Here is a 72,089-nt window from a genome sequence, read left to right on the forward strand (position 1 = left end):
TTGTCCATGAACTTGTTTCCATTATTAAGTAGATACTATGTCCATGAATATATCCATTCTACATGAACTGTAATTATCTACTGTTGACAACCTGGGGGTTGTTATTTCTATGTGCGTTTGCTCCTCTTCAGTAATAGTATTGAAGGGTTACAAGATGGTTTGGATATGATGTATATTTAGTGTTCAAAATGGGGATTGACTATTAATACTGAAAACTCTAAGATTGTTATTTTTCAGAAAGGAGGTAGGCAGGCAAAGTCAGAAACTTAGACATTAATGGTTCAAATCTTGAGGTTGTCAGAAATTTTAAAAGTCTTGGTTTAATAGTTTCAATGCATGGAAGTTATTCCCTGGCTCAGAAAACTTTGTCGGAACAAGGTCAAAAGGCAGTTGGTTCTTTATATAAAAAATTTCATATCAATGCATATGTTACTCCTGATGTACAATATCAGTTATTTCAATCAGTTGTTTGCCCCATTCTTTCTGCTGTGAGGTTTGGCGTTTTATGGGAGCCGATGCCATTGAAAGGGTACATTTAAAATTTATGAATCATATTCTATATGTGAAAATGTCAACTCCGTCATCATTTCTATATGGAGAACTGGGTACATATCCTCTGAAAGTTTTAAGGCTTGTACGTATTATCAAATATTGGATTAAGATTTTGAGAAGTAACCCAAATAGATATATTGTTCTGATATATAATTCATTATTGGATAGTTTGAATGTATATCCTAATACTGAAAAGGGGGCAAGTTTGTTGAGAGATGCCCTTTTTAGGTTCGGTTTTGGGTTGCTCAGTTTGTTCCCAATACACAGAGGGTTAGAGATACATATTCCCAAATGTGGAAACATCAGTTGTCAACTTTAAGTGAAACCAGATTGTATCTTTATATTAGGAAACTCTTTGTTTCGAGAAATATTTATCTAATATTGATGTTAAAAAATACAGAACTGCCATGACATGTTTTCGTCTCAGTTCCCATATGTTTATGATTGAGAAAGGTAGATGGAGTATACCTAAAATACCATTTATTGATAGGAAATGTGCCTTTTGTCCACATGGCATTGAAGACAAGTATCATGTATTACTTATTTGTCCTAAGTATCAGGAAATATGTCAGCGTTATTTATCCTCTAGTCTCCTCTGAAATGCAAATATGTTTAACTTTGTCAGAATGCTGAAAAGTGGAAATGAAGTTACGCTTAACGTTGACAAATGTATTTATTATGTAATGTATGAAAGAAATAAGCATGAATACTTATAAGTGTATACTATATCTACCCTTGCTCTTGGACAGTATCATAATCATTGCATAATAATAACAATTTATACTGTGTGTATAATCCTGACATGTACTGAAGATCACTATATTGTCAATGACATGTATTATTTTAGTTTTGACCTAATAAAATCTTGTCTTGTAACCCTGGTGTGATGTCATTTTGTCATTATTACATGTCTCAAAAGTGTATTTTTTAACATTTCATGAACAATTGCAACTGAATTACACTTTTATTGGCAGCTAAGCAGCTAACAGGGATACTCAAGCAAAGTAAGTTTGCTAATTACATCTCGATGCCAAATCCATCATTGACATGGAAGTCCACAAACTGATTGTCAGGGCCTTGCAGTGTCAACTCTTCCACATCACTGATAACTATATCAGACTGTAATATACCAATGTTGTGTAAGATAACACAAGCCACAATGTACTTGCAAGCCCTTGGTGGATTTGTTCTAAGACCTACAGAGAGACAAGGAAATCGTCTTTTCAATATTCCAAAGGTCTGTTCAACCAGTACCCGCGGTCCTACTCAAAGCTGAGTTAAATTTTCTTTGTGCCAATATTATTAGTGTTGTTGTATGGCGTCAATAAGTATCTCCGCATGGGTAGCCTGAATCTCGAGAAGAATGCCATCGTGTAGTCCTGGAAAAGAATCATTTCATGATGTCAGTGAATTGAAATAGAGGAAAAAAGTGTCCTGTATCCAAAATAATTCATAATTTCATGTGATTGATATGAAAATTTCAAATTTGTCAAATTTCATGCTTGTTATAAAGAGAATTTCATGTACATAGTACAAATACTTTTACCATTTTCAAAGTTTTCTGACAATTTGCTTTCCCTGAAGATCCTCGAGTCATGGCATGAGCCAGGCCAGTTAGCCACGCAGTTAGTGATGAGGAAATTGGGGTCGCATACCATCTGAAATCATTAAAAGTACATTGAAACTTTTCTGTTCAAGTTAACTAATTAAAATATATTTCTACATAATTTTGACTAAATTTTTCGATAATGGTAAAGTTGTCATTGGGTTTCTATGTAAAATATAAGGTGTAACAGAATCATTTTAAAAAAATCGTCACCTATGAACACATTCAAGTAATTTGTTTTGTTTTATTATTATTACAATTTATGGAATTGTTTTGGGAAGGGTAGTAAGTCTGATGTTCAATACTCTACAAATTGCAATACTTCATTGTTTATGTGATTATGAATAAAATTGAGAATATTTTACATGAATATTTTGTAGTCTAATAATGTTTCTCCTTTAATAAAAATGTTTTTAAAATTAAAAAGATGGATGGTACATTGCATATAGGTCAGACAATCAACATTGCTCTGGGTTACCTGAACATTCAAGGAATGATAACCCTTTCTGTTTACAAAATCAGGCTCATTTTCAACAGGTGCGATAATCCGAATCTGGGTGCCGTCGATGCAACCTGCAACCTTTGGGAAACCTAAAATTGAAAGAAAAATCATAAAGATAATTTTACCTTTTAACATTGTTTGCCTGTTATATTATCATTTTTTTAACTTATTTACGGTATTTGTTCACACAGCTTTCAACAGCCTGAACAGGTGGCATTAGTATCGGCAATTATAGACTATGGACAGTTCGCACTCAGAAAGACTTGTCCCTGTCCCGAACGATAATCTTCATTGCGAAATGGTTTACATGTAACACATGCAAGATTTTAGTAATACTTAAAATGCACACATTAAAATATATTTTTAGAAATATTTTATAGTGCGATTTTGAATGGTTACGAATGCTTGTCAATCAAGGGGACGTCACTCTAGTCGAGCCGGGCATTTCAACAGTGTCATGGCGTCTGTTTTTGAAGTGAGAATTATTGTTCGATATTATAGAGTAATTGTAAATCTATATTTATGAATCATTGTGCTAAAGAATAATTAATTACCTGCGATTGCGTGAAACTTCCTTTTCACGTCTAGTAGACGCTGGCCACTTGGGAATTTGATAAAGGTGGCGGCGTGACGACAAATGGCATCGGCCACTCCCCGAACACACCTACCCGCCGTCGACTTGCTGATGTGTAAGGCTTCACCAACAAGCACATGAAATGCCCCTGTTGCTACGAACTGCAAAAAAGGTTAGCACCTGCAGCACAGGTGGAAGGCTTAAAGATCTCCTCGTCTCGTGAGCAATTTGTCCACTAATGAGGTTTACCAAAAAAAATATTGTTGATCGCCTAAAACGATACCGATGGAAAAGTTCCTCGTCCCCATAACATTCGAGAGGGTTGAATCTATCCCTAAATTTTCTTGGGATTCGCTCTTTCCTTTCCTTCTGTCTAACAAGTCGCAAAACGCGTATCACCTCCGCCATGTTTGCTAGGAATAAAATTGACTTAAGACTGGTAGGTAGCAGTCTCAGGATTTAAGACAAAAAACGATCTTAGTCTTAACTTTTAAGACTAAAAAATGTACGTGATCTCCGATTTAAGACAGTTTTTTGGACTTAAGACCAAAATGACATATTTAAGCAATTTTTAGACTTAAGTCACTTTCATGACCCCCGGGGCCAGGTATGAGAACTATCTGATTCATTAACACAATGTCATGCTCTTAATATACTACCCATCAAAAGTTTAGGCTCACTTAAAGCACTCACTATATGTTATGTATATATGTATGGTTACATCGAAGATGAATTTCTCCACTAACTTGGGGGAACCAACTGAAAACCTTTTGCAGATGAATTGCACGACGATCATGCATCAAATTGCTGTAAAGCATGTGCAAGTATCGTGCATGTGAACAGCTGCGTTTTGGTGTAAAGTTTTGTTACGAATTCGTCAATTTTCACTGAGTTTCATCATTTATTGAACTCATGACAATAATCTTTTCAAAGTTACAAATGTGTTTTACAATACATCAGTTCATGTGTAAACAGTACCTTTAAACAGTATGGACAGTTTTGCAAAATTTATTTTAGAACAGTTGACATAAGTAAATGGCTACATTTACACTAGTGAGTCTAAACTTTTGCTGGGGAGTATACTCGATACCACGCAATCGACTGTGTTCTTGTCGGGTAATTCTAGTGACTATGGAACGGTTTTGCTGCGTTTACTTTTAATTGGGTGGTGACAGGTACACGAGATCACTCTGTATATAAACTTAAGTCAACTACCATCAGGGTCTTATTTGATAAGTTACATCAGATGTATCGAAAAACATAATCCCAGCCTTATCCCGGAAGGAAAAGAGCACAGAAGTCCACCTAGGAATATTTAAATGAGTTAATGTTTTAAATGAGTATCTGTTTTGTTACCAAGCAAGAAAAAATGATTTAATTTATCAACAAACTTTTATGTTGTATTTAGATCTGTTTGTTAGATGGCAACAGCATAAAGTTTCATACACACATGTACCTTTAGAACAAATTGAAAACGTGAAACAGTTTGAAACAATAGGGCATCAAGATGGACGATATCTGAAGGTTTATCACACTAGATTTTCGGAGGACTTTAGACGATTAAAATCTAATTTTACTGTAAAACCTCAAAGTTTAAAATGCAAAAGAAATTACGTAAGACTTGTGTGTGGTATCCAGCTCGAGATTATTCACATACGAACAACTCCCCATAACACAGCGACATTACGATAATAGAGGATATGACAATCATCTGTAGAAATTTCATAAACAAAGAGCAATTGTGACGTAGACACGTATTTGGGATGCAGCCTGGCAGGAGGACGTCAGTTGGGACGCTTTTGGTGCATGTTCCATCTGCAGCGATTGTGTAGATTTCATTCTGCAAATTCAAAATCATGTATATCAAACAGTTTTGCAGGTATTTGAATCATGTTGGGCCCAAACCCAAAATCTGATTTTGTATAACCAGTGAAATGTAGGCACCTGGTTTGGTGATAGCTGACTTTATGGTACCTCGATGGTGAAGTTAATATTTAGCGTCACAACGGCAATATTTCAGCTATATCGTAACGATAAAAATTTAATTTATATCAATATTATAATCTATAAATTCAGAACGTAAAAACCTGTCATCGAGGGACAGTAAATGTACTAGAGTGTCACAGCTCTTAATTTAAAATTAGCACCCTATCATAAAAATAAATCAATATAGTGAGTGAGTGAGTTAATAGTTAACGTAACATCCGCAATATCTCAGCCATATCGTGACGAAAGCAATTCATAAGATAAAGATGAAAACATTTTGAAGAGTAAAACCTGTCGACGATGGACAGTAAAATAATAGAGTATCACATATATAAAACTATAATGTAAAACTAAAACTATAATGTAAAACTAAAACTGTAATGTAAAACTAAACATTTTCAGTAAAGAAGACAATACAATATAAAACACGGGTTATGGATTGCCAGCAACTGAAGGTAGGTCACCGTACTTGGGACCATGGGGACTTACAGTACATTTGCTTCCTGCATGGACCCTAGCTGGAGTTACTTCATCCCTTCAGCTGTCTACAGATATTCTACGGTTAAAAATAACGGTCTGTTTAAATGTACTTTGAATGTTTTGGGACTTACGTACCCCCACAGGAGGACAATGATTTTACAATACTTCAACCCCCTGTGAGGATACAGCCACTCACAATGAGGATACAGCCACTCACAATGAGGATACAACCACTCACAATGAGGATACAGCAACTCACAATGAGGATACAACCACTCACAATGAGGATACAACCACTCACAATGAGGATACAACCACTCACAATGAGGATACAGCAACTAACAATGAGGATAAAACCACTCACAATGAGGATAAAACCACTCACAATGAGGATACAGCCACTCACAATGAGGATAAAACCAGACACAATGAGGATACAACCACTCATAATGTGGATACAGCCCCTCACAATGAGGATACAGCCACTCACAATGAGGATACAACTACTCACAATAAGGATACAACCACTCACAATGAGGATACAGCCACTCACAATGAGGATACAGCCACTCACAATGAGGATACAACCACTCACAATGAGGATACAACCACTCACAATGAGGATACAGCCACTCACAATGAGGATACAGCCACTCACAATGAGATACAACCACTCACAATGAGGATACAACCACTCACAATGAGGATACAGCCACTCACAATGAGGATAAAACCACTCACAATGAGGATACAACCACTCACAATGAGGATACAGCCACTCCCAATGAGGATACAACCACTCACGATGAGGATAAAACCACTCACAATGAGGATACAACCACTCACAATGAGGATACAACCACTCACAATGTGGATACAACTCACAATGAGGATACAACCACTCACAATGAGGATACAGCCACCCACAATGAGGATACAGCCACTCACAATGAGGATACAACCACTCACAATGAGGATACAACCACTCACAATCTCAGCTGCTCAATTGAACTACCAATATTAAAATATTTATCTATTTACAACTATTCATCAAAATTTATTTCTTTAAAAAATTCGATAATTGAATCATAATTAACATTGAAAAGATCCTTCACTGTTTTGACATTGAAATATTTATCCCTTGTGATGGAACAATCCATACAGTCAAGCAGGGCATGCTGGACCGTGATTCTTTCATCACAAGGGATACAAAACGGAGGATCCTCTTCTTATTTGAACAGGTATTCATGAGTATATCTAGCATGGCCAATACGACATCGTCTCATAATGACCTCCTCAAATTCAGACTGACAACCAAAGTAGGTGTAACCATATAGGGTTTTATTTCATGTTATTTATTTATACCTTGGGTGTCCAAATTCTTTTGCATCAGATCACGGATATAAAGATAGCTTTATAATCAGAGTGTGGAATAAGAAGTGGTGTCACAGATTTGTTGAGTGCTGACTTAGCAGCAAGATCGGCCATTGTGTTCCCAGAAATGCCAGTGCGGCTGGGTAACCAACAAAAGACCACGTCGTATTGGCCAGTAGCAAGATCATTATATAATTCAATAATTTCAATTAAAAGTGGATGTTTGTCAGAAAATTTTTAATGGCCCGAAGGCACGAAAGACAGTCTGAAAAGATTGTATATTGCTTGTATTTGAGGTGTTTTTGAATATATTTTAAGGCTAAATCAATGTAGATAACAGTACAATATGAAACACGGGGCATAGATCACCAGCAACTGAAGGCTGATCACCATACTAGGGACTATTGGGACTTACACTACCTTTGCTACCTGCATGGCCCCACGCTGGATTTACATAAACCCTTCAGCCATTGGCGATTGTTATCAAAATTAGCCATATATCACAATAACACACATTCTACAATTAAAATCACGTGGTATGGAAAAGACTTGGGACTTACATACCTTCTCAGGGGGACAATAATTTACGCTTCTTCAAAACCCTTTGAAGGGTACCTCGATGGACTACGGGTACCTGAATGTTTGACAGACTGTGGGCATTTGACTAGATTACACATCTATGGCCTTCAGTTGCATTATTGCACAATGCCATCAACCAGACTGAACCGCACTCAACAGGGATAACCACACCACAATGAAGGGTAGTTACAAGGTCTTTTGGTCTGAATACCAATATCCAAATGAGCAGCAATTAACAGCAATTCATCAAACAGCAGTTACCGGGTGGAACCATACCTCAGTTACGATAATTTAACACGCAGAACCACGCCTCAATTACCCGTATTTGACAGGCTGAACCATAACTCAATAACCTGTATATAACACGTAGAACCATACCTCAATTACCTCTATTTAACACGGAGAACCATACCTTAATTACCTGTGGGTAACACGTAGAACCATAACTCAATTACTTGTATGTAACACGTAGAACCATAACTCAATTACCTGTATGTAACACGTAGAACCATAACTCAACCCAACCTAAATCAACAAGGAGAATCATACTTCAGTGAACTAGTAAGTAGCCTGATACACCATACTCTAATGAACTTTACACAACAAGGCGAGGTATGTTTCGATGGGGTCAAATACAGTAAAATTTGGCGCTCAAGATTATGATCCTTTCATAGCGAAATGACTACACCTGTGATGTGTTCCCACAATAATTTTGTGTGTGTGTGCATGCGTGCGTGCGTGCGTGTGTGTGTGCGTGCGTGCTTGAGTAAGTGAGTGCGTTTAACCATACCTGAATAAAGTACTGAAAGTGGAACATATAAGAGAGCACTATGAAATTTAGACTCTGTCGGTGACAATTTCCATTGTACAAATGAATGGTGCTACCTTTTTATACGACGTGATAATTCTGGTTGACTTCTGAACTGATCCATCCACATAGTACTGGATGGCAGTAGCTCTGTTGTTCCAGTCGTAATAGAAGTCAGCTTTGATCTAAAATGAAAAAAAAGAAGACGAGTGACTGTTCATGTTAATATCCAACGTGGGGAGGAAGATTTTCAGTGTGAACAATTCATTTTTTCTTGATCTGAAAATACTAAAAAAAATATCAATAAATAAAAACTACAAAACCTTTTCCACTTTCGTAAGGAATTTCTGCTAAAAGAAAAGTCGATTGTACAATTCTGACTATATCATAAGCATGTGCTTGTTGGAAGCAGTATTACAGCTGTGCGATGCGATCTGTAAATATTCCAGTCTTTACCAGTCAATCCAGTGATTGATACTATGAACTATCATGACGTCAGCTTATGATCAATAGTCTGACTCTCTGTGAAATCTTGGTGAAAAGAGCATATTCAACATAAAAGGGAAGTTACTCTTGGTAAGGTGAAATCATCCCTTTTTCAAACTGCCTTGTGGAGAGTTTTTGTCATTCTGAATCTTTTTGCATAGATATAAATATGACACAGTTGTCCCCTTAATTTCAAGTTTGATCATGCTGCAAAGCAGGATCTATATTGTGGAACAAACAAACTTCAACATTACAAGTTTCAGATCTGAATTGAAAACCCTTCAAAAGAACATACGGCTAATATAAGCGCCTTTGAGCAGTTTTCTGGATTAAGGTGCTATAGAAATGCCAAACTTATTATTATTTGTTTTCATAGCACAAATAGCTGCACTCCATTATTGTTGGTTAACACCGATTCTGACTATGACCTGCTCATGACATGACCGATTGTTCCAATGTTTGGCATCATAAGCAACTTCCGACCATTGCTTTTGAGCTATTAAGTCGTCCTGTGAGACAGGCGAAGACAGCACACACACATACATGCAACGATATTGTTGTAAAACACCAGTTTGACCACACTGTGAACTTTAGACATGTAGAAGACACTGTGAACGTTTGTTCCACAGATGCCATCACTAGAAAAGGTAGCGCCTCTTATGGTGTTGTGCTGGTAATGGAAAACAGAACTTGCCATACTCCAAAGAATATTTATTGATTTAATGACATGTCAAGTGAAACAGACAACAATCGGGTCTACAAGTTCAAGTGCAGCGTCACATTTTAACAGTTGAGGGGGACGCCGAAAGCATCTGGGTCCGTGGTGCCTAATTTATATCCGTTGAAGTATAGTTCCGTATCTGGAGCTGAGGAAAAACAGAATGTTTTAAAGTAATTACAATCCATGTTGAGCGGAACATGATTTAAAGCAGAACAACAGGATATTCGATTTTGATTGGTCACAGCGAGTTTTCCTAAAACTTATTACAGACACAAATCTCATGGTTTGGTGGTTGCATTACCATAGTGGCTAATATATATTGCAGTCTATTGCAAATCTATTGGTAAACTCGCTATACATCCCTCCCGAAATAACAGCAAGGCAATATTTCATTCCTCTGAAATCGAAATCTGAACATCAAACTGGCTCGATTTTGACTCCTTCATACCAGATGATTGTACTCACACTGTCTCATAGTGACCTTTTACCGTCGAGTCAGGTGATAGAGGCCCCCTGTTTCTGCACCCAAGTCGATCTTTGTAAAGGATCTACTCACGACTCGCTGCCAGGTTGAAGGTCCCCAAGAAGGTTAAGACACAGTCTGGGTCGGTGACGCCCACGGTCAGGTTGATAGAGCCGATAGTTAGCAACCAGTTGTCGGATTTCAACCCGCTTCCCTCAATACCAATATAGCTTGAGCCAAGGTCTGTACTGTCGTCTACAAAGAAGGAGACCATTGACATGTGTCAGTTTCAAATGAGAGAAAAGACGATGGTCAGTCTGATGAGGTCCTGTTTGTGTTTTTCAGCAGAACAACTGACTTTGCATGTGTGTAATGGTTGCCTGATGTAGGACCTCTTCAGGAACACCTGGTCTCAGAACTATCTGATAGTGATCCATAAACACATTGTCATCCCCTTAATACTTTCGATACCATGCAATCGACTTTGTTATTGTCGGATAATTCTAGTGACTATGGAAACCAGATATGGTTATCATCCAGTTGCAGGGTTTCATTCAGTTTGCTTCAGTGTCAATATAGCTTGAGCCATGGTCCGTACTGCTGTCTACACAAAAGGAGACCATTGATATGTTACTGTAACTACATACACATGATTTGTTAGGTTTGGGTATTTCGCCTCTTGTAAAAACATTTTAGTTGTGAGTAGGTTGTCTACATGGAAGGAGACCATTGAAGTTTTAGTTGTGTGTCAGTTTCAAATGAGAGAAAAAACTACAGTTATTTAGATGAAGTCTTGTACAATTCCCAATTATTGTGATCTGCTCTTTCAGCTGAAGGATTGTCTTGCCTTTGCATGTGTTACATGGATGCTAGACGTGGGACAGAATGCGTTTACCTTTTCAGGAACCTCTGGTATCAGAACTACCTAATATAATCATAAGGACATAATAATCGTCTACATCATTTCGTAATAAAGACAAAGACTGTTATTCTGACCTAGACATATGTTTGACATAGGGCAGGAGTGAGGTAGGAAAGGCTGGGAACATGAAGTAGAAACGGATTGGGGATTGGGGATTCGAATCCCGAATCTGAATATTTTTTCCATATTCGGGATTCGAATCCCAAATCTGAATTTCTTTTTCAGAGCACCTAGTACATTAGAATGGGGATGTAATATAAGAGTTCAAATACCGAATGCCCAGTGTCGCATGTGCAAAAATACCGAATCGGAATCAAATTCAGATTCTGGATTCGAATCCCGAATGTGAAAAACATATTCAGATTCGGGATTCGAATTCCCAATCCCCAAACCCGAATCCGTTTCTAACTTCATGTTGCTGGAAAGGCTCACTTCTTCGCGAACACCTAGTTTTATCACTATTTGACCACAGGAATCATTTATATAAATTACATACACAAAGAGCACTGTTGACAAGAGTCACTTACCTGGGATGCAGAATGGCAGGAGGACGTCATTTGGGGCGTCTTTTGTACATGTTCCATCTGCCAATATGGTGTAGCGTTCGTTCTGCAAAAAGAAAACCAAATATTTTAAACAATCCTGAAGGTATTGGAATTGTGTTGTGCACAAAACCACAGTGAATCAGATTTGTTGTAACCATTGACAAATGGGGCCCTGGTTGGGCGATACCTGACAGCATGGTACCTCGATGGTTGATAACCTAAATAGGGCAGGACACAAACCTGATGTTCCTTCAAACACCATTTGTTATCTGAGAGAGGTATACACAATCTATACATAAAATGAAAGCTTGTGATCTGAGCATTAAGAAGAAAAATGATGTGGTGAAATTTATGTGGACATTTTCTTATAAAAACGTTTTTATGTCAAACCAATAAAGTCTGTAGAGAAACTCTGCCGTAAAATGAGTCATCAAGAAAACAGTACTACCAGTACTTCCTGCAGTCTGCTGAGACCACTTCCTGTCCTAGCAATGTTGACATTTGGAACTTGACAGCTTGTTAGATCTTTTTCCAAAGATTTTCATTCGAAGCATTGACAAGTCTTCAGATTTCTTCAATATCATTGTTGAGGTAAGTTGTTTGCTAATTGTGTACATTTCCACAGAACCTTATGTTTCAATGATAGAAATGACAGAAGATTACCTGTGGGTTAGTTTTGCACTAATCTTGTTTGAAATGCATTTCAAATAGGTAATTTGTTATTGTACCTGATATTCTACGGTATTTTCATGGCATTTTACATGTTTAAAGTCAACTGTTTCATTGACAGATTTCAAGATAACTAACTCTAAAATTTTAACTGATGAAACTCCTTGAGAGGCCATTTTAAGGATGAAAATATTCATCAAATCCTATTCAGAGAATCTTATGCTTTATCTTTCTATTATTGGTCCAATTATATTTCAGATATTATAAAATTATGATTTTATTAGGTTTTTGATGATTCTTTTTCAAAGAAGTTTTGAAAACATGTACAGATAATATCCTGAAACCCTGAGAGGGCCACCCTGTATAAAATGCCTTGTCAGTGTAAGCATGTGACCTAAACATGTTAGCAATATTTCCCTACAACTTAATATTACCCGATTGTGATCCTCAACTAAAAAAACACACACATTTTAGCAATAAATATGTTTTGAAGTGATTTTTAAAGAAGATATGTTGATTATCAAATGTAGAAATGATATAATTTCTTTCTTAACGTATATAATTTCCCCAAACATAATTTTTTTATATATGTATTTTTTTTCTCACCAAAATATAAACACTACCTTATAATTTGACAGGACAATTTCTTCAAAAATATTTATTAGATCTAATTATATTTATAAACATAGATAAAATTCAATATGTGCATGCTGTCACAAATTATTTTCACTAAAATACCTTTGAATTTTTATTTGAATTTTGATTGCAAAAACATAGATTGCAAAGGTTTTTTCAAAACTGCGCCAAACCTTTGTGAAATAGTTTTTCTCTTGTTTTTATTGATACATTACGAATTTAAATAAATTTAATGATTAAACTTAAACTTATACAGATACATAAGTGCCCAATTCTTTCAAGATAGGTCAAGTCCAAAATTGAAGACTTTCATGTACCTTTTAGGTATGTATGTATTTCACAGTAGTTTCGCATTCAGTCACTTATTCAGCGATGAGATCCTCACTATCTTTTATAATGAATTTTAAACATAAAAAAAAATCTCTTATTTTGTTGTGTCAAAATGAAATTTTGTGTTTAAGAAGGGCATTTCTTTTCATAAAATGTTTTCCTCCCTGAAACAATGATATATTTTAAATCTTTGAAGATTTCATGTTTGAATTTCTTTCATTCAGGTATATTTCTGAAAAACTTAAGCAATGTAGCCAAAGCCAGTGAAGTTAGGACAAGTCAAAAAAGGATCACTCTCTCATGAGCCTGTTAGATATATATCTATCTATATATAGTATCACAGAAGTTACACATACATTGACATATGTTTTGATAAAATCCTACCTTTATTTGTAAGACGTATTTACTTTAAATGTTGCCCTTAACCCAAATCATAATGACCTTTCATGTTTAAGAAAGGAATTCTCTTTATGAGTGAGTTTAGTTTTACATCGCTTTTAAGAACCTTTCAGCAATATCAAAGCGGGGGACACCTGAAATGGACTTCACACATTGTAACCATGTACTACCCCACCACCCACTCTCTTTATGAAATAGGTTCTACTGTTAATAAATGTAAGAAGATTTAATGATGAAACTTTCCTTATTTCAGGTTAACTTCAAAGAGAAACGGACTTAAAGGGACCAAGCCAAAAGAGTAAACATTCATCTGCGTAGTACTGCATCATAATTAGTGCTCGAACAAATTTATCACCTGGAGAATTACAATCACTGCCTAATTGAGCCAAGACCAGACTTGTGCAGTTGTTTGCAAATGATCTTTGTGGTCAGGATTTGCTTTATCACAGATGTTTCTTAGTGAAGATGGGACTGTTCGACTTGTGCATTTGCGCGCAGAAATGGTTTTTAGAAGACCATTATGTCTGACAGATTGTCGTGATGATGTCACAATGGCCAAGGTTCTCGCACACCCAATAGGATCAGTTCCTACATTACTTTTCAATGAAGATGGATCAAGGAGGAAGACATCAAATGCCGATTTGACAGACAAATTAGAAGAAATTGTACAGAATGTTGACACTTTACCAGACTTTGACAAAAAGACACTGTCTACATTCGTGATACAATGGCAATATTGATAAGTATGAAACCTGCCATTCCCTCCGCGTTTGATAGTGTTGCTGACAGTTATATGCAAAATATGAAGCAGTATTTCACAAGGGCTGATACTGTCATAGATATGTTCGACCAGTATGACAATCGCAACTCCACTAAGTCTGCAGAAGAGCTGACCTCAACACCGGCAAGAAGTATCAAGTGTCATCAAGCAGACAGATTCCACAGTGGAACAAGTTTCTTGGTGTATCTGAGAACATGTCACAGTTAACAACGTTTTGTGTACCAAAGTCCAAGTTGCTACAATGTCAACAGAACAACAAGGAGGATTGTATCTCTCAGGAAGATATGAAGATGGAATGGTGACCAAGTTGATCCCTCCCACTGGTGATGCTTGCATTGATGAACTTGAATGTTCTCAAGAAGAAATTGATACATGCATGCTCTTCAACGCCATGTACTGCAATGGTGAGTTTGAAGAGAGGCATACCCAAGGAAGTATCATCATGAAGTCCCCTAATACAGATGTTCTCATACTATATATCTGCTATTGTCCACAAATGGAGCATGTCCGTGTCTTCTGAAGTCACGGACAAGCATCGGTTCATGTCCATAACATCTGCCATCTTCTTGGATCATCAATGTCATTTGCTTTGCCAGGATTTCATGCCTTTACTGGCTGAGATACGTCATCAGCATTATTTTCATGTTGGCAAGAAGACCGTCTACAAGGCTATGATGAAAGACAAAGATCTGTTTTCAAGTCATCAAGTCTTATCTTCAGGAAAACTTGATGCAGCAGTGGAGGTCTGCAGGCAATCTAACGTCAGCCTTGTATGACCCCAGGAAGAAGGTTAAACCACGTCACTCTTTGAATGACATGAGATTTCAACTATGCCGACTAAGAGACATTGAACTTGCCAAACTTCCCTCATGTGAAGACAGCTTTCGACAGCACGTTAAGCGTGTGATGCGGCAAACTAGCATCTGGACAAGTTCTCATTGTGGTAAACGAGAGTTTGGTAACCTTGAGGATTTTGCCTGGACTAGGGTGAATGGATTGCTCAACCCCACATTGTTTGAACATCAAACTGCTTCGGAAGTTCTTGACTGCCTTGTTTGCACCTGCTGCAAGTCCCCATGCTCCTCAGTGTGGTGCATTTGTAGACAGAGCAATCTGCCTTGTATTGAACTGTGTCCTTGCAAGCAAGGACAGGGTGCACAGAATTGCACTAACCCCATGAATGATCTTGGTGAAGATAACCAGTGACAATGAAAAATGACCTGTGTAATAATCATAAATCTATTTGATTTATAACATGAAGATTGTAAAATAGAACTTGGAACTTGAAGAAAACAAGCAAACTTTCATCTGATGTGTAACTAAACCTGATCTGATGTATCACTAAACCTGAAATTGGACGAGTCCAGTATGGAATGCCTGGTCAGTATAATTGATTGAAATTCATATTTGAGCTTATTCCTTTTTCAAGTTGTTAGTTATTACAATAACCACAAGACATACTATTGCTTTACAAAAAGAACAGCAAGTGAATCTATTTTGAAGGATTGTTGGTTCCTAACACATTACACTTATAATTCATTATCTTTAACAATGTTCTATTTTAGAGATATGAATGTATCCTTACCTGTAATGATGATAGTGATGAGAGATTAAAAGGTAATTTTGAAATTATACCAATTAGATTTATTATTCTTCTACTGTATCATACCTGGAAAAAAAAAAGGACTGAAAATTTTTTACCCAAATTTTCAATCATGCAATGAAACTTTTATGTCTAAATATTGCAATCACTATTATTTTTCTATTGTACAGAGAACAACTTTTCATTTGATGGTGAATTTGTTTGAATGGGGTCAATAGTTTGAAAATTAATAAAGATATTTGGAAATTTATGATTTTTAGTGTTTTTGACCCCAAATCGGGTTTTACCAGAAAGTAATTACCATACCGTAATTACCTGTATGTAGCACGTAGACCTGCACCTCAATTTCCTGTGTCTAACACAAGGAACCATACCGTAATTACCTGTGTGTAGCACGTAGACCTGTACCTCAATTCCCCGTGTCTAACACAAAGAACCTGTATGTAGCACGTAGACCTGTACCCAAGTTACAGTGAACTATAGAATTAGTGACAATTTCCATTGTGCAAGTGAATGGTGCTACCTTTTCATACGACGTGACAATTCTGGTTGACTTCTGAACTGATCCATACACAGTGTACTGGATGGCAGTAGCTTTGTTGGTCCAGTCGTAGTAGAAGTCAGCATTTACCTAAAATAAATATCTCAAGACGAATTATTTTACCGGGAAGCAGGAATATTTTCAGTGTATCATTTGTACAGTTGTAGCAGATACATTCCGGATGTAATTTCATTTATTATGTTCTATATTTGAAATTACTGTAAACGAAAATTAATGCTTCGACTTTTGAAATGTTATCAGAACATACTTTACAAAATGTTTCTTTTATAGAAAATACAACCGTTACTACTACTACTACTACTACTACTACTACTACTACCACTATTATTATTACTACTACTACTACCACTATTACTACGACTACAACTACTACTGCTACTGCTACTACTACCCGTGAAGATTCGGGTTGGAATTTGTCTTCAGGATCCCGTGCTTGTCGTAAGTGGCGACTGGTGGGATCAGGTGGTCAGGCTCCCTGACTTGGTTGACAAGTGTCATCATATCCCAATTGCGATGAACAACAGACCAACCAACCAACCGGTTACAATTGGTCTTCAGCGACCAATGCTTGTCGTACGAGGCGAATAACGGGATTGGATGATCGCTGACTTGGTTGACACATGTCATCATATCCCAATTGCGTTAAACAACAGACCAACCAACCAACCGGTTACAATTGGTCTTCAGCGACCAATGCTTGTCGTACGAGGCGAATAACGGGATTGGATGATCGCTGACTTGGTTGACACATGTCATCATATCCCAATTGCGTTAAACAACAGACCAACCAACCAACCGGTTACAATTGGTCTTCAGCGACCCATGCTTGTCGTACGAGGCGACTAACGGGATTGGATGATCGCTGACTTGGTTGACACTTGTTAGCGTAGATCGATGCTCATTATCTGCATTGTCTAGTACAAACTCGATCTTATAAAGTTGGAATATTCTTGAGTGCGGGGGCGGTGGGGTAGCCTAGTGGTTAAGACGTTCGCTCGTCACGCCGAAGACCCGGGTTCGATTCCCCACATGGGTACAATGTGTTAAGCCCATTTCTGGTGTCCCCCGCCTTGATATTGCAGGAATATTGCTAAAAGCGGTGTAAAACCAAACTCACACTCACTCACTCTTGAGTGTGGCATCAAACAACAAACTGCTATTACTGCCACTAAGAATAGAAATTATCATTTGGGGTTCTTATAAACTCGTACCACACAAAATACAATCTAATGTCACACAAATGTCGCTGTGATAAATGTGATCGTTTTGTACTTACGTTATTTCCTTGAATCGGTGCGCGAACATCAAACACTTTGGCTGACCAAGTGTTTGCCATGCAGCAAGGTGTAGCTTGAGCCTTGACGGCTGCCAGGCAGGACAGAGTGACCAGAAGCAGCAGCATGCTGGACGTCACACGTTGGAGTGAATGGTGGTGATCAACTGGCCTCCAGGTTTATAGGCACTGGATACGTTTCGGCGACTGTGTACATCCTTAACTGATGAAATCAGGAACAACGTTCTATCCGACCAATGTTAATTGATAGCGTTTCAGTGTCACGTTAGGTCACAGAATTGTGTGAAAAGTGAAACATATTTGAAATCTGTGAGCGCGAGTAAAAATTGACATGTATGTCACCTCAGGTGAGATTCTTGAGAGGCATTTTAGAAGTTGGTGAATATATAAGACGTTTTATATGTCGAATATGTCTCCTCTGGTTAGACAGTGTAGCCAACACATAACGGTTCCTCATTGCAAACACATGAGCATATTTGCTCGAGAAAAAAGAAGGACGATATTAAGCTTATCTCTTGTCTATAGCATTATGTTTTCACGTTCCCTAGCGATTTAGTGCACATTTCGCAATAATTATCTACCTTGCGAAACATGAAACGTACTGAGGTATGTCTGCCCTTCGGACGACATTGTTTCTGAGGTCAAGGAAATTTAATGATACCCTCTCCCACAAGGAGACAGGTTTCCACTATCCACCCTACGCATATTAATTGTATATTTCGTCATTTCATCACTGTGCGGGGTTATACGTGTGGGTGACACGAACTGGTCAGTATTGAGACATCATGTTTGGACACTGTCCTTGACATACATTTTCTGTACAGATGTTCTAAAATCAAGCTCGATGGCCAAGATTAGCATTATTCTAATTTCAACTGTCCACCTCATACCATTACACTTCCACTGTGAAAACGACGTTGCTGAGGAACGCGACCGACGCTGATACGTTCTCCTGCTTGCCTGTTGACTCCAGCACGACCAGAGTTGTCTATATGAAACCTGGATTCACAAATTCTCAAGTTCTCAAAGCTCCTTTTTTATTTTTGAAAGATTTTATAAGATGAGTTGTGTTCTCTGATATATTGTGAAGCCACCTCATACCATAACACTATCACCCTGACAACGACGGTGCTGTCTGTAAAACGTTCCTACACCTCTTGCCTCATGTCAATATGAAACCCGGACTCATGAACAGTGTACTGTCTCCGTCTAATTTTCTGAACCTCACGTCCTTTCCATACCGAACTCGGTGAGCCGGATGTTGTCCCGCTCCATAAGCTACTGCCACTGACTGGTTTCAAATCAGGAACTGCCAAGCTGTTATTGTGGAAGAATCCGTATGTGAACCAATCGAATATGGTTGTCTTGTTGACGTGACGCCACACGTGGTGGGCCGGATCGTTGCAACTCATGGCTCAAGCCCTTCAGTAGAAATTGACTTAAAAAAGACGTTATTGTGATTTGATGACCATATTTCTGGTAATTTCGTTTTGCGCCATTCCTGTTTGTTCGAAGTTGATTTTCAACAAGTGTTGTTCTTTGTTAAACAAAAGTGCCCTTCTAACCACCTGTTAACTTAACAACCATGCATTGCGTGCTGTCACATTCAGAACCTATGTCTCTGAGTAGCATGCTCCCAGAAACACGAAAGCATCCACATGTGTTCTTTAAGTACGTTCAGTTTGCTGTTTCGTCTTATATGTATGTTTATAGTTTATTTTACTGCGGCATTTTCCCGACAAACATTTTCTTGATTTAGTAATGCACAGTTAATTATAGCTTGGCCTGAATTTTCCTACTGAAATTATGCTTCTCTAGACTGTCTAGATATTAATTAGTACATTTCTAATTATATTGTTAGAAGATCTTATCTAATACTTTTGCCATATCTGAGTTTGATACCACATTGTGTTCTGCAGCCTCGATAGGACTGGGTATGTGCATAAACACAAGATAAGAATATATCTATGACAAGATTAAATGCATGCATATCTAGAACTAAAATACATTATCTGTTGTGCTCATTTATGGACGTGTTCCGATAATCTTGTCGAATGCTTAAAGTTACGACCTTTGCTAAGGTCTAGTAGATAGTGTGTCTGCTCGGAGAGCGGAAGGTCGGTAGTTCGATCCTCTGGTCGTGTCATGCCAAATCTCATCAAATAGGGTACTGCCTGTTGCATTCCACAAATTGTTTTTTCGGTGAACTTCAGACTTGTTTTGAAATATTTGGAGACAAAGATCTAACAGTATCTATGGTCACCACGGTTAGTAGCAAATTATGGATTCAGGTTTTCCCTAAAATTATGTAGTGCCATATAAATTTGAGAAAACCAAACTTTGCTCTTTTCTTAAATTGCAAACGTTGAGGGCAACCCTTTTTATTTTGTCAACCACATGGTGAAAATGCCATTTCATATCAAACAATTTCTGTGAATATAACGTATGTAAATATACTACGCAAACGCCCAAGACATACAGTCTCGATTATCCGACGATAAAGATTCCAATGGTCAAAATAGCTGTGAAAATGTATGTAAACAGATCACTGATAATCCGTAATGACATCAAAAGATAAAAGGGGAAACACAATCTTTCCATTGGCCATGGTTTGGGCGTCGATGTATAATGTCCTCAGTACATATTCAGAACCAATTCATCTTAAAATCGTTCTGACATTTCCGTTCCATTTGAACCAATTCATGTTAAAATCGTTCTGACATTTCCGGCTGAATAAATATGTGTACATCTACCGTTTATTGGTCATTGTGTAGTAAAACCTTTAATTGACCATTCATAATTAGATGTTTTGCCAGACCAAACAAGAATGTTTTAATACCACATATTACAACATTCCAGCTATATTATGTCCACTGCAATGACCTGGTATACTTGCAGAAACACTACAAGATGAATATTATGTGATGGCGATAATCCTTACTTCCTTTTCTGTTCTCGGTTGTGACTACAGCGCTACACGAAAAACACAAAATGTGTGAAAAAGGACGCCGTCTATTCCAAATTCGTGCCTGCTACAAGGAGAGTTGACTCAATGTGTTATTCCTATTCAATAGTATTGATACAAAGCTTTTGCGAAAATAAATGTGCGTATCCTGTCCCACCCGCCACAATCCCATGCAAACGCATGTCAATTGTCCACCTTAAAACACGGGAACATATAGATCAAATGAAAAACAGGGAATGTCATTGGACATACTTTGTTGTCACTGATGGGCCAAGTGTCTTCCACATGTCTGCCATAAAACGTCATGACACGACATGACCAGTTTCGTCCAATGGTTGGATTCATAAGCAACCTGTGCTTGGTGTTATAAAAACTACTCGCGCTGTCGTATGATGACACTTAAAACCTCCAACCATTTCTTCGCCTGGTAAGACAAGTGAACACTTCACACTCATACATACATACATACATACATACATACATACATACATACATACATACACACATACATACATACATACATACATACATACATACATACATACATACATACATACATACATACATACATACATAGACTACACTGAACTTACGATGCCATTGCCAGAAAGGGTACAGATTTTAGTGATGTTGTGCTTGTAATTGAAAACAGAACTTGCCATACTTATAAGTAGTTTTTATTGATATAAAGATATTTGTATATTTTGTAAAGTCCAACAGACAACAATCGGGTCTACAAGATGAAGTGTGTCTGCCCACATTAACAGGAGAGGGGGACGTCGAAAGCAGTTGGATCCGTGATGCCTGTTTTATATCCGTTGAAGTATAGTTCTGTATCTGCAGCTGATGAAAAACATAATGTTTCATTGTAACTACAATCCATGTTCAGTGGAACATGATTTAAAGCAGAAAAACAGGAACTTCGATTTTGATTGGTCATTCCGAGGTTTCTAAAACTTAAAACTGGCACAAATCGAACCTCATGGTTTGGTGGTTACATCACCACAGTGGCATTACCTCCATCTTGTGTAGAGAATGATTTGATGCAAAACAACCCCATTCTACATCGTAATATAGATTATAAAATTACTCGATTTGATTGGTTAATCGGAGGTTTCTAATAATCTTTTGTTACATTTATGGTTTGGTGTTTGCATTACCGTGGTGGATAATATTTATTGCAATCTATTGTAAGTCTGCTGGTAACCTCACCCTTTCTTGAAAACGCATATTGTGTTTCCCTCCCGAAAGCAGCAAAAAGAGAATGTTTCATTCCTTCGAGATGGAAATCGGAACATTACCTCCTGGACTGCTGCACCCAAGTCGATCTGTGTAAAGTATCTACTTACGACTTGCTGCCTGGTTGAAGATACCCAAGTAGGTTAAGACACAGCCTGGGTCGGTGACGCCCATGGTTAGGTTGACAGATTTGATAGTCATCAACCAGTTGTCGGATTTCAACCCGCTTCCCTCAATGCCGATATAGCTTGAGCCAAGGTCTGTACTGTCGTCTACTCGGAAGGAGACCATTGACATGTTACAATTATTGTATTACAGATACATTGCTACTCTATCATGACACTTGCGATGTCACCACTGATACTGGTAGCAAAAGCGAATGCAAGATAGTAATACTGCCTGTTTTGCCAGACCCTTCAGGTGATAAGAATCTGTATCGAAACGTAATACTCGCGAAATAGATACCCACATGCACAATTCGGATTATTTGAAATATGTCTATCAAAACAATGAGCGTTCAAGTCACTACAACCCAACCTGAGACGAGCATGGATTATTTGACAAAATCTAGATCCAAAGTTTTTATCAAAGAGAATATTTCCTTGTTTGGTCTGTAATCGTGTTTTGAACGAATTTATTTATGAAACATTTATCAGAAATATTACATATTGTATGAAGAATATTATATCGAAGTTGACATAAAATATGCATTTATGGTATATATCTAATCATTTTAAATATATTGGGGCATTTTGACTACACCCTTCGGGGAATTTGACCAAACCTGGGGCAATTTGACTAAAACTCCGGCGCATTTTGTAGCTGGGGCGATTTGACTGGCACCCGATGAAGTTGTTATTAATGGCGTTTGCCAATATTGTACTTCCCAACTTATAAAATACCCATCAAATAAATATACGATGAGCATATGTTTCAAAGGTATAGCTTTGCATGAATTGTATGCCCTAAATAGCTTAAAACACATGCAATTCCGGTCCTAACATGTATTTCGGTGTATGCATTATTTCGATGGTGTGAAATCCGAATTTTGGTCCTGTGTTTATCACAATGTGACCACAAGAATCATTTCTATAAATTTCATGAAGAAAGATCACTTTTCACCCTGACACACGTACTCGGGATGCAGTTTGGCAGAAGCACGCCAGTTGGGGCGTCCTTGGTACATGTTCCATCGGCCAAGATGGTGTAGCGTTCATTCTGCAAATCAAAATATATTTTAAACATTCCTGCGGTATGCATAACACGCAGCACGCATGTAGCACCTAGAAGGTTAAGTGAGGTGAAATGGGGTTTACCGTAACACTTAAGAATATTTCGCTCATATGACGAATGCATGCGTGTCCTTGTTTTACCCATTAATGCCGAGCGATAGGCTGGGACCAACAAGTATCATATTTTTGGTATGGCGCGGTCGGGAATCGAACCCGCGTCCTTCCGCTCTCCGGGCGGACGCTCTAACCATTACACCACGAAGGCGGTGTAACACGTAGAACCATATCTCAATTACCTGTATGTAACACGCAGAACCGTATCTCAATTACCTGAGTGTATATAACACGTAGAACCGTATCTCAAATACCTTATATAACACGTAGACCTATACCTCAATTACCTGTATGTAACACGTAGAGCCGCACAATTACATGTCTATAAAACGTACAACCATTCCCAAATGAGCAGAATTTACCAGGGACAACCCAACTTTAAAGGGGAAGTGTACACGAATAAATCACATTTATTCTCATGTGAATCAAAGTGAACTGTTTTAATTAGTTAATACTAATGTTTAAAAATATACACTCATTTTTCTTACAATGTAAGTATAACCCTCAAAGTAAGTGCTGAAATGTTATGCCAATATGAGGCCTTTGTTTGCCGAGCTAAACAGGCCAGAGTTACCGCCCTTTGATTATGACGTAATTGGTGCCACTTGATTTTAAATTGGCCCCCTGTCTAGTCCCAAATCAAAAGATAATAATGCTGAAATTAATCACGTGAAAAAGGTTTGTGAAAATACGAAAGAAGCATAAGAATATAGAAAACGTAAGCAGCAGGACAGATTGATCGTGTGTATTTTCATTCATAACCTCACCTCAATGAAAATACCAAATATGTATAACAATGTTGACGTCCGTATGACATCACTATCGGGACGCACTGACACGAGTACGCCGGACTTTTTGAAGGAAATTTTCGTTGTTTCAAGAAAAGTATATGCATAAATGTGACATGTAAGTAGTCCGACAATTCTGTGAGTCTGCTGGTTGTTATTTTCTTTTTGTTTTCATTGTGACCAAGGGAAACAGAAAGAAATTAAGAGAAGTACCGTCATCGTTGTGCGTTAGTTTGTGTCAGTCATGCTTTCAGAAACTGTAATATGTTGTGATGAATCTAGAAAATCATGGGAATACACCTATTTTACATAACTATGGCTTGCTACGATACCTTTCCCATGCATGCTCTAAAACTAATGAGCAAGTGTATGCAACAAGTAGGCGAATTGATACACTATATAAAATCTGAGATTGGCTTTGTTTACATTTCAACAAGTGGTCCTTTCCCAGCGCGGCATCTGTTAAATTACGTTTGATTTCATTGAAACACTTCGAATTGGTGACAAAATCCATTTGTCAGTTTATTTTGATTTGTATGATGAATTCAGGGATTCGTGTAAGGAAGGTGGTGTTGAATTACACAATTGATTTTATGGGTGAAACATAACCGACATACATGTGACGTGATTTTATAAACGTTCTGTACTATGGTTGAAAATTCACTTTGACGTTAATTGTGTTTGCGTATTTTCCTTAACATTCTCAGCGAATTCTCGGTTCATCGACAATGTTTCAGAACGAGCATTGGTGATTCGATCATACAACAACAAAACTACCGCTGATCACAATTATACGTCTTTTTCTTCTAAATTCAAATCTCCCAGTAAAATTTGACATTTGAATTAAGGCATACTATAAATTCAATGGTGATTTAGTAATGTGTCAAAACTGGCGAGAGTTACGATGCATGTAATTTTCAGTATATTTGATCAACAATGAGCGGATGATATCATAGAAAACGAATTTCAAACAGAGTTTAAAACTGCAAATTGCATTTATCTTCGTGATGTATTTGGAATGGTATCGATATCAAAGTGAAGGTGGAAGAGGAGGGACATATCGTAAGATTTATGAAGGAATTTTAGTAACAAACGTAGAATGCCGGCACATTCACCGATGGCAAGGTATATGTGGTGCATATACGTTTTAGTTTTTGTGAATAAAGATACTGTTGGAAAGGCGACCGACTCAGGTTGAATGTTATACAATTTGGTTACGTGGTAACACTTTTAGTACAATGTATACCCAAGATTGTTTTCAAACTGCAACGTCATTACAGTGTAGAGCTGACCGCATTGCCAAATGACGGCCAGGCAACAGGTGGATTAAAACAGTAGCCTGTGCATCGAGACACATGAACCACTCATATACCTGCACCCCGTGAAATGGGTCTAATAAGTCTAGAACGATGTCATTCGTTTATCAGTCGGGCACCAATGACGTCATTACCAAGGGACATAAGCCATGGTGTGTTTGGACATAAAACTCTCGGTAAATGTTGAAAATATGAATTGAGATAAAGCAAAAAATAAATTAGTTTCTTCTGATATATGTACTGGTTTGGATATAAAACTACTTGATAAACACTTTTTATGATGAAAAGTGCAAGACAAAAAGGTAAATTTTCATGAACACTTGCCCTTTAAAGGTCACATGCAACGTAAAACACAACTTTGCAGATTCTGATACCTTTCGGTATGGACTTACAGATACAAATCATCAAACATGCAGATTCAACTTATAAAGTTGAAAAATAACGCGATGAAAAAAAACGCGCGAAATCGGAGTTCAAACGTTTCACTAATTTTCCCACGACTTCATAGCACGTGCGCAGTGAAATAGGTTCGCGCAACTTGGAAGCGGGCTGTCTGGTGAATACTCGGTGAAGGCTTTGGTGTGAGCTATTTTCATAATGTTTTGTTGATATCTCACAGGCGCGAGCTTTTTATATGTTATGACAGTAAATAAACTGTTTATATAATTTCATTTGTCTATTTCACCACACGTTCTTCTTACCGAGTCACTTTCTCAGTTCGATACTTAAAAGCAATGTCATTATTTAGCGTTGACAGAATTTCTAACTGTGATATAGATATGTCGCTGTCACAGACAAAACTCAATGTCTTGTTTTATTGACACCTGTGTGTCTGCCTGCCTGTCTGCTAATGACAATATTCAATACACAACTGCGATCACTGACCACATGCAATTTGAACTTAACACCAATCAGGCTATACACCATAAACAAAACGCATTGATTTATGGCCCAAGTTCGGTCTCTGTCACATTATGTAATTACACAGACAGGCAGGTGTGATACTTGAACACATGACATGTTATGATGTCTGTTGATTGCTAAATGTTATACACAAAAAAATGAGCATGTATTTACAAAACCCAACATCTCTATGTATACACACACAATGAGCCGTGCAGGAGGCACCTGCTAATGAACCAGCCGTTACACTTGAGTGCACACCCACCCGCTCTGACTGGGTTCGGTATCCCGGCTGCTTCGTTTCGAGGGAGGTAACCCCAAGTACAAAATATTGCACTTTTGATTTGCGATTATACGCTTATAATTTTGTTTATTTGTTTTTTTCATAATCAGCAATGCATATTATATGTCATGAAGAAGTGATAATTGTGTTTTAATTATGTTTGATTTTTTTGGTTGCATGTGACCTTTAATTAAGGTGCCCTGATGAACCATACCCAAATAGTCTGTTCACAAAAATGTGAGGTAAGGTGAGATCACTGATGTATTGCAAATTGTCGACACTTCTTTTGTATACCCTAATGCTGCCTGCCTTCAGGATAACAGCAAGTACCATATCTAAACGTCTTTTTGCAGGAATTTACTGTATGAATCGAAACCCGACTTCCAACCGCTGGACAAACTCTCTGTCCACAAAACAACGAGCATCAGTTAACGGTTGAACCATTCCTCAATGAATTCTATGCAGGATGACGAACAACATCTCACTATGGCTTTGGTGACTATTTTCAATGTACAGATGACTGGTGCTACCTTTTGATACGACGTGACAATTCTGGTTGACTTCGTAATTAATCCATACACAGTGTACTGAATGGACGTAGCTCCGTTGTTCCAGTCGTAGTAGAAGTCAGCATTTACCTAAAATGTATAACGCAAGATGAATGATTTTACAGACATTGTTAAACAATGTGGGGGAGGGAGATTTTCAACGTGAACATTTAGAGCAGATACATTCCAGATGTAACTACTTTCGTTTTGTTCTGGATTTGAAAATACTACCTAGGTATTGAAATATAACTACTTTTGACATGTTATGAGGGAAAAAAACAACATCGACTACTACTGCTACTATTACTACTACTACTACTACTACTACTACTACTACTACTACTACTACAGACCGCCGGCAGACCGCCGGCAAATCGATAACGCTTTAATATTACTGAATGCAGCATTAAACAACAAACGAACTTCTTCTGTCATTCTGTCATTTTGGGGTTCTCGAGTACACTGTACTGTTGAAGTTGAAGTTAAGCGTATCTCTTATGTCCACACAAATAAAATTTAATGTCACACACTAGTGGCTATGATAAACGTAATCGTTTGGTACTTACGTTATTTCCTTGGAAGGGTGCGCGAACATCAAACACTTTGGCTGACCAAGCGATTCCAATACAGCAAGGTGTAGCTTGAGCCTTGACGGCCGCCAGGCAAGACAGAGTGACGAGAAGTAGCAGCATGTTGGACGTCAGACGTTGGATGGAATGGTGGTGATCAACGGGCCGCCAGTTTTATAGGCACTGGATACGTTTCTGCGAATTTTCCCCCCTTACCTGATGAAATCAGGAACAGCGTTCTATCCAATCAACGTTAATAGATAGCGTTTCAGTGACACGTTAGGCCACACAATCGTGTGGAAAGTGAAACATATTTGAAATCTGTGAGCGTGTGTAAACTTGAGATGCATGTCATCTCGGGTTTAACAGTGCAGCCAACATATAACGGTTCCTCATTGCAAACACATGACAATATTTGTTCGAGCAAACGGACCATATCAAGCTTATCTGTTCTCCATGAGATTATGTTTTAAAGTTCATGACGATTCAGTGCATATTTCGCAATCAGAGTCCACGTTGCGAAACATGAAATGTACTAAGCGATGTCTGTCCGTTGGACAATATTGTTTCTGGGTCAAGGTAATGTAATTATACCCTCTTATTATCTGGCTTTTCACGGTCCTCCCAACGCATTTTCAATGTAGATTTGCATTACTTCAGTTGTGCGGGGTTACACGTGTGGGTGACACGACCTGGTCCGTATTGAGACTTTATGGTCGAGCTGATGTGCATAAGCTTCGGTAGAAATGGTAAAATTTGCGTGAAGCCACACGTGGTAGACCGGATCGTTGCAACATATGACGCATGACGCAACCCCCTCACTAGATATCGACTTCAAAAGGGCGTTATTGTGATTTGATGACCAGAAATACGAAAGCAACCACACGTGTCCTTTAAGTGCATTCAGTTTGCTGTTTCGTGTTATATGTATATATATAGTTTATTTTATATAGGGCTGCACGGTATTACCGGTATACCGGTAAACCGCAATACGAAATTGTAACAAATGCGTATCGCGATACGTTAATGACGTACCGGTATACCGCCAAAGATTTCGTTTTTTTAATTTTAACCCATTCAACACCGCACATAAGACTTCCGCCCGTATACCCCCTAAATTGTAATGGTGAGGAAAAAGATATATATGCATATTCAGGTTATATGGGTGGTGGTCGTGGGTGGGGATTGGGCGGAAGTCTTTCCAAATGATTGGCAACGGGTCCACTTAAAAATTGTCAAAGTGCAAAGTATGGACGTTTCGAGGGAATCATTAAAATTGAATAAACTAATGAATAAAATCTACAGTTTTCATAAAAGTTGTTAAACGTACATCTAAGTTACTATTTCCATCTTTTCGTGCGGGGGCGGTTGGGTAGCCTAGTGGTTAAAGCGTCGTCTCGTTACGCCGAAGACCCGGGTTCGATTCCCCACATGGCCACAATGTATGAAGCCCATTTCTGGTGTACCTCGCCGTGATATTGCTGGAATATTGCTAAAAGTGGCGTAAAACCATACCCATTCACTCTTTTCGTGCGATCATGTTATGCAAGTCAAGTAACCTCAATATTCATGCTCGGACACGATGTTAAATGAGAAATCATTTGCATAAAGAATTTTTGTCATTGGTCGCCATCTAAGACGATACGTCCAGTAAGTTCCATAATTTACGTATATATGGCGATTTGTTGCTTAACGCGTTCAAAATAGCATTATTGTACCCACAACTTTTGTCTAAACGTTTTCGTTTATGAAGACGGTATCCATTGCTGTAATATGATTGGCTTACGAGCATGATTTTTACCAATGACGAACCTTATAGCAGACTGGCGAAAAATCGTCATTAGGAACCAATCTTTATCCAATAAAATCGCTTCTTACATCTGCGAAAAGACTGCTGGCAAGGTTACTATGATATTATTGATGATAAGAGCTTTGGAACAATACCCGCCATAAATGAATCTTCTAGAGTGTTGTTCATACGGAGCTTCGAAAACGGAGGCATTTCCCAATATTGTGTCCCGTTACCGGGTGAAAAGCCAAGGTTATCGGGAAATAGGCAACCATACATCTTATTTAATTAATATTTATATAATAATTTTCTGATTACGTAAAAATCAAATATAAAAGAAATACTAGTAGGTAAGAGGATATTATGGCATCTTACAAATGGATTAAAATAGCGGGAGTCTACGTCTCCTTCGTGGTTTATATGGACATTTTAAGTGTGTAAATTTGTATTACTATTACAAATATATTTATTTAAGTTGAAGTTGTATTATTTGAATAATATGACAAACATACCTTTGGTATTTATCAACAGTTGGATTAGACCTAAAGAATTTAAATGGTGTATGACATGGCAATAATGTTTCACGAGCTGATATTTTCCTTGATAAACGCTGGCTTCTATCTTATTATAAGGTTATATTTCTCATGTTTCATTTTTTTCATTATTCTATTTAGTCTAAAGAAAGTGTACTTTACCTGATACAGAGTGACTTTTGCCCATCGTTAGTGTTTTGTTAAATCATTTCTTCATGTGAATGTGTACCAAACGTCATTCATGAAATAGGTATGTTAATAATACCTTTATTCAAAGACAAAGGTGCAGAAATCATCGTTTTGATTAGAATGTGCACTTCAAGATCATGTCACATGATTGTGACATCAATTAATTTTTTATTGAGTAATACAGATGTGTACAGTAAAACTCTTCATATTATTTGAAATTCAACATCCTTTTCTGTTTAAAGAAGTTAAAGTATATAAATGGGTGGGTCGATGGAGGACATGGTGTAAGCTAGTTTCAGTTGAATTTGTCATATGTATGAAATGAGAAATCATACATTTATCTGCGTTAACTTTCCTTTGGACAGCAGTTACAATTAAAAGAAAGACTTGTTGAAAGTTTTTTTCATTCGTAAAGCGTAGGGCTAGTAAGTTTTGGAAAGGACTAGCAACATACAAAATCCACTAGCCCGGAGGGCCAGTTACATTTTTAGTTAGAGTCGATCCCTGCTGTTTTAAAATAGAAATATACACAGAAAAATGTTCTGGATTTTCCTTTTCTTGCACTATGAAAGAATCTATGCAATGCACAATGGTTACTCACATATACTGTGATTCAATATAAGGTAAAAGAATGTCAAAGTGGACGGATCTCAAAAACTGTTCTTTCACAATATATTGCAATACGTATCGCGATACAGAACAGTGTATCGCAATAAATCGCAATACGTATCACAATACAAAACAGTGTATCGCAATATATTGCAATACGTATCGCGATACAGAAGAGTGTATCGCAAAGTATCGCAATACCAAATTTGAGCCAATACACAGCCCTAATTATAGTTTATAGTTTTATAACATTTGGTATATGCATAAACGCGAGATAAGAATATATCTCTGACAAGCTTAAATGCATGTATATCTAGAACTAAAATACATTATCTGTCGTGGTCATTTATGGACGTGTTCCGATAATCTCGTCAAATGCTTAAAGTTACGACCTTTGCTAAGGTCTAGTAGATAGTGTGTCTGCTCGGAGAGCGGAAGGTCGGTAGTTCGATCCTCTGGTCGTGTCATGCCAAATCACATCAAACATGGTACTGCCTGTTGCATTTCACAAATTGTTTTTTCGGTGAACTTCAGACTTGTTCTGAATATTCGGAGACAGAGGTCTAACTGTATCTATGGTCACTATTGATGGTAACAAATTATGGATGTAGGTTTTTCCCTGAAATTATGTAGTGCCAGAAAAAAAGAAATTTAAATCAAATGTGACCGAAATGATCGTGGCTTCTTTCTTAAATTGCAAACGTTGAGGGCAATCTTTTGATTTGGTCAACAATATGGCGAAAATTCCATTTATATCAAACACTTTCTGTGAATATCACGTATATAAATATACTACGCCAACGTCCAAGATAACACAGTCTCGATTTTCCGACGATAAAGATTCCATTCGACAAAATTATGTAAACAGAACACTGATAATCGGTAATGGCACCAAAAGTTTAAGGGTAAACACAATTTTTTCCATTGGCCATTATTTGAGCATCGACCATTTGGATTGCCCTTTGTTCTTCCGTGTCATCGTGACCGCGTGTAACAACATGAACATAACGAAGTCCCATGAAAGACGGTGACACCAGTCACGATGTTCATGTTTGCGACTATTTACATGTCGTCCAGGACTGTTTCCCTGTTGCAGGATTTTACAAGTACGGTCACCTGACTGGCTTGATTCATTTAGAAGGCGTGAACCTACTGAAAATTGCTTGCAAAGCGTATCGATACAGGTTCATCAGCAGAGATCCAAATAGGTTCCTAACCAAAAGCGTCCGCTTATCTGATGAACAGATTCCTAATTGAACTCGATGCCCATTCAGTGTATATTTAGTAATATTTGTCAACGTTTGCAAAATACAAAGATCAAGGACACGACATACATACATACACTGACAGTGCCATAATCAGTTCCATTAGGATACACCGCCGTTCTAAAACATGGGTATGCAGAATGTCAAGTCACAAGAATAAAAATGCGAAATTTCTCAGTTCAATATCGTGTATGGCCGCCCCGCGCATTCACCACTGCCAAACACCGCCTCCTCATCGACTGCCTGATGCTTGTGAACACGTGGTTGGGGATTCTGCGCCATTGCTCTTGCAAGGCAGCGCCAAGTTCCAGCAAATTCTGAGGTTGGTTCCTAAGACCACGAAGCCTTCTCCCAAGTGCTTCCCAAACGTGCTCTATTGGATTAAGGTCAGGGGACCTCGATGGCCAGTCCATGACGTTGATTCCAGCGTTTTGAAGGAAATTTCGTGTCAACATCGCGGTATGCGGCCGAGCATTATCATGCTGGAACTGTAGACCTGGGCCATGAAAGAAACGAGTTCAGGGGTGAGCACCTGGTCGCGGTAAACAGCAGCTGTGAGGTTTCCACGGATGACCAGAAGTCGGGAAAGGTTGTTCCCACAGAAAGCACCCCACACCATGCAACTTCCGCCCCCGAATCTGTCGACTTCCTGTACACAACATTGGGCATACCGTTCACGACGTCATCTCCAGACTCTATGCATGCCGTCCGCGAATCTGAGGGTAAACCTGGATTCATCGCTAAAGACGACTCGATTCCAGTCTCTCTGGGTGCATCGGAGGTGACGTTGGGCCCACAGCATACGTTGACGTTGATGAAGCGGCGTCAATATTGGCCCACGATATGTTCGTCGAGAATGGAGATTGGCAGCTCGCAACCGATTTCGAATGGTCTGTGAGGACAGTCGACCTCTAAACATCTCAGCCCTGGTTCGTGTAGCCGGCAGAAATCTGTCACGTAGGTGACGTAGGACGATTTGACTGTCTTCTGCTCGTGACGTCACACGTGGACGACCCGACCTTGGGCGATCAGAAGTGGTGCCAGTTTGTTGTAGACGACCTCGCAAGTCATACACAGTACGACAGCTACATCCCATTGCTCTTGCGACGTCAATAACTGATCTTCCCGCTTGCAACATGCCAACGGCACGTTCACGTTGCACATTTGACAATCGTGGCATTTCAAGTACCGTTAGAACTGTGGTTTAAAAGTGTTTTTTCAATTCTTGAGGCCAATGCAAACACGTGCATATGAAGAAAACTTCGATGCGAAGATCACGTGATCGACTGCACGTGCAAAACCTGATTTGGCACTAACGTCATTTGCACGACGAATGGATGGGTTTGTGTGGGTTTTGTTAACGTTTTTCTAGAGTCGAAAGATAAGGATCCCATTTCGGATACATAGATGTATCATCAGAGAAAAAGTATTCATTATTTTTCAAATTACATTTTGTTAAGTTTCTTTTTTGACTCAGTTGTGGTTGTGTGCGTACGTGTGTGTGCGTGTGTGTTATTAAAACAGGCTAACAGGAAGTTTATTGGCCTCTACGTGCATATGGAGTGCTTGGATCTCTATTGGCAACAGATTCCAATGGTATTGAGGTAACCATCAGGGGACAACGCCAGAAGGTCCTCACAAAGCTTTCGCATTATAATCAGAACAGTGAGAATTGTATCTAAAGACTGAATGTATATTTGAATGGTTCAGTAGGTGGGAAGGGCAAATTGAAACATGTGCAGACGTACTTTTCAGCTATTTTGCTTGTATCATGTATTTGTCGCTTCAGAGGATCAGAAGATTTTTAAATGTTATTTTTCTGTTTGGGTGTTCACTGTGAATAATGTCTCACTGTAAGCTCACATTCATGTATGTACATGTAACTATTGTTAACTAAGAAAGGCAAGTGTTGTCATTCCAACACGCTATAATCCCCGGTTCATCGAATGTTCGAACAATTGTTACGCCCTAGACATTTGCTACAGAAAGGGAAAACTAATAATGTCATTTTAATGTCCTCAATACATATTTAGAACTAATTTATCTTAGAATCGTTCTGACATATAGCCCATTTGAAGTTAAGTTAAGTTTGAGATTTACGGCTGAATAAATATGTGCATATTTACCGTTTATTTGTCAGTGTGTAGCGAAACCTTTAATTGACCATTCATAAACAGATGGTTTGCCAGACCAAACACGAATGTTTTAATGCCACAGATTACAACATTCCAGCTATATAATGTCCACTGCAATGGCCTGATATAGTTGTGGAAACACTACAAGATGAATATTATGTGATGACAAGTCCTTTTTTCCTTTTCTGTACTCGGTTTTTACTACAGCTCTTACACAAAATGTGTGAAAAGGGACGCCGCCTATTCCAAGTTCGTGCCTGCTACATGGAGAGTTGTGCTATTGCTATTAAATAGGAATGATGCAAAGCGGTTGCAAAAAAGAAGTTGCCTATCCTGTCCCATCCGTCACAATCAATGCAAAGGCTAGTCAATTGTCAACCTTAAAGCATGGGAACATATAGATTAAATGAAATATTGGGAATGACATTCGACATACTTTGTTGTCACTGATGCGCCAAGTGTCTTCCACGTGTCTACAATAAAACGTCATGACACGACATGACCAGTTTCGTCCAATGGTTGGATTCATAAGCAACCTGTGCTTGGTGTTATAAAAAACTACTCGCGTCTACAAGTGCACACTCACGCCTCGTAAGACAAATGATGACTGCACACTCAGGCAAACATGCATACACATGCACATACATACATACATACATACATACATACGCACACACATACACACATACATACATACATACATACATACATACAGACATACATACATACATACACATACACACACACATACATACATACATACATACATACATACATACATACATACATACATACATACATACATACATACATACATACATACATAAAGGGTAGAGACTCTTGTGGTGTTGTGCTTGTAATTGAAAGCAGAACTTGCCATACTTTTAAATAGGTTTTATTGATTTAAACATCATTTCTATATTTTGTGATAGCCAACAATCGGGTCTACAAGATGACGTGTGGCTGCCCTTATTCACAGGAGATGGGGATGTCAAAAGCAGTTGGATCCGTGGTGCCTGTTTTATATCCATTGAAGTATAGTTCTGTATCTGTAGCTGATGAAAAGCAGAATGTTCATAGTAAATACAAAGCATGTTGTGGAGAGAATGATTTGATGCAAAACAACTCCATTCTACATGGTAATATAGATTTTAAAGATACTGGATTTTGATTGGTTAAACGGAGGTTTCTAATGCTTTTTGCTACATTTATGGTTTGGTGTTTCAATTACCGTGATGGCTAATATTTATTGCAGTCTATTGTAAATCTACCAGTAACCTCACTTTATATTGAAAACGCAGATTGCGTTTCCCTCCCGAAAGCAACAAAAAGGCAATGTTTCATTCCTTCGAGATCGAAATCGGAACATTACCTCCTGGACTTCTGCGCCTGCGTCGATCTTTGTAAAGGATCTACTCACGACTTGCTGCCGGGTTGTTGACTCCCAAGTAGGTTAAAACACAGTCGGGGTCGGTGACGCCCATGGTTATGTTGATAGAACCGTTGATAACCACCCAGTTGTTGGACTTCATCCCACTTGATTCAGTGCCGATGTAGCTTGAGCCAATGTCTGCACTGTCGTCTACACAGAAGGAAGCCACTGATATGTTACAGTAACTGTATTATAAGAGAGGACTATTCTATAATGACACTTGCGATGTCACCACTCGGCCTTTTAATCCCTCTAAACAAGCACCTCACAATGGAGAGATAATAAGACGTGTTAGCTTGCATAATACAGCCTGTTTTGCCAGACCCTTTAGCTGATAAGAATCTTTAGCGAAATAGATCAAGTTGTTATTAATGGCCTTTTCCAACATTGTACTTCTAAAATGTCCCTCAAAGAAACGTACGATGAGCATATGTTTCAAAGGTATAGGATGCATGAAATGTATGCCCCAAATATCTTCAGTCTAAGTAAACTTAGGCTCAGTATTATTCGTTACACTGCTATTCTGAGTCTAACAAAACCTAGTAGAAGGTCGCGTGAGCTAACCTTTTTGACTGACCAATTAGAACACAGCTTACCAAATCGCGAAAGTTAACATTCGCACATACCGTTTGAACCTTTACCTCAAAAACTCGAACGACTCCGAATGCTATTTTCCGCACGATCGCTTCCGAGTGATACACGCAATGAGTACACAGTCGCTGAAAATAGCGTTTTTGTCAATATTCAAGGATGTTATCTTGCGAAAAATATAAGCAAACTGTAACCATGCATTAGAAACCCACAAGCGTATATACTGCAGGTCAAATCTCTGTGTTTTATGCGCATTTTCGTTTGTTGACAGATCAGTGTCAGCGACCAGGGATGAGAAAATACAAAAACCGTTCTGTAAGTCCCCCCAAACTCTAACAAGTAGCCGTTGCCTGATTGGTTAAATTCGTTCGGCCGTCTTGCGTTTGATTGGACGGTCATAGGTCGCAAATAATACTGAGTCTCAGTTTACTTAGACTGCAAATAGCTTGAAACACACAATTCCGGCATGTATTTCCTACAGTGTATGCATTTATTTCGATGGTGTGAAATCCGACTTTTGGTCCTGTGTTTATCACAACGTGACCACATGAATCATTTCTATAAATTTCATGATCACTTTTCACCCTGACACACGTACTCGGAATGCACTTTGGCAGAAGCACGTCTATTGGCACGTCCTTCGTACATGTTCCATTGGCCAAGATGGTGTAGCGTTCATTCTGGAAAATCCAAAATATATTTGAAAAAGTCCTGCAGTATGTACAACACGCAGCGCGTATGTACCAGTAAACACGTAGAAGGTGGGTGAGGTGAGGTGAGATGAGGTGAGGTGAAATGGGGTTGAACGTCACACTTAAACATATTTTACTCATTAATGCCAAGTGCCAGGCAACGACCAACAAGTACCAAATTTTAACGTCGTTTGGTATGACGCGCCCGGGGATCGAACCCGCGACCTTCCGTTCTCCAGAAAGGCGCACTAACATTACACCACGCAGGCGGTGTAACACATAGAACTATGCCTCAATTACCTGTATGTAACACGCAGAACCGTACTTCAATTACCTGCATGCTACACACCAAACCATACATCCATTACCTGTATGTTACCTGTATATGCTAACACAAACCAGATACCGTACTTCAATTACCTGCATGCTACACACCAAACCATACATTCATTACCTGTATGTAACACACAGAACCGTACTTCAATTACCTGCATGCTACACACCAAACCATACATCCATTACCTGTATGTAACACACAGAACCGTACTTCAATTACCTGCATGCTACACACCAAACCATACATCAATTACCTGTATGTAACACACAGAACCGTGCTTCAATTACATGCATGCTACACACCAAACCATACATTAGTTACCTGTATCTAACACGCAGAACCGTACTTCAATTACCTGCATGCTACACACAAAACCATACATTAATTACCTGTATGTAACACACAGAACCGTACTTCAATTACCTGCATGCTACACACCAAACCATACATCAATTACCTGTATATAACACGCAGAACCGTACTTCAATTACCTGCATGCTACACACCAAACCATACATTAATTACCTGTATGTAACACGCAGAGCCGTACCTCAATTACCTGCATGCTACACACAAAACCATACATCAATTACCTGTATGTAACACGGAAGGCCGCACGACAATTACATGTCTGTAAAACGTGCAACCAATTCCAAATGAGCAGGAATTATCAGGGGCAACCAAACTTCAATACAAGTGCCCGAATGAACCATACCCAAATAATCTGTTCACAAAAAGGTGAGATGAGGAGCGATCACTGGTGCAAGTACAGCAAATTGTCGACACTTCTTTTGTATACCCTAATGCTGCCTGCCATCAGGATAACAGCAAGTACCATATTTAAACGTCTTTTTGTATAATTACTGCAGGAATCGAAACCCGACTTCCCCCCGTGGACAAACGCTCTGTCCACAAGATAACGAGCATCAGTTAACGGTTGAACCATACCTCAATGAATTCTAGGTAGGATGGCGAACAACATCTAACTGTGGAATTGGTGACTATTTCCAATGTACAAATGAATAGTGATACCTTTAGATAGGCCGTAACAATTTTGGTTGACTTCGCAATTAATCCATACACAGTGTACTGGATGGCAGTAGCTGCTTTGTCGTAGTCGTAGTAGAAGTCAGCATTGATCTAAAATGTATAATACAAGACCAATGATTTTACAGACAATGTTATACAATGAGGGAGATTTTCAATGTGAAAATACTACAAAGGTATCTAAATATAACTACTTAATAATATAACAACAAACAACTACTACTACTACTACTACTACTACTACTACTACTACTACTACTACTACTACTACGTAGATCGTTGCTCATGATTTTTTTTATCACTGAACTCAATTATTTACAGACCGCCGGGTTGTATTTTTACTGAGTGCAGCGTTAAACAACATGCGAATATCTTCCACTATTATTGCTATTTTGTGTTTCTCGAGTACACCATACCGTTGAAGTTGAAGTTACACGTATCTCTTCTGTCCACACAAAATATAATCTATTGTCAAAAACATGTCGCTATGGTAAACATGATATTTTGTACTTACGTTATTTCCCTGGAAGGGCGCGCGAACATCAAACACTTTTGCTGACCAAGCGGTTTCCATGCAGCAAGGTGTAGGTTGTGCCTTGACGGTCGCAAGGCAGGACAGAGTGACCAGGAGCAGCAGCAGCATGTTGGACGTCAGACGTTGGAGTGAATGGTGGTGATCAACTGGCCGCTAGTTTTATAGGCACTGGATACGTTTCTGCGACTCTGTACCTCCTTACCTGATGAAATCAGGAACAGCGTTCTATCCAATTAATGTTAATAGATACCGTTTCAGTGTGACGTTAGGTCACAGAACTGTGTGGAAAGTGAAACATATTTGAAATCTGTGAACGTGTGTAAAACTTCAGATGTATGTCACCTCAGGTTAGACACTGCAGCCAACATTTATCAGTTCGTCATTGCAAACACATAAGAATATTTGTTCGAGCAAACGGACCACATTAAGCTTATCATTTCTCTACGGCATTATGTGTTCACGTTCCTAACGATTTAGTGCATATTTCGCAATAAGAATCCACGTTGCGTAACATGGAATCTACTGAGATAAGTCTGTCCTTTGGACGACATTGTTTTTAAGAGGTCAAGGAAATTTGATAATACTCTCTCGTAATCTGTCTCTCTCCCACAAGGAGACAAGTTTTCACGATCCATCCTTCGTATATTCATTGTATATCTCGCACTTTCATTTCTTTTTTTGTGGGGGGTTACACGTGTGGGTGACACGAACTGGTCAGTATTGAGACATCATGTTTGGACCCTGTCCTTGACATACATTTTTCTGTACAGATGTTATAAAATCAAGCTCAACGGCCAAGATTGGCATGAGTAGCCTACGCATTCTAATTTCAACTGTCCACCTCATACCATTACACTTCCACTCTGAAAACGACGTTGCTGAGGAACGCCTCCAGCACGACCAGAGTTGTCAATATGAAACCTGGATTCAAAAAATAGCGAATTCTCCTTTAGGTTCGATCACTGAATGGTTTCATGTCAGGAATTGCCAACCTGTTATTGTGGTGGGATCCGTACGTGCATCAATGGAATATGGTTGTCTTGTTGACGTGAAGTCAAATGTGGTAGACCGGATCGTTGCAGTTCATGACTCAAGCTCTTCAGTAGATATCGACTTCAAAAAGACGTTATTGTGATTTGATGACCATAGTTGATTTTCAACAAGTATTATTTATGGTTAAACAAATTGCCTTTCTAACAACCTGTTAACTTAACAATCATGCATTGTGTGTTGTCCACATTTAGAACATGTCTGTGAGTACCATGCTCCTGGAAACACGACAGCATCCACGTGTGTCCATTAAGTACGTTTATTTTTCTATTTCATGTCATTTGTATGTTTGTAGTTTATTTTACTGATATGATATGATATGATAATGAATTTATATAGCGCCTGCTTCCAAATACTATTTGCTCAAAGGCGCTGAAGAAGAGAGTAAGAAAAGCCTATGAGAGGGATACTGTGAACAGGTGGGTTTTTAGGGCTTTTTTTGAAAGAGTCTTTACAATTGATTTCTTTGATAGTGATAGGGAGGCTGTTCCAGAGTAATGGGGCTGCAGCTGAGAAGGCTCTGTCACCCATAGTGGTTTTGGTGGTTGGCTGAGACAGAAGAAGGGAGTTGCTGGAGCGGAGAGATGTGCTGGGAGTATGGAGAGTTACAAGATTCTTCAGGTATTTGGGAAAGTCATTTTCGTAAATGCAGCTGTGTGTGAAGAGGAGAAGTTTGAAATTGATTCTGAAGGATATGGGGAGCCAGTGAAGTTGTTCGAGGATGGGAGTGATGGTGTCATATCGTGGAACACGGACAACAACTCGGGCAGCAGAGTTTTGATTTCTTTGCAGTTTGGAAAGTAGATGTCCAGGAATGTTAAAGTAGATAGAGTTGCAGTAGTCGAGTTTGGAGATTACAAGACTTGTCATGACTAACTGAGATGTGTTATAGTCCAAAAAGGTGACGGATTTTGCTGATGTTGAGAATGTGCAGGCATTTTCCCGATAAACATTGTCTTGATTTAGTTACGTTATAATTATAGTCAGTTATAACTTGGCTGAATTTTCCAACTGAAATTATGCTTTCTCCAGAATGTCTAGGTATTAATAGTACATGTTTTAAATTTAATTGTTAGAAAATCTCATCTAATAATTTTGTCATATCTCAGCTTGATAGGACCTTGTGCCCTGCAGCCTCGATAGCATTGGGCATATGCATAACACGAGATAAGTATATATGTCTGCCAAGATTAAATGCATGTATATTTAGAACAAAATAACATTATCTGACATTTATGGTCGTGGTCATTTATGAACTTGTTCCGATAATCTGGCGAATGCTTAAAGTTACGATCGTTGCTAAGGCCTAGTAGATAGTGTGTCTGCTCGGAGAGGGGAAGGTCGGTAGTTCGATCCTCTGGTCGTGTCATGCCAAGTTACGTCAAATGTGGTACTGCCTGTTGAATTCCGCAAATTGTTTTGTCGGTGAACTTCAGAATTGTTTTGAATATATGGAGACAGAAATCTAACTGTATCTATGGTCACCACGGTTAGTTACAAATTGTAGATTGAGGTTTTCCCCTGAAATTATGTAGTGCCATATGAAGTTGAGAAAACCAGATGTGACAGAAATGAACGTCGTTGTTTTTTTCTTAAATTGCAAACGTTGAAGGCAATCCTTTTGATTTTGTCAAACACATGTGACCACGTGTAACAACATGTTGAACATAACGATGTCTCATGAAAAGACTGTGACACCAGTCACGTGGTTCATTTTTTGCGACTATTTACATGTCGTCCGGGATTGTTTCCCTGTTGCAGGATTTCAGAAGTAGGGTCACCTTATTGGCTAGATTCATCATGAAGGAGTGAACCTACTGAAAATTGCTTGCAAAGCGTATCGATACATGTTCATCAGCAGAGTGAGAATCCAAATATGTTCCTAACCAAAAGCATCCGCTTATCTGATGAACAGATTTCAAATTGAACTCGATGCCCATTCAGTTCATATTTCATAATATTTGTCAATGTTTTCAACATACAAAGATCAACATCACACTACATACATATACTAGTATATAGATATATACATATATACACATACATCTCTTTATATACTGTCCTTGATCTATATAGATATATGGTTTTGTGAGTGCGTGTGTGTGTGTTATTAAAACATGCTAACAGGAAGTTTATTGGCATCTACATGAATATGGAGTGCTTGGATCCCTATTGGCAACAGATTCCAATGGTATTGAGGTAACCATCAGTGGACAACGCCAGAAAGTCCTCACAAAGGTTTCGTCAGACCATGTGCATTATAATCAGAACAGTGAGAATTGTATCTAAACACACCGAATGTATAGTTGAAAGGTTCAGAGGATAAGAAGCTCTTTACATGTATATCTGTTTGGGTGTACACTATGGATAATGCCTCTCTGTAAGCTCACATTCATACATGTGCACGCAACCCTTGTTAACCAAGAAAGGCAAGCATCGTCATTCCAATTCGCTACAATCTCAGTTCACCGCATGTTCGAACAATTGTTACGCCCTTGCTTTTGCTACAGAAGGGTAAATTATTAGGGTCAGTTTACCGTCCTCAACACATATTTAGAACCAATTCATCTTAGAATCGTTCTGACATGGTCAATTTGAACTCGTTCGTTAAGTTTGAGATTTACGGCTGAAAAAATATGTGTACGTCTACCGTTTTTGGTCATTGTGTAGTAAAACCTTTAATTGACCAATTCATAAATAGATGTTTTGCCAGACCAAACACGAATGGTTTAATGCCACAGATTACAACATTCCAGCTATATTATGTCCACTGCAATGACCTGATAAACTTGTAGGAACACTACAACATGAATATTATGTGATGACGATAATCCTTACTTCCTTCTCTGTTCTCGGTTGTGAAAAACCGCAAAATATTACGCAAAAAAGTACGCCGCCTATTCCAAATTCGTGTGTGCTTCAAGGAGAGTCGACTGTATCATGAGAATGTGCTATTGCTATTAAATAGTATTGATACAAAGCGTTTGCGAAAATAAATGTGCGTATCCTGTCCCACCCGCCACAATCCCATGCAAAGGCTAGTCAACTGTCCACCTTAAAACACGGGGACATATAGAGCAAATGAAAAATAGAGAATGACATTGGACATACTTTGTTGTCACTGATGCTAGGGCTGCGTAATATAACCAGTTTACCGGTATTTACCGGTTCAGACATGAAATCGATACGCATTGCGATACGCTGATCGAAAACCGGTATTTCGACATGCATTCGGAAAACTTCTTAACACTCGGAAATCTTCGGATATTTCCGTTTTTCACACCGGAAGTCAAGGTTTGAAGTTGTCTTCTTAATTTTTTGCTCAAGTGTTTCGCAATGGATTTGAATGTTTTAAATATTTACTCATTAATGACCAGTGATCTCTGCCTGACCTGGTCAAGTTGCTGTCTAACATCTCAGCGCTTTTTGAGAGTGTAGAAACTAGTTTAAACTAGTAACCACTGTGTTGATGTTAAATTGTTCTTTTCCTTGTTTCATTTGTGCCAAATATTATTTATTTTGTCATGATTAAAAGTTTTTATTAAAGCTCAATCAAGCATAGTGATTTTGTTGTGCTTTTGCTAAAGCATTTTTAATCAAACATTAGCTTGATTATAAGTATTTTTTTGTTTAAAAACAAATCTTGCAATATAATGCAATACATATCGCAATATATGCTTTCGCAGTATAAAAAATCACTGCAATACCCACCCCTAACTGATGGGCCAAGTGTCTTCCACATGTCTGCCATAACACGTCATGACACGACATGACCAGTTTCGTCCAATGGTTGGATTCATAAGCAACCTGTGCTTGGTGTTATAAAACCTACTCGCGCCGTCGTACGATGACACTAAAAACCTCCAACCATTTCTTCGCCTCGTAAGACAAGTGAAGACTTCACACTCATGCATGAAAGCGTGCGTTTGTGTGTGGGCATCTATACATACATACATACACACACACACACACACACACACACACACACATACATACATACATACATACATACATACATACATACATACATACACCCATACATACATACATACATACATACATACATACATACATACATACATACATACATACATACATACATACATACATGCAAATCACCAGTTAGACTGCACTGTGAACTTGTATAAAGGGTAGAGACTCTTGTGGTGTTGTGCTTGTAATTGAAAACACAACTTGCCATACTTATAAGTAGTTTTTATTGATATAAAAATATTTGTATATTTTGTAAAGTCCAACAGACGACAATCGGGTCTACAAGATGAAGTGTGGCTGCCCACATTAACAGGAGAGGGGAACGTCGAAAGCAGCTGGATCCGTGATGCCTGTTTTATATCCGTTGAAGTATAGTTCTGTATCTGCAGCTGATGAAAAACAGAATGTTTCATAGTAACTACAGTCCATGTTGAGTGGAACATGATTTAAAGCAGAACAACAGGATATTCGATTTTGATTGGTCATTCCGAGGTTTCTAAAACTTAAAACTGGACACAAATCGAACCTCATGGTTTGGTGGTTACATCACCACAGTGGCATTACCTCCATCTTGTGTAGAGAATGATTTGATGCAAAACAACCCCATTCTACATCGTAATATAGATTTAAACTTACTCGATTTTGATTGGTTAATCGGAGGTTTCTAATAATTGTTTTTTACATTTATAGTTTGGTTTTTGCATTACCGTGGTGGCTTATATTTATTGCAGTCTATTGTAAGTCTGCTGGTAACCGCACTCTATATTGAAAACTCACCTATATTGAAAACGCAGATTGTGTTTCCCTCCCGAAAGCAGCAAAAAGAGAATGTTTCATTCCTTCGAGATGGAAATCGGAACATTACCTCCTGGACTGCTCCACCCAAGTCGATCTGTGTAAAGTATCTACTTACGACTTGCTGCCTGGTTGAAGATTCCCAAGTAGGTTAAGACACAGCCTGGGTCGGTGACGCCCATGGTTAGGTTGACAGATTTGATAGTCATCAACCAGTTGTCGGATTTCAACCCGCTTCCCTCAATGCCGATATAGCTTGAGCCAAGGTCTGCACTGTCGTCTACACGGAAGGAGACCATTGATATGTTACAATTACTGTATTACAGATACATGGCTATTCTATCATGACACTTGCAATGTCACCACTGATACTGGTAGCAAAAGCGAATGCAAGATAATAATACTGCCTGGTTTGCCAGACCCTTCAGGTGATAAGAATCTGTATCGAAACGTAATACTCGCGAAATAGATACCCACATGCACAATTCGGATTATTTGAAATATGTCTATCAAAACAATGAGCGTTTAAGTCACTACAACCCAACCTGAGACGAGCATGGATTATTTGACAAAATCTAGATCCAAAGTTTTTATCAAAGAGAATATTTCCTTGTTTGGTCTGTCATCGTGTTTTTAACGAATTTATTTATGGAACATTTATCAGAAATATTACTATATAATATTGTATGAAGAATGTTATATCGAAGTTGACATAAAATATGCATTTATGGTATATATCTAATCATTTTAAATATATTGGGGCATTTTGACTACACCCTTCGGGCAATTTGACCAAACCTTGGGCAATTTGACCAAAACTCCGGCGCATTTTGTAGCTGGGGCGATTTTACTGGCACCCGATAAAGTTGTTAATGACGTTTGCCAATATTGTACTTCCCAACTTCTAAAATGCCCATCAAAGAAATATACGATGAGCATATGTTTCAAAGGTATAGCTTTGCATGAATTGTATGCCATAAATAGATCACTTTACGCATCCGGTCCTAGCATGTATTTGCTACAGTGTATGCATTATTTCGATGTGACAAAGATCACTTTTCATCACAATGTGACCACACGTCATTTCTCATGAAGAAAGACTTTTCACCCTGAGTTACTGATGCAGTTTGGCAGAAGCACGCCAGTTGGGGCGTCCTTGGTACATGTTCCATCGGCCAAGATGGTGTAGCGTTCATTCTGCAAAATCAAAATATATTTTGAACAAAATATATATTTTGTATGTAATCCTAGAAGATGAGGTGAGGTGAAATGGGGTTTAACGTCACACTTATGTATTTCGCTCATATGACGACGTGCATGCGTGTGTATGTGTGTCTGCTTGTACTAGCCCAGACTTAAGCTGGTTTTCACACTCAATGAGATACCATGTATGAAGTTAAGCATGAACTGACTCGAGCATGACCAGTCCTTGTTTTACCCATTAATGCCGAGCGCCAGGCAGGGACCAACAAGTACCATATTTGTACGTCTTTTGGTATGGCGCGGTCGGGGATCGAACCTGCGACCTTCCGCTCTCCGGGCGGACGCTCTAACCATTACACCACGAAGGCGGTGTAACACGTAGAACCATATCTCAATTACCTGTATGTAACACGCAGAACAGTATCTCAATTACCTCTATGTAACACGCAGAACCGTATCTCAAATTACCTGAGTGTATATAACACGTAGAACCGTATCTCAAATACCTTATTTAGACGTATACCTCAATTACCTGTATGGAACACGTAGAGCCGCACGACAATTACATGTCTGTAAAACGTACAACCATTCCGAAATAAGCAGGAAGAACTCAATGAAGGTGCCCATGCCCAAATAGTCTGTTCACAAAAAGGTGAGGTGAGGTGATATAACTGATGTATTGCAAATTGTGGACACTTCTATTGTATACCCTAATGCTGCCTGCAATCAGGATAACAGCACGTCCCATCTTTTAACGTCATTTTGCAGGATATTGCTACAGGAATCGAAACCCAACTTCCCTGCTCTGTCCACAAAACAAAGAGCATCAGTTAACGGTTGAACCATTCCTCAATGAATTCTAGGTAGGATGACGAACAACATCTAACTATGGCTTTGGTGACTATTTCCAATGTACAGATGAGTGGTGCTACCTTTTGATACGACGTGACAATTCTGGTTGACTTCGCAATTAATCCATACACAGTGTACTGAATGGCAGTAGCTCCGTTGTTCCAGTCGTAGTAGAAGTCAGCATTTATCTAAAATGTATAACGCAAGATGAATGATTTTACAGACATTGTTAAACAATGTGGGGGAGGGAGATTTTCAACGTGAACATTTAGAGCAGATACATTCCAGATGTAACTACTTTCGTTTTGTTCTGGATTTGAAAATACTACAAAGGTATTTAAATATAACTACTTTTGACATGTTATGAGGGAGACAACAACAACAACAACAACAAGAAGAAGAAGAAGAACAACTACTACTACTACTACTACTACTACTACTACTACTACTACTACTATTACTACATGAAGACGGGTTACAACTACTACTACTACTGCTACTACTGCTACTACTACTATTGACACATACTATCTATGCCAATACTACTATGCTCATGCATGTACCCATAAAGATCCGGGTTAGAATTGGTGTTCCGCCATATCGATAACGCTTTAATATTACTGAGTGCAGCGTTAAACAACAAACGAACTTCTTCTGTCATTCTGTCATTGTTATTTGGGGGTTCTCGAGTACACCGTATTGTTGAAGTTGAAGTTATCTCTTATGTGCACACAAAATAAAATCTTTTGTCACAAACATGTCGCTATGATAAAAGTGACCGTTTTGTACTTACGTTATTTCCTTGGAAGGGTGCGCGAACATCAAACACTTTTGCAGACCAACTGATTCCAATGCAGCAAGGTGAGGCTTGAGCCTTGACGGCCGCCAGGCAGGACAGAGTGACCAGAAGCAGCAGCATGTTAAACGTCAGACGTTGGATGGAATGGTGGTGATCAACTGGCGGCCAGTTTTATAGGCACTGAATACGTTTCTGCGACTTATTTCCTTCTTACCTGATGAAATCAGGAACAGCGTTCAATCCAATCAACGGTAATCGATAGCATTGACTTTGACTTGATAGCGTTTCTGTGTCACGTTAGGTCACAGAACTATATGGAAAGTGAAACATATTTGAAATCGGTGAGCGTGTGTAAAACTTGAGATGCATGTCACCTCAGGTTAGACACTACAGCCAACATATAACGGTTCCTGATTGCAAACACATGACAATATTTGTTCGAGCAAACGGGCCGTATTAAGTTTATCTCTTCTCTATGGCATTTTGTATTCACGTTCATAATGATTCAGTGCATATTTCGCAATAGGAATTCACCTTGCGAAACATGAAATGTCTGCCCTTTGTTTCTAAGGTCAAATGTAATGATACCCTCTTGTAATCTGGCTGTCTCCCCACAAAGATACAGGTTTTCACTATCCAAAACGGACCATATTAAGATCTGTTCTCCATGAGATTATGTTTTAAAGTTCATGACGACTCGGTTCTTCATTGCAAACACATGTCAATATTTGTTCGAGCAAACGGACCATAGTAAGCTTATCTGTTCTCCATGAGATTATGTTCATGGCGATTCAGTGCATATTTCGCAATAAGAATCCACGTTGCGAAACATGAAATGTACCAAGGTATGTCTGTCCTTTGGACGATATTGTTTCTGAGGTCAAGGAAATATAATCATACCCTCTGGTTATCTGGCTTATCACGATCCTACCTACGCAGTGTAGATTTCTGATATTCATTATTTCATTTGGGCGGTGTTACACGTGTGGGTGACACGAACTGGTCCGTACTGAGACATTATGTTTGGACACCGTCCTTGACATACATTTTTCTGTGCAGATCTTCTGAAATCAAGCTCGACGGCCATCTGTTCGCACATTAGCACTGCTACTTATTGACGGTTTTCTACCTATTACAATTAGCTACAGTTTATTGACGGACTGATTGTTAAAAATTAACATTGAATTATAATTTCAACTTACCATCATTAGTTGTGTTCTCTGATAGATAGTAAAGCCATCTCATACCATTGCACTTCCACCGTGAACACAACGGTGCTAAGTAACAAAACCATCTGTAAAACGTTCTCCCAGAAGCATGTACACCTCTTGTACCATCAGAGTTGTCAATATGAAACCTGGACCCGTCAACAGTGGACTGTCCCAGTCTAGTATTCTGAACCTCACATCCTGTCTCAGAGCTCTGCGTGCCTGACGGTGACGTAAAAGTAAAACCGGACGTATATCTGGACCCTGACCTTGCGTCCATAAGCTACGGCCACTGACTGGTTTCAGCTCAGGAATTGCCAACCTGATATCTTGGTAGAATATGCACCAATCGAATATGGTTGTCTTGTTGACGTGACGCCACAGGTGGTGGGCCGGATCGTTGCAACTCATGACTCAAGCCCTTCAGTAGATATTGACTTCAAAAAGACGTTATTGTGATTTGATGACCATATTTCTGGTAACTTCGTTTTGCGCCATTCCTGTTTGTTCGAAGTTGATTGTCAACAAGTGTTATTCATGTTTAAACAAAAGTGCCCTTCTAACCACCTATTAACTTAACAACAATGCATTGTGTGCTGTCACATTCAGAACCTATGTCTCTAAGTATCATGCTCCCAGAAACACGAAAGCATCCACATGTGTTCTTTAAGTACGTTTAGTTTGCTGTTTCGTGTTATATGTATGTTTATAGTTTATTTTACTGCAGGCATTTTCCCCGACAAAAATTGTCTTGATTTAGTAATGCACAGTTAATTATAGCTTGGCCTGAATTTTCTAACTGAAATTATGCTTCTCAGAATGTCAAGATATTAATAGTACTTTATAATACTTTTATGTTAGAAAATCTTATCTAATACTGCCATATCTCAGTTTGATACGACCCTGTGCTCTGCAACCTCGATATCATTGGGTATATGCATAAACGCGAGATAAGAATATATCTCGGCCTAAGTTAAATGCATGTATATCGAGAACTAAAATACATTATCTGACATTTATAGTCGTGGTCATTTATGGAACTGTTCTGTCGAATGCTTAAAGTTACGATCTTTGCTAAGGCCTAGTAGATAGTGTGTCTGCTCGGAGAGCGGAAGGTCGGAATCTTACTGATTGTGTCATCCACATGGTATAAATTCCTTTTGTATCAAATAATTTCTGTGCATATAACGTATGTACATATGTTACGCCAACGCCAAAGATAACGATTTTCCGTCGATAAGATTCCGTTGCACAGAATAGCGGTAAAACATTACATAAACAGAGCACTGATAATCAGTGATGACACCAAAAGATAAGGGTATAAGGCTAAACACAATCTTTCCATTGGCCATGGTTTGGGCGTCACCCACTTTGTGTGACCTTTGTTTTTCCGTCTCACTGTTGGCTCTAAGCTTGAACAGAGTGACCATGAGTAGTAACACATAACGACGTCCCATGTAAACACGGTGACAAACTGACACCAGTCACGTCAATCATCTTTGCGACTATTTACATGTCGCCGGGGATTGTTTCCTAAATGGTCACCTAAGTAGCTTGATACATTATAAAAGAGTGCAACTGTTGAAAATCTTTTGGAAATAATTTCGATGTATGTTCAACAGGTTCCACATCACAAGCATAGAATTGTAATAGTTCGTTCAAACGGAGCAGCTTCCGCTTCATGAACCTGTGTCCGACTTCAAAATGGACGCTAAGTCCATTAAGTGCATATTTCGCAATATTAGTAAATGTTTTCAAAATCCAAAGATCAAGGCCACCCAGTGTCTCTCTGTCTCTCCCTCTCTCCCGTTAGCGAAACAACAGTGACTTATTAATGAAGCGAGCGAATACTCGTACGAGCAGACACATTCAGAAGCATGACTCTATGTGACATTGCGTATGAAAATACACAAGGCCATTTTAGAAAGTGGTCAAATGTAACATATGTTATATTTGGGATTACACTTTCTCAGTAAAAGTACAGATTCTAGATAGTACTTCTTTTGGGTTGAGTCCCATCAGAGTCGGAACAGGCACCTAATCCCCAGCACGCAAAGTCAGACGCCTAGACCGCACAGCCACCGCGGCTGTACTTTACCAAGAAAGTGTAATCCCAAATATAACATATGTTACATTTGACCACTTTCTAAAATGGCCTTAGATAAAGTGTATTTTCATAGCTTTCGGCCGTGGGAGCCGTGCCAATTAACACTTATCAGAGGGTACACAAAGTCCGCAGTCTAGACTACCAGTTGTCCGACTCCCATTGTTGTGGAAGCCGCGGTGGCTGAGCGGTCTAGGCCTCTGACTTTGTGTGCTGGCTTGATTAAGGGCATGAATCTGAGGGTTTGGGTTCGAATCCCCGACGGGTCTACATCTCTATTTTTGAATAACTGATACTGTTGAATTTGAGGTTAAAATTTCTACACATTTTATAATATTTGGACAGTTTTAATACCTGTGTCAAAAAAGGTTTAGAGATGGTATCAAAAAAGCTGGTTTCAGTTAATGTTTTAGTTTAAAAATAATATCATAGAGCATCCTGGTGTTTTCACTAATATATCTACCAGGAAGAAATCCTGTTTCATTCTCATGTATAACTGTATTCAAGGTTTATTTCAGTCTGTTTTCAATACATTAACTGATTATATTATATAGAGCATTGAGCAATGAGTTTGGGCGCCAATTTTGTAATATTTTTCTGTCCTTAGACAGGTGATAATTCCCCTGTTCATTGTACATGTTAATGAATTGTTAGTAAAGATCCCCATTATAAATCTAAACATCCATGGGCTTAAGTCGTTCCAGAAGAATTTGAAACATTCAATAGGATAACCATCGATACCTGGGAACTTATTTCAGGTCCTTTTCCAGGTCATCATAATATTTCCCATTAATTTGTGGTATGGTTCTATCATTCAGAAGTTCATTATTATTCATCCAGGTAATTGATCTAATAGCAGAACTTGGCCCATCTTCCCCACTGAAAGACACTCAGAACAACACTGAATGATGGCCTTTGAAGTCCATATTTAGACACATAATATTGTTGGAAAACGTCATCAAGGCGGTAGCCAGGCTCGCTGGTTGACACATGTCATCGTATCCCAATTGCGTAGATCGATGCTCATGCTGTTGGTCACTGGATTGTCTGGTTCAGACGATTATTGACAGACCGCTGCCATATAGCTGGAATATTGCTAAGTGCGGCATAAAATTAAACTCACTCACTAACTGGAAAACTTCAGTTTGACCACACTGTTGACTTTTCATACACATATGCCATCACCAGAAAGGGTAGCGCCTCTTGTGGTGTTGTGCTTGTAACTGAAAACAGAACTTGCCATGAATAACATATTTTGAAACTTTTATTGACAGTTGATGGGGACATCGAAAGCAGTTGGATCCGTGATGCCTGTTTTACGTCCGTTAAAGTATAGTTCTGTATCTTGAGCTGAAGAGAAAACAATACCTTTAATGTCAATCATAATCATAATTGTTTGGAACATACTTTAAAGCACAACAAAATATTCTACATCGTACTATACATTTTGAAAATATTCGATTTTGACGTCCACCATCAGTGGATAATATTCTTTGCAGTAATTCATGGCGACGTTGTTCACCTTCAATTAAGAATATAGTGAGTGCTATTAAGTCTATAGGTATCCTTGCTCTATATTAAAACACAATTGGTTTATCCCCTGTTTAATACCTCCAAAAATCACCATCACCATCATCATTATCATCTATGGGTTTCATCCCTCCGAGATGATGGGAAAGTCAGAACATTCCTTTATGGACTTCGACGATGCATTTAAGAATCGAAATCGAATATCAATCTCGCTGGATTTTCTTCCTTCATACCAGGGGATTCTGCTCACACTGTCTCGTGGTGACCTTTAATGGTGCAGCCAGATTATAGGATCCCCCTGCTTCTGCATTCAAGCCGTTTGGTCAAATTCATTTGTCTCTCACACGTGTAAAGTGAATAATGTCATTATATAACGACTTGTACTGATCTTTGTATAGTATCTACTCACGAACTGCTGCCTGGTTGACGATTCCCAGGAATGTTAAGACACACTCGGGGTCGGTGACGCCCAAGGTTAGGTTGACAGAGCCAATAGTAACCAACCAGTTGGCAGATTTGAACCCGCTTCCCTCAGTGCCGATATAGCTTGAGCCAAGGTCTGCACTGTCATCTACGCGGAAGGATGTGTTATATAAGTTGTATCAAAACAAATTCAAAATATAATCTCAGCCTAATCCCTGGGTCACTACTGAAGGAAAAAGAGTATATCTAGCACCCAAACACTGCAGCCCACCTAGCTATAGGAATATCCCAAACTGTTTTAAATGAGTAATATAACATCTGTTTTGTTACCAAACAAAAATGATTTAATTTAAGAAACAATAATAATTGTTGTATTAGAAATATTTGTTAGGTGACAACAGAACAAAGTTAAACACACACATGTATCAATAGAACAAATTGAAAACGTGAAACAGTTTATACAAGCAGGTATCAAGATGGATGACATCACAATGTATCTTCGTGGGACTTTAGATGATTAAAATGCAATTTTACGATAAAACCTCAAAGGTTCAAAGGCAGAGGAAAACACGGTTCAGTTGTACGTGGTACCCCACTCACTATTATTCACATACGAACAACACCAATTACACAGCGACATTACGATAGTAAAAAATATGATAATCATCTGTTGAAATTCAATAAACAAAAAGCAATTGTGACGTTGACACGTACTCGGGATGCAGTTTGGCAAGAGGACGTCAGTTGGGACGTCTTTGGTACATGTTCCATCTGCGGCGATGGTGTAGCGTTCATTCTGCAAATTCAAAATCATATATTCTAAACGGTTTTGTAGGTACTGAAATTATGTTGGGTCCAAAACCAAAGTCTTATTTTGTTATAATCACTGAAATGTAAGCACATGTAGGAAATGTTTGGTGATAGCTGACTGCATGGTAGCTCGATGGACTGCGGGTACCCGTATGTTTGATTACCTTGATAAACTGTAGGCATCTGAAAAGATTACACATCAGTTGCACAGTTTCATCACAATACAATCAACCAGACTGAACCATACTCAACAGGGATAACCACACCACATTGAAGGATGGTTACCAGGTTGAACCATATTTCAATAGTCTAGTCTTTTAGTCTGTATAACAATATCCAAATGAGTAATGAAGAACAATTCGTCGAACGGCAAATACCGGGTTGACGCATGCCTCAGTTAGAATAATTTAATAAGCAGAATCACATCTCAATTACCCCTATTTTACACGCAGAACCAGACCTCAATTACCTCTATGTAACACGTAGAGCCATATTTCAATAATACGTGTAATACGCAGAACCGTACTTCAATTACCTGTATGTAACACGTAGAACTTTAACTCAATTACCTGCGTGTAATACGCAGAACTTTACTTCAATTACCTGAATGTAACACGTGGAAACCAAACCTAAATTAGCAGTTATTAACAAGGACAATCATACTTCAGTGAACTGGTAGCTACCCGGATAAACCATATCCCGATGAACTGTACACAACAAGGCAAGGTGTGATCAGATGGGGCCACCTGTGATGCGTTCCCGCAAGTGGTGTGAGTGGAAGCGTGCGCGTGTGTATGAGGGCGTGTGTGTTTGGGCGTGCGTGCTTGTGTGTGAGAGCGTGTGTGTGTGTGTGTGTGTGTGTGTGTGTGTGTGTGTGTGTGTGTGTGTGCGTGTGCGTCCGTGCGTCCGTGTGTGTGTGTGTGTGTGTGTCTGTCTGTCTCTCTGTCTGTCTGTTTGTGTTTAGTGGCTAGTACTGAAACAAAAGTAGCAAACAGTCAGCTCCGATGCGACCACTTCTCTTTTATACCTCGCATGATATTTATACTCTGCTGGTGACAATTTCCATTGTAAATGAATGGTGCTACCTTTTCATACGACGTGACAATTCTGGTTGACTTCTGAACTGATCCATCCACATAGTACTGGATGGCAGTAGCTCTGTTGTTCCAGTCGTAGTAGAAGTCAGCTTTTATCTAAAATAGAAAAGAAACAGGCGATTCATTCCGGATGTAATTACAGTCGTTTTGTTCTGGATTTGAAAATACTGTAAAGGAATATCAATAGACAGAAACGGCAAAAGCCTTTCCACTTTCGTACACAATTGTCGATTGTACAATTATGACTACATGTACATCATAAGTAAGTGTTTGTGTCTGCATTCACCAGTATTACAGCTGTACGAAGCGGTCTGCAAACAATCGAGTCTGAACCAGACAATCAGTGATTGTTCATATGAGATATCATGACTTCAATTTCTGAACATGGAGTCGTATGAAACTTTTAAAATCTTGGTAAAAAGCATGCTCGATTGTACCTCAAACGTTTTAAAATGTAAACACCAAAGGCTGGAGCTGTTGGAATATTGCTCGACATGAAAGGTAAGTTAACTATCGGGAATGTGGAAATCATCCCTTTGCCATACAGCCTTGTAGAGGCAAATTACAACTGCTTTTGATTTGTTTTTATTAGATTGCTGTAAAATATTCTTCTTATACAAAGTACCAATATTACTACTTCTACTACAACTATTACTACTAATACTAATATTACAAATATACTACTATAACTACTACTAAAAGTTGTATTTATCATCGTCATTTTTAACTTTCTCAAGTAAATTAAATTGGTATTTGTATATCTTACTATATCCACACAAAATAAATTCATATTGTCACAAAAATAATCATTTCATACTTACGCTATTTCCCTGGGACTGCGCGCGAATGTCGAACGCTGTGGCTGACCAACCGATTCCAATGCAGCAAGGTGTAGCTTGAGCCTTGACGGCCGCCAGGCAGGACAGAGTGACCAGAAGTAGCAGCATGTTGGACGTCAGACGTCTGATAGAGTGGTGGTGATCAACTGGCCTCCAGTTTTATAGGCACTGGATACGTTTCTGCGAATGTTTGCATCCTTAACTGATAACATCATTAACAGCATTCTATTCAATCAATGTTAATCGATAGCGTTTCAGTGCCACTTTAGGTCACAGAACTGTGCGGAAAGTGATACATATTTGAAATATAGGAACCTGTGTAAATACTGAGATGTATGTCAATGCAAGTGCAACAATGCAGCCTAAAACATCGGTTCTTCATTGCAAACACATGTCAATATTTGTTCGAGCAAACGGACCATAGTAAGCTTATCTGTTCTCCATTACATTATGTTCATGGCGATTCAGTGCATATTTCGCAATAAGAACCCACTTTTCGAAACATGAAACGTATTGAGGTATGTCTGTCATTTGGACGATGTTGTTTCTGAGGTCAAGGGCACTTTGTTATCTGCTTTCCACCTGGTTCTACACATTTGTGTGAGTGATTGTTGAATAGACATATGCAAATGTAGTTAGTTTGATGTTTAATTTACGCCTAGCAAAATAACAAAAGGAAATTGTATCATTACAGACTATTTTCCAACACTATGAGCTCTGTTTAAATATGGGATTGACTGGTGACGTTGTATCGATGAGAAGGGTCATGCTGAAAAACACCAAAATGAGTATATGTGAATTAGTAAACAAATACAAACTCGCATAATGCATAACTGGTTATGGGTATGTTATATGTCTTATCTTTTGAATTCAATATTGATTTTTAGCCCAAATTTAAAACAGTTTTTTTGCTGCAGATTCATTTGTTAAAGTACTGTCGGAGATAGAAAAAACACTTTTTTTTCACATTTATATCTACAATATATGTAGTTAATATGTGGAAGTGTGAAATATCTGTTAAACTAAGTTCGGCCTAACTACAGTCTCAGTGGTAGGGAGGTAGAACACGTTAAAAAAGGACTTTACTGAGGAGAGACTAGTCCAGAAATGAACAATTAAAAGCGACTTATTTAGAACAGACCATGGCTTTATGCAAATTAGTGTGCGATGATATTGTATTTCAAAGGACACTTTATATATGACTATTTTGAAACTAGACTTAGCTTCATTATAAACGATAGCTGACGGAAGAAATTACTTACTTTAATACTGAAACTATTAAGGATGTAGCTACCATGGAGCCTCACTATCACTATAAAAAGAAACAGGTAGGAGGGGTCGTCTCAAAAGAAGAACCAGGACGGGTGTCACAGACGGTGGTTGGGGTCGGACTTGGGGATAGAGATATCAGCTAAGATAAGATAATCCTTTAGGGGAATTAAACTGGGGGAAGTAAACGGCATGTCTTAACAATTAACAAATAATATCCAGTCCTGTCGATCTTAGGGTGGTCTTGCCACCTATATATTTTGAGACATTTAATACCGTAGTTGATTTAAGCTTGTCTATGGGTATCATATTCTTTTACATATCTCAACATAAAAGATATGAAAGACACGTAAGATGATAATCAATAGATGAGACATATGCAATACACATGGACAAGCATAAAATATCTTTGAGATGACCCTGTGTTCCTGTAGGCAGCACATGCATTTCATGCCAGGTGTGTCGACGGTCCGTCGTCATACCTGGCTGGGCAACCTAATTGTCATGTATAGTCTGATCTATTGTTTTCAGCAGCTATTCGTACTTTTCTAAGTTTTGCCCGATTTTACGCGTAAACATGCTTTTCTGAACAGGAAGTTTATTGGCCTCTACATGCATATGGAGTGCTTGGATCCCTATTGGCAACAGATTCCAATTACATTGGGGTAACCACCAATGGACAACGCCAGAAAGTCCTCACAAAGGTTTCGTCAGACAATGTGCATTATAGTCAGAACACAATGAGAATTGTATCTAAACACACTGAATGTATATTTGAAAGGTTCAGTAGGTGGGATGGGGCGGGGGCAATTGGAACCTGTGCAGAAGTACTTTTCAGCTATTGCGCTTGTATCATGTATTTGTCGTTTCAGAGGATAAGAAGCTCTTTACATGTATTTCTGTTTGGGTGCACACTATGGACAATGCCTCTCTGTAAGCTCGCATTCATGCATGTACACGCAACCCTTGTTAACCAAGAAAGGCAAGCATCGTCATTCCAACTCGCTATAATCTCAGTTCATCGCATGTTCGAACAATTGTTACGCCCTTGCTTTTGCTACAGAAAGGTAAATTATTAGGGTCAGTTTAATGTCTTCAATATATGGTTAGAACCAATTCATCTTCGATTTGAACTCGTTCGTTAAGATTTACGGCTGAATAAATATGTGTACATCTACCGTTTATTGGTCATTGTGTAGTAAAACCTTTAATTGACCATTTATAAACAGATGTTTTGCCAGACGAAACACGAATGTTTTCATGTCACAGATTACAACATTCAAGCTATATTATGTCCACTGCAATGACCTGGTATACTTGCAGAAACACTACAAGATGAATATTATGTGATGACGATAATCTATTTTTCTTTCCTGTTCTCGGTTTTGACTACAGCTCTTACACAAAAACGACAAAATGTGTGAAAAAGTACGCCGCCTATTCCAAGTTCGTGCCTGCTACAGGGAGAGTCGACTCAATTGTGCTATTGCTATTAAATAGTAATGATACAAAGCGTTTGCAAAAAAGGAAATTGCCTATCCAGTCCCATCCTCCACAGTCAAAGGCAAAGGCATGTCAATTGTCAACGTTAAAGCATGGGAACATATAGATCCAATGAAAAATTGGGAATGGCATTGGACATACTTTGTTGTCAGTGATGCGCCAAGTATCTTCCACGTGTCTACCATAAAACGTCATTACATGACATGACCAGTTTCGTCCAATGTTTGGATTCATTAGCAACCTGTGCTTGATGTTATATGCTGTTGATCACTGGATTGTCTGGTCCAGACTCGATTACTGACAGACCGCCGCCATATACTAGTAGCTGGAATATTGCGGCGTAAACCTAAACTCACTCACTGGAAAACATCAGTTTAACCACATTGCTGACTTTTGTTACACAGATGACATCACCAGAAAGGGTAGCGCTTCTTGTGGTATCGTATCCCAATTGCGTAGATCGATGCTCATGCTGTTGATCACTGGATTGTCTGGTTCAGACTCAATTATTGACAGACCGCCGCCATATAGCTGGAATGTTGCTAAGTGCGGCATAAAATTAAACTCACTCACTAACTGGAAAACTTCAGTTTGACCACACTGTTGACTTTTCATACACATATGCCATCACCAGAAAGGGTAGCGCCTCTTGTGGTGTTGTGCTTGTAATTGAAAAAAGAACTTGCCATGAATAACATATTTTGAAACTTGTATTGACTTATTTATAAATTGTGAAAGTGAAATGTACAATAACAGGGATAACAGTTGAAGTGTTGCTGCCCATTTTAACAGTCGATGGGGACATCGAAAGCAGTTGGATCCGTGATGCCTGTTTTACATCCGTTAAAGTATAGTTCTGTGTCTTGAGCTGAAGAGAAAACAATACCTTTAATGTCAATCATAATCATAATTGTTTGGAACATACTTTAAAGCACAACAAAAATCTTCTACATCGTACTATAGATTTTGAAAATATTGGATTTTGACGTCCACCATCAGTGGATAATATTCTTTGCAGTAATTCATGGCGCCGTTGTTCACCTTCAGTTAAAAAATATAGTGAGTGCTATTAAGTCTATAGGTATCCTTGCTCTATATTAAAAACACAATTGATTTATCCCCTGTTTAATACCTCCACAAATCACCATCATCATTATCATCTATGGGTTTCATCCCTCCGAGATAATGGGAAAGTCAGAACATTCCTTTATGGACTTCGACGATGCATTTAAGAATTGAAATCGAATATCAATCTCGCTGGATTTTCCTTCCTTCATACCAGGGGATTCTGGTCACACTGTCTCGTGGTGACCTTTAATCGACCAGCCAGGTGATAGGATCCCCTGTTTCTGCATTCAAGCCGTTTGGGCAAATTCATTTGTCTCTCACACGTGTAAAGTGAATAATGTCATTATATAACGACTTGTACTGATCTTTGTAAAGTATCTACTCAGAACATGCTGCGTCGTTGACGATTCCCAGGAATGTTAAGACACAGTCGGGGTCGGTGACGCCCATGATAAGGTTGACAGAGCCGATAGTAATGAACCAGCTGTCGGATTTCAGTGCCGATATCGCTTGAGCTAAGGTCGGTACTGTCGTCTACATGGAAAGATGTGTTATATTAGATATATCAAACAATTTCAAAACAATATCAAAATACAATCCCAACCCAATCACTGGGTTAACACTGCTGAAGGAAAATATAGGTTATCACGCGAGTGTGTTTTGGAATGTTAATATCCTGCATTAGGAATAATCATTGTATTTAGCGAGCCTTGGCGAGTGTGATAACATAACCTATTCATCGTGCTAATGAGATGTCTTTCATCAAACACGACGAGTAATATTTATCTTACAATGTCATTTTTGCTTTATAATTTAAAAAAATGCGATTTCAAATGCCACAAATCATGAAACTAAACTTCGTGGAATGTCTATGACGTCACAAATATGTGCGGAGTAATACGTTACGTCACAAGCCCGGTGACATAATTTTCTCCTGATCACTCAGCTGACTGCGTTAGGTCATCTAGTTCCTAGTAAGCTTTTATGCTAAAGCACGTATTGTTGTCAACAAATCTTAGCTTACGTCTAAGAAACTTCAGAAACCTTCAATTAACCTTTTGAACAACAAACTACGCTTTAATGTTCGCGTGACATTGTGCACCTGGATTCCTATGCCGTTCTCTCGCAAACACTGACAGTCGGTCGGGGAACAGATGTTGGTATCTTCGTAAGCCTATGAATTTCTATCTTCGCTTTGTAATCTACTACATCTATCATAACCAGGCATAAATTTTCTTGGATCATAGCACTGACAGTACCGTAACCACGGCTGTCAATCCGGACACGACCGCCGACCCTTGACGCCATGTTTGTTTACACTGTGAAAGTAGACCCTGAAATTTGCATATGACCTCTCTAATTTCGGCGATATCCGTATATGACCCCAACGGATACCGAAAATATCCGTTGGCTTTATCCTGCCGAGAACACTATCCATTGTATGATAAAAGAGTATATCTAGCACCCGAGCACTGAAGCCCACCTAGGAATATTCAAAACTGTTTAAAATGAGTAATATAACATCTGTTTTGTTACCAAACAAACAAATTCATTCATTTAAGCAACAAATTCCATCCAACGTTTGACGTCCAACATGCTGCTGCTTCTGGTCACTCTGTCCTGCCTGGCGGCCGTCAAGGCTCAAGCTACATCTTGCTGCACTGGAAACGCTTGGTCAGCCAAAGTGCTTGATGTTCGCGCGCCCTCCCTAGGAAATAACGTAAGTACAAAATGATCACATTTATCATAGCGACATGTTTGTGACAATAGGTGTATTATGTATGGACATAAGAGATACGTAAAAATATAGTTTACTTGGGAACCCAGGTAATCCAGGCATATGGCGGAGGTCAGTCAGTAATCTGGACTAGACAATCCGGTGATCAACGCCATAAGCATCAATCTGCTCAGTTAGGATACGATGACATTTTTCAACCAAGTCAGCGAGTCTGACCACCACATCAAGTTGGTCGCCTCTTACAACAAGCATGAATTGCTGAAAACCATTTATAGTCCTGATCTTCAAGGGTAGGAGCAGTAGTAGCAGTAATGGTGGTATTTTCTATAAAACAACATTTTCAAGCATTATCTCATAACTAAATATCAAAATTAGTTGTATTCATTTTCCTTTACAGTATTTTCAGATCAAGAACAAATTGACAGTAATAACATCTGGAATGTATCTCCTATGTTCACGCTGAAAATCTTCCTCACTACGTTGGATAACATTGGCTGTCAAATCACTCCTTGCGTGTTTTATATTTTAGATAAATGCTGACTTCTACTACGACTGGACCAATAGCGTTACTGCCATTCAGTACACTGTGTTTGGTGTTTACATTTTAAAACGTTTGAGGTACAATCGAGAATGCTTTTTTTACCAAGATTTTAAAAAGTTTCATACGACTCATGTTCAGAAATTGAAGTCATGATATCTCATATGAACAATCACTGGATTGTCTGGTTCAGACTCGATTGTTTGCAGACCGCTTCGTACAGCTGTAATACTGGTGAATGCAGACACAAACACTTACTTATGATGTACATGTAGTCATAATTGTACAATCGACAATTGTGTACGAAAGTGGAAAGGGTTTTGCCGTTTCTGTCTATTGATATTCCTTTACAGTATTTTCAAATCCAGAACAAAACGACTGTAATTACATCCGGAATGAATCGCCTGTTTCTTTTCTATTTTAGATAAAAGCTGACTTCTACTACGACTGGAACAACAGAGCTACTGCCATCCAGTACTATGTGGATGGATCAGTTCAGAAGTCAACCAGAATTGTGACGTCGTATGAAAAGGTAGCACCATTCATTTGTACATTGGAAATAGTCACCAATTTCACATTTCGCTAAGATATGGTTCACCCTCCTACAAACAGTCCATGAGGCATGGTTCACCTTGTTAACCTCTCCTCTCTTATATACAGGTAAATGATGTATGATTCTGAGTGTTACGTCCAGGAAATTGAGATATGTTTCCGCATGTTATATTTAGGTAATTGAGGTATGGTTCTTCGTGTTACATACATGTAATTGAGGTGTGGTTCTACGGGTTACATACAGGTAACTGAGTTAAGGTTCTGCGTGTTACATACAGGTAATTGAGATATGTTTCCGCGTGTTACATACAGGTAATTGAGGTATAGCTCTGTTTGTTACATACAGGTAATTGAGGTATGGTTGTATGTGTTACATGCAGGTGATTGTGGTATGGTTCTTCACGTTACATACAGGTAATTGAGGTATGGCTCTGTGTGTTACATACGTGCTGCGTGTTTTGCAAACTGCAGCACGGTTTTAAATACATTTTGATTTTGCAGAATGAACGCTTCACCATTTTGGCCGATGGAACATGTACCAAAGACGTCCAAACTGACGTCATCTTCCCAACTGCATACCAGGTACTTGCCTACGTCACAATTGCTCTTTGTTTATGAAATTTCCGAACTGCATCCCCCGAGTACGTGTGTCAGGGTGGAACGTGATCGTTGTTCATGAAATGTATATAAATGAGTCTTGTGGTCATACAGTGATAAACACAGGACCAAAAGAGGGATCTTACACCATTGATATAAACTGTAGAAAACACATGCTATGACCGGAATTGCGTATGTTTCCAGCTATTACCTAACTATAGACATACTTCATTCAAAGCTATATCTTATGTCATTGTATATTTCTTTTAGTGGCAAGTTTGGGAAAGTACAATATTGACAAACGTTATGGATAACAACTTCTTTCATTTCGTTAGTGCGATCCTGAGAGGGTACGTAAGTCCCTAACCATTTCACGTAAAGTTAAAACACGAATATTTGTGTTTTTAAGTGATGGCTAAATTTGACCACATCTGAAGGGACGACGTAAAGGCAGCTGGGGTCCATGCAGGTAGCAAAAGCACTGCAAGTCCCCATGGTCCCTAGTATGGTGATCTGCCTTCAGTTGCTGGCGATCTATAACGGTTTTTTTTATATTGTGTATTGTCCGTATTATTGTGTGTTGTTATTTTAACATTAAATGCTAGTTTTAAGTCTAACTGTGATACTCTACTTGTTTTACTGTCCTTTGACGACAGGTTTTATATTATACATTCATTCAATGTCAAATTGGTTCTTGTCACGATATGACTCAAATATTGCTGATTTGACAATAAATAATAACTCACTCACTCATGCACAGGTTGTTTATGAAGCATGACACATCATCGATACACCGTAACAGGTCTACGCCATCTTTAAACAGACCCCAATGTGTTAGAGAACAGTCTCTAGCATTACACTGAATTTTGGTAATTTTCGAAGGCGTAAATATAAATAGCACACACTCTTGTTAAATTTGCTTATGCCTATTCAACAATCACGCACTCAGATGGAAAAGCGGACGATTGAGTTGCTTTGATATGAGAAACAATGTCGTCCAAAGGACAGACATACCTCAGTACGTTTCAGGTGATTCGTATTGCGAAATATGCACTGAATCGCCATAAACTTCAAAACATAATGCCATGGCACCCATTCAGAATACATTTGAGAAAGGAATGTTCAAAAGTCTAGTATCTTTTCTATATATCGACGCAGAAATGATATTTTTAATGCTGAAATAAATTTATTCATGTCTACATCCATGTCCTCCATCCTCATAGTCTCTTATAAGAGTAATTCTCTTGATTTTATTCTGCTCACCATCCCAAATAAAATTGAACAAATCTTATTAAGGTTGTATACAAATTCCTTTGGTGGGTTTGGTAAGGCTGAGAAAATATGAACTAATGTGGAAAATATCAATGATTTTATCACAATAAATGTACCTATTAGAGTCAGCTTTCTTTTTCTCTAGTTTGTCAATAGTTTATGTATTGTTTCTAGTTTTTGTATAGTATTTATGACCTAGAGGTTATCAAACTGCGAATTTAGAGTAATCCCAAGTACTTCAAAATCAGTGTTTGTCGAAATTAGTTTTCTTTCTTCACATAATGTTACATTAGAGTCTGCCTTGGATCCTAGCCATATTAATTTGGTTTTCTAGATGTTCACCTTAAGTCCAGAAGTTTTTTTAAAAGATATCTAATATCTAAAGCACTTCTAAACTAATTTCAGATCAATCCAGAAAAAGTTCCGTGTCATCAGCATATTGATCTAGTTTATGTTCTTTGTTATTTATTTCTCTTTCTTTTATATGGGTGTTATTGCTAATCATAATTCCAAGTACATCTGCTACAAAAAGAAAACGATATGGGGACACTAGATCACTCTGACGGCATCCCCGTCCGTTTGGAAAAAAATGAGGACAAATGACAATTTTGAGTTACGCATGAACTGGCATTGTTGGTCAGGATTCTAATCCATTTTATCATGTTCGGCCCACAACCTAATTTCTTTAACACTTTAAATATATATTGTTTTGAAACTGTGCCAAATGCCTTTTCGAAATTTCTTTTAGAATCAGCAGGCCCGGTCTGTTCTGAGTTTTCAACTCATATATTATATCATAAAAATTTCAAATATTGTCAGTGATACATCGCCAAGGTATAAACCTTGTTTGATAATTAAATAGGGCGCCAGTTTTTAAAGAATTTCCTATCTGTATTAGCTTTTGGTAGGCTCTGTTTATGTTATCAGATAACTTTTCTTCCACAAAAGCTTCGGAAATAAACCTGAAATCCATTGTCCTATATCTTTAAAAACAACAACCTTAAAAAACACGACTGGAAATCCGCCGATTCCTTACTATTTTTCATACTTTTAACGGCTGTTGCAATTTCTTTGAATATGATTGGCTGTTCTGATCTATCAAATATATATTCTTTCATCTCTGGGGTATCTGTTATCTCCCATATATTTTCTGCAATCACATGGTCAGTTTCCGTTTGCTAGCATATAGCGTCTTGTAAACAGATTTCAATTCATTTCTTTTCCATCGGTTATTATACAGTTATTATTATCTATCACTTTATTTATTAGTTTGTATAATCTCTGTTTCCAAATTGCAAATATAGCTTTTTTGTCACCTTCTTCATACCACCTGAGTCGTGTTCTTATTACATTTCTCCTATTTTCTGTTTCTTTAATATTTTCGAATTCTTTCTTTAATTTTGAGAGGTCGCTAAATTTGTTTTCAGTATTATTTTGATACTCGTTTCTTATGTCAGGCTTTGATGCTTTTAACTGTATCTTTTTTTATAAATGAAGAGAAAGATATGCAGTAGCCTCGTATTTTCATTAGTAATGTCTCCAAGAATAAACAGACAGAGATCTTTAACTTCAGGTCAAGGTCATCTATATTTTCGACATTATCATCAACTTGGTCAATTTCAGCAAAATCAGACACAAATTCCTTATGATATAACAATGAGATAATAAATTTCCAATACCCTTTTCCTTTTTCTTTGCTAAGGTTATTTGAGAGTGATAATGTGGTGGCAGAGTGGTCAGATTTATATCCAGGGATAATATTAGACTCCAAAAGGTTTTCCGAAACGATCACTAGACCACCTAATATTGAATCATTCTTGACCGTCAAGAACAAAACAGGCCAAGACCCATCAACAAGTATGTACGAAGGCAACTTTAACTCTGCCGGCATTAAGGCAACCCGAGGTAATCGAGAACGTTAGAAAAGAACCAAAGTGCTATGTCGACGAGCTCGAAGAACGACTGCTGTTGCTCAACGAAGAGATATTACCTCCACACGAAATAGACGATTTGATGACCCCCCATTACTTCTACCCGAAGTATCTATGAGATCAGCGACTCAATCGACCTCTACAACTACTAGATCGTCTCCTACAAGTTTACATGCGCAAATGCAATCCTTCACTCTACGGAATTGACAATAACGAAAACGCGGAGAGGGCCACATGAAAAGTGCTGGATAAATTGGGCATTATTAAACGCCGACACTATGGCGTTTGTGGCAGTTCATCGTTTACCTAGTACGTCCACAAACAGTTTACACAGCAAATCAACCAAAGCCAATCGTCGTGAAATTTCTGACAAAAAGATGTCCGACAGGGAGTGTTAGAAGCGTCGTATTAGCAGGGAAACCTGCTGCGCTCGATGATTTATTTCAGGTCATTCTATGAGATGTGAAAAACTATAAAAAAAACTAACGGTAATGGAAAATACCAGGATCATTGTGAAAGTATGAATGTACACTAACTCATGACAACTTCACATTAAATACACAAAGTATTTATGTTTGTACTGCGGAATCATATGTGAGAATTCAAAAAAGGATTAATTGCATGGAATCATCGACATGGTAAACATATCATTCTTCCATTTATTCATAATTCATGATAATTCTTTGTAACTACATATATCAAGATCGTTTTTACATGTTTAAGCTACAACGAATATTATCATTCGTCCACGTGGATTTGGGTTACACTAGAACATTGTTCTAACAGTGGCAGTTTATATTGAGTAACACAAACCAGAAGTGCCATTGATTAATGATAACCATAATCTTTCATATACTTGGTAAAATATTCTTGTAGCTATAGGGTATAATCTCCCAGGTTTCATGATTCAGTTTGCATCATATCATGGTTCCAACAGTGTTTAAGGCTGTTTCATGTTGTTTAATACAAACCAGAAGTTATGTTGATTTATTATGACATTAACTTTGTATATACATGTACTTTGTATAGCTAATATTGTAGCTGTACAGTATTAGGCCCCCTGATTTAATGATTTAGTTTGTATCATATCATGACTCCAACATATTCCATACTATTTAAAGGTACTGTTTACACATGAACTGATGTATTGTTAAACAAATTCGTAACGTTGAAATGATTATTGTCATGAGTTCAATAAATGATAAAACTCTGTGAAAATTGGCGAATTCTTAACAAAACTTTACACCAAAACGCAGCTGTTCTCATGCATTATATTTGCGCATGCTTTTCAGCAATTTGATGACTGACCCTCGTGCAATTCATCTGCATAAGGTTTGCAGTTGGTTCTCCCAAGTTAATGGAGAAATCAATCTTCGATGTAACCATATATATTCATAACGTATAGTGAGTGTTTTCAGTGAGTCTACATTTTTGATGGGAAGTATATTTCTGTTCTTATACCAACCAGGAACAATGGATTTTTCTCGTATGGCAGTGCATGATTACGAGTTGATAAAGACTGAATGTGTACACAGTCTTTAATTTCTGCCTTAAAAGTTTATATGAGGAATCTCATGTAAAGTATATCTGCTTAGGAGATACTGCTGGTAGTTCTAACCACTCTTACTTAATTCTACTTGTGTAGGAGCAACAGAGGTTGTATAACTTCCTTGAAAAATATGGAAAATAGGGGCGCGAGTAAAAATTTCTCAGCACGGAGAAATTATCCCACCACCTTTTTCATTTTTAGGGGTTAACTTTTTGTTTCATCTTTTTATAACCATACAAAACAAAACAGACACCAGGGTACTTGATAAACCTATTTATCGTATCTGCCAATTCACAATAACATGTCTTTCAAAACGGGATCCAGAATTGATATAGTATCTGCCAATTGCAGAGGCTTAGCTGATATAAATGAAACCTAAGGAAGTGATGAGACTATGCAGTAAAAAGAATTTCTCAATAATATGTCTCCAAAATATTCATATATCTAAGGACGATGTAAATTCCATGAGGAATGGATTGGGTACTAAAAAATATTATTGCTCCTTACACATCAAATGCATCAGTCGATTTTCATAAACATCTGGGTTTAATCTTCACGTCTAACGGGAGTTGGCATCATCATATTGAAAACATTCTCAAAAAAGACATCTAACATGATTGGAGCATTTCGGAAATTTAAATTTCTACAGCGAAAACACCGGCGAAAATATATACTGTATGTATAAGGCCACACCTTGAGTACGCTTGCGAGGTATTGGATGGATGTTTGATTGAACAAGCTTATAGATTAGAAAAACTTCAACTTGAAGCAGCTCGCATAGTTCCTGGTCTTCCAAGATATGCATCTTCCAGTTCATTGTATTATGAAACGGGATGGGATCTACTTTCCCGGAGAAGAGAAATACGCAAATTAACATTATTTTATAAAATTCAAAAAAGATCTGGCACCAGTTTTTCTTCAGGATTTACTCCTACCTGTAGTAGGCAACCAGACAAGTTATGAGTTAAGACACTCCAATAGTTTTAGCCAACCATGTACAAGACTGAGGTACTCAACATCATCTTTTATTCCATCAACAGTTAAAGTGTGGAATGATATTCCCTTAGCTATTAGAAATTGCTACTCTGTTGCATTGTTTAAATATTATCGTGAATGAAAAATGCACACCTATAAATTATTCATATGGGATAAGGAAGTTCATTGTTATGCACACTATATTAAGGCCATATATGTGAGAATGTTTTTCATTACTTCCTTGAATGTCCATTTATACTACTCAAAGACATAAACTGTTAAAATGTTCAGACAAGAATGTCAGAAATAGAACACTGATCGGTATTAATATTATCTTACATGGCAATGCAGGTCTCTCAATCACTGAAAACCAGAATGTTTTCAAATATGTACATATCTATATCTCTCAAACAAAACGTTTTCTCAGTTAACATCTGTTGTACATATCCTAGCCTATGTCTGTCACGTGTGTATTTTGTTGTAAGATGAATTGTGTAACTATCGGGAGAGGGTTTGGATGACTTGTGTCCAATCCTTTTCTTGGATGAATAGAATATGTTTAAAACAAACAAACATCAAATGCCCGTGGAGTAGCTATTTGTTATAATAATAATAATAATAAATGTGAACATTATAATGCGCCTTTTCCATGCACAAGGCCCATGCTCAAAGCGCTAACAAAGTGAGTGGATAATAATACATATATACAATAAGGGACTAGTTGCTAGTCATAATGCAGTGAAAACAGATGAGTCTTGAGAAGTCGTTTGAAGGAATAAAAGTCAACTGCTGATTTAATGGTGATAGGAGAGAGTTCCAGAGTAGAGGGCAGAGCAGACAAAGGATTTCCTTCCAAAGTTTGCAGTTTGAACCGAGGCACAGAGAGTAGGTTCAGATTCTGAGAACGGAGCTGTCTTTCTGGAGTGTACGGGGTAAGGAGTTCTTTCAGGTATTCTGGGCCTATGCCATTGAGGCATTTGTAGACAAAACACAATATTTTAAAGTCAATTCTTGATTTAACAGGCAGCCAGTGGAGGTTTTTCATGACAGGTGTTATGTGTGAGCGCTTTGAAGTTCTGCTTATGATTCAGGGAGGCTGTATTTTGGACATTTTGCAATTTTGATAGCAGCTTCTGAGAAATACCAAAAGGAGGCTATTGCAGTAATCAATTCTTGATATAACAAGTCCCTGGACCAGACCGTGTGCTGCATCACGACTGATGAGATGGCGTATTCTGCCAATGGCTCGTAGATGAAAGAAGCATATTCTGCAGAGTTGATTTACATGAGTGTCCATCGCCAGGTGTGAGTCAAGTGTAACTCAAGGTCTTTAACAGAGTCGACAGCTTGTATCTCTGCATCTGCTACCAGAACAGTTTTGGTGGTAATTTGTTTTGCATTTGCCTGGATCAATAACCATCACCTCAGTTTTGTCATCATTTAACTTTAGCAAGTTGTTTGTCATCCATGACTTAACATCTTTAGTACAGTCTGTTATTTTATGAAGACCAGTGTGAAAGTCCTTGGGAGTTGAGTTTTCTGAAGTTGAGTGTCATCTGCAAACGAATGATGGGAAATGCCATGTTTGTCAATTACGTCTGCAACATCGGTCGTGTATGCTATGAAAAGAAGCGGACCGAGTACCGATCCCAAGGGTACACCACAGTGGACCAAGGAGGTTTGTGATTTGATGTTGTCTAACAGGACAGTCTGACTTCTGCTTTCGAGATAAGATTGTAACCAGATGAGGGGTACCCCATGGATTCCAAATTGGCCCTTGAGTCTTTCCAGAAGGAGTTGGTGGTCGATTGTATCGAAGGCAGCAGAGAGGTCAAGCAAGATAAGAGTAGCTAGTTTGCCTACATCAACAGCTGTAAGTAAGTCGTTGGAGACTCTGAGGAGGGCTGACTCGGTGCTATGATTTGATCTGTAAGCGGACTGGAATTTATCCAAAAGTGAAAAGGCAGAGAAATGATCCCTGAGTCGAATATTGACTGCTCTCTCAAGTATCTTTGATATAAACTTCAGGTTAGAGACTGGTCGAAAGTTTTTAAGCAAGTTTGGATCTAGGTTATCCTTCTTTAACAGGGGGATGACAGTGGCATGTTTGAAAGAATCTGGGAAAACACCACTTATCAAACTACTGTTCACCATCTTTGTGATAACTGGGAGCAGCAAATCCAGGAATTCTTTTACCAGCGATGTGGGAATCGGGTCCAAGTGACAAGTGGTCGGCTTGGATCCAGAAATGATCTTCTTGATGTCGTTTTCAGAAAATGGATGAAACTCCAATAGTGGTATACCAGAAAACTGTGTATCAGTAGGAGTATCAAACTGGAGCCTAGTACCTTTCAGTGTTGAATGAATTTTGTCAATCTTGGCTCGAAAAAAGTCATTAAAGGAGTCAGGAAGTTCATCAAAAGGTGGAGTTGAGGGTAGGATTGGATCATGCTTTTTCCCAAGAAGGCCATTTATAAATTTATGCATTTTCCTAGGATTATTTTTAATCTCCTCAATAGTGGACAGACAATAGTTCTTCTTAACATGGGAATTTTATCATAACAGATTGTACTCATGACAAGCCTAAGGGCAACAATAACCAAAATGTATGGACCTAACCACGGGTGATATTAAATTTTATGAAAACTTGTTAATTGACATTGAACATTTTGAAAAATGACTCCTTAATTTTATGTGGGAACTGGAACATGATACTTGACCCTATTTAGATCATGAACACTACATATAAGAATATCAATATTCCAAAAGCAAGGAAGTACGTCTTATAAAAAAATATATAAACTAATCGATGCTTTCTGGCAAATGAATGATAACACAAGAAAATAAACATGGTGGCGGAAAAACTCGGATTGATGTTTTTTCTAGTATTACTTGCGACCAGTTGATCACCACCATTCCATCCAACGTTTGAAATCCAACATACTACTGCTTCTGGTCACTCTATCCTGCCTGGCTGGTGTCAAGGCTGAATATGAATTTATTTTGTGTGGATATAGGTAAGAGATACAAATGACAATATAGTTTGCTTGAGAACCTTAAAAATGATGATGATAAATATTACATACATACAGACAGACAGACAGACAGACATACGTTTGACTAAAACTGTGAACTTTTTGTTTAACAGACGCCATCACCAGAGAGGGTAGAACCATGTTGTGCTTGCAATTGAAAACAGAAGTTGCTGTACTTTTAAATAGTCTTTAATGATTTAGAGACAGACAACAATCAGGTCTACAAGTTGTAGTGCAGCTGCCCACATTAACAGGAGAGGGGAATGTCGAAAGCAGCTGGATTCCTGACGCCTAATTTATATCCGTTGAAGTATAGTGCCGTATCTGGAGCTGAAGAAAAAACAGAATGTTTAACAATAATAAAAATCCATGTTGA

General features: G+C 38.3%; 2 protein-coding genes, 2 long non-coding RNA genes and 1 pseudogene across 7 annotated transcripts; all 5 read right to left on the bottom strand.

Annotated features, from left to right (window-relative positions):
* Positions 1-1,569: 1,569 nt before the first annotated feature.
* Positions 1,570-3,642, bottom strand: LOC124273538 (annotated as a pseudogene).
* A 6,062-nt stretch (positions 3,643-9,704) lies between these two features.
* Positions 9,705-17,917, bottom strand: LOC124273534. Its single transcript, XM_046708816.1, has 5 exons — positions 17,855-17,917; positions 16,540-16,647; positions 11,581-11,662; positions 10,225-10,386; positions 9,705-9,813 (listed from the first exon to the last, which is right to left on the bottom strand). The coding sequence occupies exons 1-5, from the start codon at positions 17,912-17,914 to the stop codon at positions 9,731-9,733; spliced, it is 495 nt and encodes a 164-aa protein (XP_046564772.1). The 5' UTR covers positions 17,915-17,917; the 3' UTR covers positions 9,705-9,730.
* Positions 17,918-21,520: 3,603 nt separating this feature from the next.
* On the bottom strand, positions 21,521-39,198 carry LOC124273539. Of its 4 annotated transcripts, none has more exons than XM_046708819.1 (5): positions 38,963-39,198; positions 27,243-27,350; positions 23,213-23,294; positions 22,187-22,348; positions 21,521-21,680 (listed from the first exon to the last, which is right to left on the bottom strand). In XM_046708819.1, exons 1-5 carry the CDS (start codon positions 39,089-39,091, stop codon positions 21,598-21,600), a joined length of 564 nt encoding a protein of 187 aa, XP_046564775.1. In that variant the 5' UTR covers positions 39,092-39,198; the 3' UTR covers positions 21,521-21,597. The 4 variants fall into 4 exon arrangements, with proteins under 4 accessions (XP_046564775.1, XP_046564776.1, XP_046564773.1 ...); XM_046708820.1 differs by lacking the exon at positions 38,963-39,198 and adding an exon at positions 27,827-27,985; XM_046708817.1 differs by lacking the exons at positions 21,521-21,680; positions 22,187-22,348; positions 23,213-23,294; positions 27,243-27,350 and adding exons at positions 35,229-35,404; positions 35,770-35,931; positions 36,971-37,052; positions 38,434-38,541 and having other exon boundaries at positions 38,963-39,129.
* Positions 39,199-44,233: 5,035 nt separating this feature from the next.
* LOC124273536 lies at positions 44,234-53,672 on the bottom strand. The gene is made up of 3 exons (XR_006897677.1): positions 53,655-53,672; positions 44,940-45,101; positions 44,234-44,415 (listed from the first exon to the last, which is right to left on the bottom strand). It is a non-coding gene; the product is annotated as an uncharacterized LOC124273536 (long non-coding RNA).
* On the bottom strand, positions 45,935-47,714 carry LOC124273537. Its single transcript, XR_006897678.1, has 3 exons — positions 47,670-47,714; positions 46,957-47,064; positions 45,935-46,018 (listed from the first exon to the last, which is right to left on the bottom strand). It is a non-coding gene; the product is annotated as an uncharacterized LOC124273537 (long non-coding RNA).
* Positions 53,673-72,089: the final 18,417 nt, after the last annotated feature.

Source organism: Haliotis rubra, unplaced genomic scaffold (genome assembly GCF_003918875.1).
Source record: "Haliotis rubra isolate DU_JTF1 unplaced genomic scaffold, ASM391887v1 Scf1813, whole genome shotgun sequence".
In the NCBI taxonomy this organism is placed as follows: Eukaryota; Metazoa; Mollusca; class Gastropoda; order Lepetellida; family Haliotidae; genus Haliotis; species Haliotis rubra.

Bases quoted from the DNA above. Each gene is read 5' to 3' on its own strand.
- LOC124273534 (XM_046708816.1), bottom strand. From the start codon at position 17,914: ATGGCAAACACTTGGTCAGCCAAAGTGTTTGATGTTCGCGCACCGATT. The intron at 11,663-16,539 runs GTAGCACCATTC...TTCTTTTTGCAG, and splicing joins TTGTCACGTCGTATGAAAAG to AACGAACGCTACACCATATT. The intron at 10,387-11,580 runs GTAAGTGACTCT...CCTTCTTTGTAG, and splicing joins CCTGCCATTCTGCATCCCAG to ACGACAGTACAGACCTTGGC.
- LOC124273539 (XM_046708817.1), bottom strand. From the start codon at position 39,091: ATGCTGCTGCTGCTCCTGGTCACTCTGTCCTGCCTTGCGACCGTCAAG. The intron at 38,542-38,962 runs GTAAGTACAAAA...TATACATTTTAG, and splicing joins CGCCCTTCCAGGGAAATAAC to ATCAATGCTGACTTCTACTA. The intron at 37,053-38,433 runs GTATCACTATTC...TGGATTTTCCAG, and splicing joins TTGTTACGGCCTATCTAAAG to AATGAACGCTACACCATCTT.